This window comes from Rana temporaria, chromosome 10, assembly GCF_905171775.1.
Source record: "Rana temporaria chromosome 10, aRanTem1.1, whole genome shotgun sequence".
Classification (NCBI taxonomy): domain Eukaryota; kingdom Metazoa; phylum Chordata; class Amphibia; order Anura; family Ranidae; genus Rana; species Rana temporaria.
Window position 1 is genome coordinate 133,339,149 of NC_053498.1, and position 72,089 is coordinate 133,411,237.

The 72,089-nt window shown below is 42.7% G+C and overlaps 3 protein-coding genes across 3 annotated transcripts in view; 2 read left to right on the forward strand and 1 right to left on the reverse strand.

Moving 5' to 3' along the window:
• LOC120915634 (indolethylamine N-methyltransferase-like) overlaps positions 1 to 3,464 on the reverse strand; it is a 10,896-nt gene extending 7,432 nt beyond the window's left edge. The window contains exons 1-2 of the mRNA XM_040326304.1: positions 3,260 to 3,464; positions 689 to 896 (exon numbers count right to left, since the gene is read on the reverse strand). Of these exons, the coding sequence (XP_040182238.1) occupies positions 689 to 896; positions 3,260 to 3,410 (359 nt within the window). The 5' untranslated portion in view covers positions 3,411 to 3,464. The remainder of the gene's footprint in view (positions 1 to 688; positions 897 to 3,259) is intronic.
• An 18,972-nt stretch (positions 3,465 to 22,436) lies between these two features.
• On the forward strand, positions 22,437 to 50,830 carry LOC120915632 (indolethylamine N-methyltransferase-like). Its single transcript, XM_040326301.1, has 3 exons — positions 22,437 to 22,618; positions 34,110 to 34,317; positions 50,240 to 50,830. The coding sequence occupies exons 1-3, from the start codon at positions 22,468 to 22,470 to the stop codon at positions 50,661 to 50,663; spliced, it is 783 nt and encodes a 260-aa protein (XP_040182235.1). The 5' UTR covers positions 22,437 to 22,467; the 3' UTR covers positions 50,664 to 50,830.
• A 16,441-nt stretch (positions 50,831 to 67,271) lies between these two features.
• Positions 67,272 to 72,089, forward strand: part of LOC120915631 (nicotinamide N-methyltransferase-like) — a 14,472-nt gene continuing 9,654 nt past the window's right edge. Inside the window, exons 1-2 of the mRNA XM_040326300.1 lie at positions 67,272 to 67,473; positions 70,310 to 70,517. Of these exons, the coding sequence (XP_040182234.1) occupies positions 67,323 to 67,473; positions 70,310 to 70,517 (359 nt within the window). The 5' untranslated portion in view covers positions 67,272 to 67,322. The remainder of the gene's footprint in view (positions 67,474 to 70,309; positions 70,518 to 72,089) is intronic.

The following is a 72,089-nucleotide window of genomic DNA, read 5'->3' on the forward strand; positions in this document are numbered from 1 at the left end:
ACCAGACCCTTTTCCTCTACTGTGAAGCCTGTAATGAACAGAGGTAGTGTGCAGTGCAGGTGGAAACCGACCTTGAGCGGTGATTACTTGTCACCCATAGGCTTACTATGGGGCATCTGTAGTCGGTTAACCCTTTAATACACTGAAGCCTGCGCTGGGAGCCAATCATGTGACCGGACCGGATGGGGCCTTTAGAATAGGTAAGTATAGACATTTTTACTTTACAGTGTAGTTAGTTTAGGGCAGTTATGGTGAACCTTCGCACCCCAGATGTTTTGGAACTATGTTTCCCTATACTGCAGAGTGCATGAGCATCATGGGAAATGCAGTTCTAAAACATCTGGGGTGTCAAGGTTCGCCATCACTGGTATAGGTCTTAGAATAGGGGTTGAAAGCAGGGTTAAGTTTAGATAGGATGTGACTGGACTTCTACTTTAAACATTGTGAATAGTCTTATTGCAGCACAGTAGATGGGGAGAGCCTGGATACAATCATTATAAAGAGCTGAGAGCTCCATCTGATGGATGAAAACATAGATTTGAACTTTTCAAATGCAATTTTTCAAAGTTACCTGACTAAAAACATGAAAAAAAGGTTATATTTTAAATAACTTAATACATTTAAAGAAATCTTCTGCAACCTAAAATAAAAAAATCAGAAAGTGATAAAACATTAGGGGATAAGTCACCTCGTTCCTTCTAACTCAGCTGCGGCTGATGATGTATGCGACCAATCATATGCTCCGGTACGGTCATGTAGCCATCTACTCAGTTCCATGATACATTTCTCTTGGAATTTTAATATGATTATTTTTTTGAAGAAATTGGAGGCGGAATAAAGATGGTGAATGAAGGAACCAACGCTGATGTCAATCAATAACTTACCCTCAATTCGACCTGGAGGAATATTACAGATTCAGTTATTTTACCCAAAACGAATTTCACTGCCAACAAAAAATTTCACCTTTTTATTACAGTTGGCATCTAATGACACTGCTAGGTGAATATAGCTTTAAAAAACTGTTTCCCAACCAATATAGGATATGGCCCAGCCACCATTATATGTCACATTATCCTCCATATATGAATTAAGACCCAGATCAGCAAGGAGCTGAGAAAGGGTAAGGTGAGTATAAAGGGGGCAGAGCAGTGTTGCCAACAGTCAGTATTTTCTCCTGTCAGTAAATGCCAGTGACAGGAAAAGGTTGCCAGTAAAAAATATGGCTGTGACGCTTGATTCGCAGTTCTGGTTCAGGGCCAGCCGAGGCCATCCAAGTGCCTGCTACAATGTGTTTTGGCAGGGATGGCGGAGGCAGCGCCTCAACATGTTGTGTGATGTCATGGTGCAAGGGAGCCAAACGGAGAATACAGAACCTCGTGTGCGGGTCTGCAGGATGGCAGAAAGGCAAGAAGGGAGCACCTTGGCATGGAGAGAGACTGTCACTGTGACTCAGGAGGGGACATGTCGTGTCGGTGAGGTGTCATCATCATCTGTGCTGCTGTCAGTGTCACTGTGATAGTCAATTTCATGTGTGTGCCTGCCCATTCAAATTTCTTGTACTTCTGAGTCCTGTCTCTGAGCTACACACTTTATCGAGACTAAAATAAGAAATGTTTTTGCTAATTGATTCACACATCCGTTCGATTTCGATGGCAACTTTACAGTGCAACTCTGATGTGATTTTGATGCAACTTTGGACGAGTGTACCTTTGTTGCGACTTTGGCTTTGACCATGTGACTGTGTGTGCTCTGAGGGTTTACATTGAAGTCTATGGTTCTCATGTCGCATGAAAGTCGGACTAAAGTCCGGCAACAAATGTTCGATGTGAGCTTTTGGTCGGATATTCCGAACGCGTATAGGCTCCATCGGACATTTGCTGTCGGAATTTCCGACAACAAATGATTGAGACCTGGTTCTCAATTTTTCCGACAACAAAAGTTCTTGTTGGAATTCCGATCGTTTGTAGCCAATTCCGCACGCATGCTCGGAATCAATTTGACGCATGCTCAGAATCAATAATAATTTTTCTTGGCTCGTAGTAGTGTTGTACATCACCGCGTTCTTGGTGATCGGAATTTCCGACAACATTTGTTTGACCGTGGGTATGCAAGACAAGTTTGAGCGAACAATCCGTCGGAAAAAAATCCACTGTTTTGTTGTCGGAATGTCCGATCGTGTGTATGAGGCATAAAAGTTGCTGTGACTTTAAGTCACACAGATATAAACGGTACTCATTGAAAAACATGGGGTCCAACTTGTCATGTGACTTTGGGGTTCAAAGTCACATCACAAGTCGTACAAGTGTAAATGGAGCCTCAAAGATAGAAAACAAGTATGACAATGTTTTTGAATTGACCTTTTGCAAGCAAATATATACAAAGTGATAATAATGACTAAGAGTGACATATTCATCAGAAATAAATGATCATTTCTTATTGTCTCATCATAATGTGTACTAGCTATGACTAAGCACTGAAGCTACAGTGCGAAACGTTAGCTTTTGTTCCAATCTTTTTGCTGTGGCATGTTCATTTTGTGATCGATTTTAATTAAAAGAACATTTTTGGAGTGCGGCTGTCCAAGTTTCCTTCGTATCTTTGCATAATGTGGTACCATTATGATTCTGTTTTACAATCATTTTCTTTGGGTCAGGCTGCCACTGTTGACCTCTCCATCTCAAGTTGAAGTTCTCCATCCCTTCATTGCGCCATTGGATGGAGTAAATGAGGCTTAATCTTGAAGTTGTTGTTTGCCTCCCATGGAGTTGGCACAAAAAGACAGCTTTTCACAATAAAATGTTTTTAAAAGCCCACAGGGGAAGTTTTTCAAAATATTTCTAGAATCTAACCTTGATTGGTACTTGTCTAAACCCTTATCCTGGACTTGCGTACACCAGGAACATTTATTATCCAAAAGTAGACTTCATTTAGCTAATTATGAAACTTCAGAGGGGCGATTGGTTGCTTACAAATTAAATGTAATTTTATGTACATCAGTGATATAAAATCTCAACCAAATCAATTTAAATAGTAGGTTGTGACACAACAAATTGTGTAGCAGCCCATAGTGAGGTGATAACTTTTTCTATAGAAACAGCTACATTTCTGAGCATGAAATAGAGTTTTCCCCCACAAACAGCAACAGGAAGCTGTGAGGACAGAGCTATGAGGACTAGGGATGAGCTTTATTTTCGGGTCGAACTTATGTGAGTGATATTGTTAAATTTATTAACAATATATCAATATATGCTATACATACCTTTGCTGAGCAGATAGTAAAGATTCACCATTGGAAATTTTATAACATCGTCTGCAAAGACCATGCCCTCCTTATTAGATAAATATAAATCCAGATGATCTCTAGAATCCATTCCATGTACATGATAGAGTTTAGGTGATGTGGAATCCATCGTCCTGCAATGCTGAACTTCACCTCTTTGGTTTCTGCTTTCGACAAAACTTTAATGTTGAAGTTCTATTTATATTCAGTTAAAATAAGGTGGTTACATTTGAATTTAATATAAGCATAAATATATTTACAAAGTAGTCATGTGAATAGTGCTGACTGACTCATGATTGTCATCTGCGTTTGCAAATGTTTAAAGGAGAAGTACAGCCAAAGCTTGTTTGCTGTGCTTTTTTATGGATCACAGAAATACAGTTCGTTCTGCACTCCTGTGATCCACTTTTAACAGACTGAAGCACGCTGTCAGCTGATATCACAGAGCCAGCCGGTCCAGGCTCAGGTAAGTTTGTGAAAATAAAGTCGGGATCCGCCCACATGCCTTGACCGGCACCCGGCTCAGACTCTCAGTGAGCCACTGAGAGCCTAAGCCAGGGGTTTCTGCCCGCTCCATAGCCCAGCGCTAAAGTAAGTGAGGAGGGGGCAGAGCAGAGAGTGGGGACCAACAATTAGCAACTATCTGCTCAGGGAGCTGTGAGAACTGAACCACTGGCAGTGTTTGATTGCTCAGTTCTCAGTGTTAGAGCCGGCGGGGGGAAAATCCAGCATCAGACCGATACTGCATCCACCTAAGTAAGTATTATTTGGGGGGAAAAAACTCCATACTTCTCTTTTAAAGTGGAGGAAGAAGTTATTTCAGAAAAGAAAAGAAAATTAAAAGAAAAAGAATGCTTGGGACATTTGCACAACACATTTGTTTATGAATTGATTCCTTAACCACCTCCTGCCCGCCATATAGTAAAATCACCTCTCGTTATGGGACGACGTCATATAACATCACCCCGGTGTCACTGCGGGACCTAGGGACACGGCACGACCCCGATCTCGGTAAATGGCCGATTACATGGCCCTTTACCCATGTGATCGGATGTGTCCAATTACAGCCGATCCGATTACATGTATACACGGAAATGCCGTTTATAGGCGAGGAGTGTGAGAAGAGGAGAGCTGATCAGCGGCATCTCCTCGTAGGGGAGACCTGTGAAAGTAATCAGAGCACTGATCAAACATATTGTGTAGCAGAAAAATAAAAAACCCAGCAGTAAATAAATACCACCAAAAGAAATCTATATTTGTGAAGTGGTTAAAGTGTATGTCAAGGCAAATTTCATGCACATTTTATCAGTTTATCCCTTTAACCACTTAAGGACCGCCGCCTGTACATATACGTCGGCACAATGGCACGGACAGGCATATGCACGTGTATATATATATACGTGCCTGCCTTCCAGCAGGTGGGGGGTCTGCGGTGGTCCGTTTCACTTCAGGAGCGATCCGTGATGATTTCTGGCCACCCCCTCGCGATCACTCCTGGCGAATGAGAAGCTTCCCCTGCCTGTGAATTGTAAACACATGCAGGAGGAAGTGATGTCACTCTCCTCGAGGTGGTCTTTTTGACCGGAGCTCAAGGAGAGAAGACATCCAAGTAAGTGCACAACACTATACTGACACGTAGGCACACTTTCCACCCCCCCAGTCACTCCCAGATCACCCCCCAGATCACCCCCTGCACCCCCAGTCACAGTGTCACTGATTGCAGTGATAATTTTTTTACCGATCACTGCATGCAGTGTCATTTGTGACTGCAAAAAGTGTCAGGGCAGTTTTCTTTAGGCCCCTTTAGGTCCAGGGTACCCCCCCTAACCCCCCTAATAAAAGTTTAACCCCTTGATCAACCCCAGGTAACCCTTTCACCTCCTTTCGCCAGTGTCACTAAGCAATATTTTTTCTGATCGCCGTATTTGGGTCACTGGTGACGCTAGGTAGCCAGTTGTTTTTTTAGGTTCACCACAGGTTTTTATAGCATCAGGTACCTCCAAATATTGCCTAATAATATGTTAACCCCTGATTGCCCCTAGAGTTAACTCTTTCGCCAGTGATCACCGTATAAGTGTCACTGGTGACACTAGTTATCCAGTTCGTTATTTCGTTATTTCGGTTCACCGTCTGGTTTTTATATAGTGTCAGGTACCCCCATATATATCCTAATAAAGGTTTTAATCCCCTGATTGCCCCTAGTAAACCCTTTCACCAGTGATCAATGTATAAGTGTTACGGGTGATGCTGGTTAGTTACTTTGCTGTTTATAGCATCAGGGCACCCGCCGTATATAACCCTATAAATGTTTAACCCCCTGATCGCCCGGCGGGTGATATCAATTATGTTTAGTGTCAGATAGGGTCTGCGTCACCCCAGGCAGCCTCAGGTTAGTGCCAGTAGCACTAAAACCCACGCACAAAGCATACACCTCACTTAGTGGTATAGTATCTGAACAGATCAATATCTGATCTGATCAGATCTATACTAGCGTTCCCAGTAGTTTAGGGTTCCCAAAAAACGCATTGTTAGCGGGATCAGCCCAGATACCCGCTAGCACCTGCATTTTGCCACTCCACCCAGCCCAGCCCACCCAAGTGCAGTATCGATCGATCACTGTCACTTACAAAACACTAAACACATAACTGCAGCGATTGCAGCGTTTGCAGAGACAGGCCTGATCCCTGCAATCGATATTTTTTCTGATCACCGTATTTGGGTCACTGGTGACGCTAGGTAGCCAGTTGTTTTTTTAGGTTCACCGCAGGTTTTTATAGCATCAGGTACCTCCAAATATTGCCTAATAATATATTAACCCCTGATTGCCCCTAGAGTTAACTCTTTCACCAGTGATCACCGTATAAGTGTCACTGGTGACACTAGTTATCCAGTTCGTTATTTAGTTATTTCGGTTCACCGTCTGGTTTTTATATAGTGTCAGGTACCCCCATATATATCCTAATAAAGGTTTTAATCCCCTGATTGCCCCTAGTAAACCCTTTCACCAGTGATCAATGTATAAGTGTTACGGGTGATGCTGGTTAGTTACTTTGCTGTTTATACATGCTGACTGAGTCATGATTGTCATCTGAGTTTGCAAATGTCAAATTATAACAGTTTTTTTTTTTGTAGCGTTTGAATCAGTCACTGACAGTCAGGTGCTTTTTTACCTGTGAATCTTACTAGTTGTACCAGTAAATTTAGAGCCCAAAATGGCAAATCGAAGGTACACTAGTAAAGAGGTATACAAGATTCTGAGCATGACAGATAGTGAAGAGGAGGTCACACATCTGTCAGATTCAGGCTCATAATACGATCCCCTAAAATCTAGGGCCTAGATGATAGCGGCTCCATGACAGATAGCTCTGGCGACGAAGGTGAGATGCCTGCTGAGGTCAGGCGTACCCAACCCCATTCTTCTGCTGTTGTTGAGGTGCAAGAACAGCAGGTCCCTCGTATGGAGTAGAGAGCCAGTACTAGCGCCGCTATTCCTTCTGGTGAACTGGAAAGCACCAGCGGTCTAGTTCACCCTGGACGTACATTCAGCACTGCAGTAAAACTTGGTGAGGTAGCGAGGCAAAGTGCAGTTCAAGCTGACGAGGTGGCAAGCACAAGTAGTGTCCCACTGCCACCAAGAGGAAGACAAAGGCAGGCCCTTCGTGCCCATAGTGTCCTTCCTGCAGAATTTGCCAATCCTGATTGGGTGCCCACCACTTATGCAGAACCCGTACTTCCCCCATTCACTGGCCAACCCGGTATTCAGGTGGAAATAGCTGATTTTACGCCACTTGATTTTTATTCGATGTTTTTCACGGAGGATCTCTATAGATCTATTGTGGACCAAAGTCATTTATATACTGGTCAATTCATCACTGCTAATCCCCAGTTGCCTTCCCTTTCCAGAGATTGTAAACCTATTACGGTTTCCGAATTTAAGTCCTTTCTGGGCCTTTCCCTCAACATGGGCATGTGAAAGGCTGACTGTGTTTGTAGGAGGAGTCGGGAGGTATTTATACCCGCCCTACTTCCTCCTTCTGGGCGACGGTTTTTCTTGTGTGCTATGCCTGTCATTTCCGGTGCGACCCGTCCGACGTCACTTCCAGTTTTTCGTTTCTGTCAGCAGGACGTGAGGCTCCATGAGGGGACCCTGTGTCTACCATTTTATTTACAGGTTTCAGGAGTCAGTCGGGGGGCCCCACAGGCGGGCGGCCACCTCCATCTGGTCTGTATCGGGCAGCTAACGGGCTGGAGAGTTTCTCACTGAGTGGACACGCGCTACTTCCAGTGTGTGATGTCAGAGTGCAGACAGGTGCTCCAGGAGTCGCACGCTCCGGCGGCTGATGGCGGCATCGTGGGAGCTCTCTTCCTTCAGCATACAGCAGAGCGGGAGTCGCTTCCTCCCTCCTTAAGGTTCGGGGGTTCGCTCCACTATCTGCGGTGGAGTTTTTGCAGGGGGAGCGTGTGTTTGCTCTTGGTAGCTGGGGGGTTTGGCTGAGTGGTTGTGGGGGTTCCCCAGTAGGGGGGAGGGGCAGTATGAGGTCCACTCGTTCTTGAAGAAACTTAGGGGGAGGGCGGGCAGAGCAAGGTTCACTCCACATGGCGTCAGGGGGAAGGGGTAGGATCTGTGGCTGCCAGCTCTGGCCATATGCAGCATTCTATTTATATGTATACTCCTTATACTACATGTTCAGCTCCATGTATGTGTATATACTCCATACTTCACGTCCAGCTCTGTAATTCACTACTGACCAGGTGTCATGCTTCTCCCCCTGTCTCAGGATTCTGGTTGCTTTATGTTCTTCATGCTTTTATGTTTCTTGTGCATCTACATTTCCCATTGCGGTTAAGTTTCTCATGGTTTAGGGACTCATTCGGCTTCGTTTCTCATGCGGCTTCGTTTCTCAGGCGGCTACGCTTCTCATGCAGCTACGTTTCTCATGTGGCTACGTTTCTCATGCGGTGACGTTTCTCATGCGGCGACGTTTCTCATGATGTGACTACGTTTCTCATGGTATCATGTTCCCATGCATTTCGTTTCCCATGCGTTTTGTTTCCCTTGCAATTACGTTTTTCATGGTTCATGTTTCTCATGCGATTATGTCTCATGGTATTTTCTCATGCGATTACGTTTCTCATGCGATTACGTTTCTCATGCGATTACGTTTCACATGGTAGTTTCTCATGCGATTACGTTTCTCATGGTAGTTTCTCATGCGATTACGTTTCACATGGTAGTTTCTCATGCGATTACGTTTCTCAGGTGATCACTTTTCTCATGATAGTTTCCCATGCGATTACGTTTCACATGGTAGTTCTCATGCGATTAAGTTTCTCATGGTAGTTTCTCATGCGATTACGTTTCTCATGCGATTACATTTCACATGGTAGTTTCTCATGCGATTACGTTTCTCATGGTAGTTCTCATGCGATTACGTTTCGCATTGGTAGTTTCTCAAAAGTCCTTTAAAACTGATCTCGGCTGTAATGAATTGTCGGGTCCCGGCAATATAGATAAAACTCATTGAAAAAACGGCATGGGTTCCCCCCCAGTCCATTACCAGGCCCTTTGGGTCTGGTATGAATATTAAGACGAGCCACCAACCAAAATTTTAAAAAGAAATTGCCTGGGGATTCCCCCAAAATCCATACCAGACCTATGCATATTAAGGCAAACCCTGCGCCTAAATAAAAAAAATGGCATAGGGTCCCCCGAAAATCCATACCAGACCCTTATCTGAGCACGCAACCTGGCAGGTCGCAGGAATAGAGGGGGGATGAGAGAGCGCCCCCTTCTGAACAGTACCAGGCCACATGCCCACATGGTCCCCCCAAAGCATCTTGTCCCAATGTTGATGGGGACAAGGGCCTCATCCCCACAACCCTTGCCAGGTGGTTGTGGGGGTCTGTGGGCAGTGGGCTTATCGGAATCTGGAAGCCCCCTTTAACAAGGGGACACCCATATTCTGCCCCCCCCATGTGAATTGGTAATAGATACATTATACTCCTACCATTTCACAAACAAAAGTGTCAAAAAGAGTAAAAGTGACAGGAGACACTGTGGGACAAGTCCTTTATTAAAAAATAAAAATAAAATGTCCAGTGATGTAAATCCATCTCACGCCGCCCGACGAATCGAAAAAACAAACAAAAAAATGCAACAGCTCTGCCTCCATGGGAGGCCCCTGTCATGTTTCTATATAGCTGAGGACAGGGCCACCAGGTGATATAAATGGGTGACCCCGCCCCCTTCTGACCACTACTAAGTTGTGCAGGAACAAATCGTTCATCTCTGAGGTACACTGACACAGTACAGTCTATAGAAGCAGACACCACCCACACTAGACTCCTATCGTTTCTTAGCTTATTAAGACAGAAAGCGGTAAAGTGGCCGTGGTTGCCACAATATAAGCAGAGTCCCTGAGATCTCCTTCTAGCTTTTTCCCCAGAGGATAAATGGGCAGCGCCAATTTGCATGGGCTCATCCTCCTGGAGAGGCTGAGAAGGCTCAGGAAATGAAGGAAAGTTGGGCAGCGTACTAGGGGGCAAAGAAACAAACCTCTCAGTACGCCTTTCCCGTAAACGCCTGTCTATATGGATGGATACTTGCATGGCTTCATTCAAAGACTTTGGTTCAGGGTAGTCTACCAAAGAGTCTTTGATAGAGTCTGATAAACCTAACCTGAACTTGCTTCTTAGAGTTGGGTCATTCCACCCAGAGTCAGGTGCCCAGCGGCAAAAATCAGATCAGTATTGTTCAGCTGTGTGTTTATCCTGACGTAAAGTGATCTAAGGTTAGCTGCAGCTAAATAAGCATGGTCAGGATCATCATACAGTAAACCTAACGCTTTGAAAAAGCCTTCAACTGACCCTCTGACTGGGTCATCTGTAGCCCAAGACTGGGTATTCCACTTAAACCATGTAATAATCAGGTTAACCCGCAACACTTTAGAACCAGTGTGGCTTAAGCTTAAAGTATAGCATACAACTTAAAGTTGGAAAACACATGGGGGTCACCAGAAAAACAATCAGGCGGGTTAACTTTGGGCTCTGGCTCCTGCGTTACTGCTGGAGGTACGTTTACATGCAAAGACAATTCCTGGACTTGGCGCGTCAGTTTGAAAATTTCCTTATCAAATAAGTCCATCTTGACAGAAAATATTTGTGTTAAAGGCTTGTGATAATGTCATGTCTACCCCAACGCAGGTGGTTAGACACTATAGCTAGCTACTGTGTGATTCACCTCTAGCAGCTCCCTTTCCCTGAAGACAAGCAGGCCAACCGGCACTTGGTTGCTCCCAGGACTTATACACAATGCTATAGTGCCTGGCCACCACACCAGGGCAGATGCGAATTGAGCAAACAGACTACTTGCAGTTAGCGGACTGGTAGCGTGGTTCAATGACAGTCCAGGTAAAAGTCAGGCTGAGTTCAGGGAATAGTACAATAATTCGGTCTGAAGTCATACACAGGGGAATTCAAACTAGTAAAGCAGGGCAGACAGACAGGGAGCTCGATCAGCAACAACACAGGTATCATTCGCTATCACAAGCAAAGGACAGAGCGTTTGACTTGGATATAACAAGTGACTGACCACATCAATCACCCAGCAGGTGGACACAAACAGGGAGAATGCAACAGCCAAAAGCCATATACTGGAATGAGGAGCAGGAACACTTAAAGCAGAGGTCCACCTAAAATAAAAATATTAAAAGCCAGCAGTTACAAATACTTTTAATAAATGGACACTTACCTGTCCAGGGTGCCCGCGATTTCGGTAGCAAAAAACGAGCAATCGCTCGTCTCTCGGCTGCCCCACCTCCATCCTCGGTGAGGGAATCAGGAAGTGAAGTGTTGCAGCTTCACTGCCTGGTTCCCTACTGCGCATGCACGAGTCACGCTGCACATCTTTCACTGGTCCCTGCTGTGTTCTGGGAACTGTGTGTTTCCCAGAACACAGCGGGGAGGACGGGAAGTGGTGTAGATACCCGCAGATTCTGCAGCTCTCTATGCCTGGAAGTGGGTGCAAATGCCTATATTATACAGGTATATGCACCCCCCTCCCCCCTGAAAGGTGTCAAATGTTACACCGGAGGGGTTTGAGGGTTCTGAAAAGTGGAGGTTCACTTTTTGTGTGGACCTCCGCTTTAAGTGATCCTGACACTCGCAATGTCCCTATGATATAGAAAATACTCTCTATACTACAATATTTCAAGTTACACCAAATTGCTCACATTAGTCCAAGTGCTCACAATGCTCCAAGTTACTCCAAATTACTGACAGTACTCCAAGTTACTCACTATGGGCCAGATTCACAGCCGAGATACGACGGAGTATCTCAGATACTCCGTCGTATCTCTCAGAGTATCTATGCGACTGATTCATAGAATCAGTTACGCATATATATCCCTAAGATCCGACAGGTGTAATTGTTTTACACTGTCGGATCTTAGGATGCAGTACCGTGGCTGCCGCTGGGGGGAGTTTGCGTCGTAAACCAGCGTCAGGTATGCAAATTAATAGTTACGACGATCCACACCGGTTTTTCTCGTTCGCTACATCGCCGCTAGTCTAGTTTCCCGTCGCAAAGTTAGTCGTCGTTTTGGGTACCTTAACTTTACACAGCACACGTATGTGCTGTATAAAGTATGGCCGTCGTTCCCGCGTCGAAATTGAAAAATTCACGTTGTTTGCGTAAGACGTCCGGGAATACAGAAGTACGCTACGCACGTCGCCGTTCGAAAAAATGACGTCACTTCGCGCAAAGCACGGCGTGAATTTCGAAACGGAGCATGCGCAGTAGGTCCGGCGCGGGACCGCGCCTAATTTAAATGGCACACGCCCCTTTGAATTACGCGGGCTTACGCCGGAGGCCGCCGGCGTAATTTTTCACGCAAGTGCTTGGTGAATCAGGCACTTGCGATGCAAAAATTGCGGCGGTGTAACGTATCTACGATACGTTACGCCGCCGCGATTCTACCTGAATCTTGCCCAATGTTCACAAAACCCCAAGTTACTCTGAATTACCCACAGTACTTAAAGTTACTTGCAATGCTATGATTTACCCACTATAATGCAAAGTAATAGTGAAGTGAATTACAAAGGTTTATTTTTATAAAAAAAACTACTTGGTAATCACAGCTCACAGCTCTATCAGCTGAATTCCCTGTGACCGGCCTGTGAATTTAATAACAACATTACAATGAATTTACCTAGCTGATCATGGATCAACATCGCCCTGTCAACATCACAAGATGGATTCTGTGTCAAAAATTCTACCGCATCCATGGATTTGTTGTGAAAAGTCACCTTGAATTCTACTTCTCTGACAAGTAAATCATAGACTTTAGCAGAGCTGTTTTTCTCAGAAAATAGGTGCAGGAACTCAACCACGACCCCGTTCAGATTTTACAAACAGTAGAAGGGTCTTAAAGGGGCATTAAATACCAGAATTGCATTACATACAGAGTGCAGAGTTCAGGGGGTTACAAAGCTGTCACTTGTAAACACAGAAACCAGACTTCTGTATTTACAAGTGATTGTGGTGAACAGGCACCAAAGGGTCTGAGCCAAAGGTGGTGGAACTGAGTTCCCCCAAGTTCCCCCTGAAAAAAAGCCCTGGACTTTAGAGACAATTCACTGACACTTCCAATGATGAATCTTCACTATACTATATATCCAACAGTTGTATGTATGAATCAATTAAAGCCATATTAAATCCAAAACCAAAAATGTAATATATTGCAGCTTACCAGTCATTAGATGTGATGGCAGCATTCGTTTTATTTTTAGTTAGACAGTTGAATTTGGCTTGCTGTTTGGGTGGTAAGTGTGAGCCTGATTAAAAACGTTTACAACTTTATTTATACTTACAGTTTGCTTAAAAACGCATCTCATCTAAAGTCCCAAAATCTCCCCTCTTTTTTGTATCCAACATGGATGGAGGCGTATGTTTTTCATATGCCTCATTTAAATCCCAATGCTAGTTTTCTTTATACCATACAGGGATGGAGATGTGTTTTATACCCTTATACATTTATGCGTTTTTTTTCCAGTGCTCCTTACTACCATACCAAGCATAGGTGGAGGTGGGGACACACCCCTAGTCACCTGTCCTCCATCTACCCATCAGTATTTATATGCCTCTATTGAGGAGACTTTAAATGTTTAGTTAGGACTGCAGAACGCAGAGAGCCTTGGCGATGGCTCTGCAGCTTAATCATGTACTTGCAAATGCGTGCAACCAATCCTCTGCTTTTAACGTACACAGTTAGACAGTTGCATTTGGCTTGCTGTTTGGATGGTAAGTGTGAGCCTGATTTAAAACGTTTACAACTTTATTTATACTTACTGTTTGCTTAAAAACGCATCTCATCTAAAGTCCCAAAATCTCCCCTCTTTTTTGTATCCAACAGGGATGGAGGCGTATGTTTTTCATATGCCTCATTTAAAGTCCCAATGCTAGTTTTCTTTATTAGTTTTATTTTTCAGGCATTATTCCCTCTGTTTTTACCTAGTGATCTTGCCAATAACACACCTCCTGTATTAAAGTTCCCCCACTCTGGATGAAGGCGCACAGGGGGCTCATTTGAACAGCAGCATTAAGAAGTAATATCTATCTTGTATCTTATTAACAGTCAACCTATTGATGGCTTTTAATGCCATATCCCTAAAAACAGCTATGTGTGTATTTGGTCCACCTGAAGGATTAAACAAAGAGGGATTTCTCAAATCTGTGTGTTTATATCCAGATGTATCAGGATGACGAACTAGAGGGTTATGAAGAAAATGTTTTTTTAAGAGAGATCTGTCTTGTAAATTTATGTAAATCAATAAAAGTCTGAAATGTATTACATTTAGCTTTATGGGCATATTTAAGGCCTTTACATAAGATCAATGTATCGTCCTTTACCCCTTTAGGTACTCTATGGTTTATCATACTTACTCTTTACACTGCTACCTTCGCTAAACACTATTTATTTTTCATCCACTACTATTGTTACACTATTTTGGGAACTTTTCTTCAGTTTATCAGTTGTGTAATTACCGTATTGTTGATTTATTAATTTTTACAGATATTCCTGGGAATTATTCACAGTATGAATTATACAGTACTATATATATATACCACAGCTGATAACTGGAGATCCTTGCTTAATGTTTACTCATTGGGGATGATGTCTTCTATAGTGCCTCCCACCATTGATATCATCAACAATTTTACCCATATACTACAGCTAGAATATGGGTATGTTTTATACTCTCTTTTTTACCATTGTTTCATTTTGACATTTCTACTCTATTTTAGATACTCCCAAACTCTGCATCTGCTCCTGATGAATGGTATTTTAACCATGAAATGCGTAGAGCTTTCCTATGATGCTACGTCACAGTGTCCATGTGCAATATCTGTATTTTACTATAGCTTATTTTAATGAATCAATTCATCATTGTTATCTAGACATGTGCATTTGTTTTTGTCCGAATGCATTTTCGTACGAATTTCGGGTGTTTTCGTTATCATTTTAACTAACGAAAACGAACGCGCAGAATCCGAAATCCGAAAGATCCGGCATAAAAAAATGCGTTATTTCGTTTTCGTTGCTACAGCAATTCGATATAGATAGGAGATTTGACATGACACTGACAATAACAATCTGTGTCTATTGAATCTGCGGTCGAATGTGCCTAACCTAACTATTAGTCCAAGATTATTCTACATAGAGAGGAAAGATTCGACATAGAGAGAAAAGATTCGACATTATAGAGACAGTGTTGGGGTAGACCATTTGACATGAATGACGAAGATTCGACGAAGCAGCGAAAAAAACATACAAACGTTGAATCTGTCAGTTGAAGGCTTATGGTGTCTGTCGAAAGTTCTAAGAAGATTCGACAAAGCAGCTAAACTGTATGACGCAGCAATCGTAAATTTCTGGTCAAATGCTCGGCCCATAGGCTATAGAAGAATTCAAATGTTGGTTGACTAGTAATAATAATAATTTGTAAATATAATTATTACTAGTGTCTTACAACATTAGAATTCTTCTATAGTTTGTAGGAGGAACATTTGACCGGAAATGTACAATTGCGGCGTCGTACAGTTTTGCTGCTCCGTTGAATCTTCTTAGAACATTCGACAGACACCATAAGCCTTCAACGACAGAGTTGACCTTAATTAATTCGGATTTTCAGACGAATGCATTTTTTAACGAAACAAGATAAATAAAAATGAATTTCGGGAGTAACTAAATAAATTTTTTTTTCAGACGAAAACGAAATTCCGAAACAAAATATTTCAGTGTGCACAAGTCTATTGTTATCTTGTCTTTATGTTACCATTACAATTTTGGTATACATAACCAAGGTCCCAGCTGCTGCAGTTATACTGCGGCAGGTTGACACAGCTGCGCAAATCGCTGTAGTTATATGTCAGCACTTTAAGATGCTATAGCAGGCGCACATGTACCCGCAGAGTGTCCCTGGACCCGATGCATGTGCCCAGCAGGCGCAATGTCCGCCGGGCACCTGCGATGGCTCCTGACAGAATGAGAACGGGGATCTGTGTGTGTCAACACACTAATCCCAGTTCTGTCAGGGGAGTAGAGACAGATTTTGTGTTCCTACTAAGTAGGAAAAATGATATGTCTCCTCCTCCAGTCCGTCCCATCCCCCCACAGTTAGAAACACACCTAGGAAACACAGTTAACCCCTTGATCGCCCCCTAGTGTAAATCCCTTCCCTACCAGTGACATTTAAACAGTAATCAGTGGCTATTTTTAGCTCTGATCGCTGTATAAATGTCAATGGTCCCAAAAAAGTGTCAAAAGTGTCCGATCTGTCCACAGGAATGTCACAGTCCTGATAAAAATTGCAGATCGCTGTCATTACTAGTAAAACAATAATAATAATAAAAACTAGAAAAGATAACATTTCTGGGGAAATTGTGCGACGTGGTCTTGCCTCCACCAATACTCCTGACTGGAGACAGTGCCCCTGGAGATGTAAATGTGATGCAACAGTGTGTTGATCCAGTTCGATCCATTTCCCAATCAAAAACTGCTCCATCAAAAACTACCCCATCAAAACTGGTTGCTATGGGCTGGTTGCTATGGACTGGTTGCTTTGGATGGTTGCTATGGACTTGTTGCTATGGACGGTTGCTTTGGACTGGTTGCTATGGGAGGGTTGCTATGGACTGGTTGCTATGGACTGGCTGCTATGGACTGGTTGCTTTGGATGGTTTCTATGGACTGGTTGCTATGGACTGGTTGCTATGGATGGGTTGCTATGGACGGGTTGCTATGGTCGGGTTGCTATGGTCGGGTTGCTATGGTCGGGTTTCTATGTACTGGTTGCTATGGACGGGTTTCTATGGACGGGTTGCTATGGACTGGTTGCTATGGACTTGGTTGTTATGGACTGGTTACTAAGGACGGTTGCCATGGATGGTTGCTATGGATGGTTGCTATGGTCTGGTTGCTATGAACTGGTTGCTATGGACTGGTTGCTATGGACTAGTTGCTATGGACAGGTTGCTATGGACTGGTTGCTATGGACTGGTTGCTATGAACTGGTTGCTATTGACGGTTTCTATGGACTGGTTGCTATGGACTGTTTGGTTTGGATGGTTGCTATGGACTGGTTGCTATGGAGGGTTTCTATGGACTGGTTGCTATGGACTGGTTGCTATGGACGGGTTGCTATGGACGGGTTGCTATGGACGGGTTGCTATGGACTGGTTGCTATGGACGGGTTGCTATGGATGGGTTGCTATGGGCTGGTTGCTATGGAGGGTTTCTATGGACTGGTTGCTATGGAGGGTTGCTAACCTCTATTTCCACTATGCTGCTGTGGGGTTCCGGATCCCAAAAGAGTGGGTCTGAAAGGTCATGTTTAGTCCAGCGTATCTTTGCAGCTTTAGACCTCTTTCCTTTAGATGATGGCATGATGCTATGTGTTAGAGGAGATATAATTCCCTTCAGAGCTGTGAAGAAGGAGCTATAATGCTATAATTTCCCTCAGAGCTGTGTGAGACTAGATATAATTTGCCTCAGTTGAGGTATGAGCCAGAAATTTCCTCACAGCTGTGTGGGAGGAGCTATAGAAATCACCTCAGAGCTGTGTGTATGAAGGTATTTACCTCAGCGTCTCCTAGGAAACCAATGTAAACATATGCAAGCAGCCTCTAAGCAGAGACTCAGATTCTTGCTATTTTTTTTGAATACTTGTCCTTCAAACGGTTGTATTTTAAAAACTATAGATCATATAGCGAATATCTTTATATTTTGTGAATCACAAGACCCAGACCTACATTTTTATGTATAGTATGTCTCTGAAATATAAAAATTGAAGGCACAGTAGCAGTTTATATATTGCCTTTAAGATTTTAGGTTTCCAGTCTTTAATTTCAATGGAAGTCAATAGAGGTCAGTGTATGGCGTGGGTTGCAAACAAATTGTCGTATTGTGAAAACGCTTAGGACTATCGCTTAGCCGTGGACACATGTAGTGGCAGCAGGGATAGCTGAACGTTTTGATATAAGATTTGTGTAGATCGTCTTGAAAATGAGGGAGTGGTCGAGGGAGTGGTCGCAGTTTAGAAATCATGTCTTGATTTTTCAGTTTCTGACATTTCCACACTCTACCTCTCACCATTCATTCCTATGGGAAAATGTTGCCGCAAAAATGACGATATTTCGCAAACGATTTGGCGAAACATTCCACAAAGTAAAAGCAATGCGATCGGGAACAATCCGCACGTTTCGATATGTTACTCATCTATGTAGTGTAAAAACTGTGGGAGGAGTTAGGGTGGCAAATTTGGCTATAATAAGAATACTATATATGTGAGAGAACAATAAGTGATCTTGCTATGCAAGACCACTTAATGACATAAATCTAGTCCCTACTATGTAGACGCTATAACTTTTGCGCAAACAAATCAATACACGCTTATTCCGACTTTTTACCAAACATATGTAGAAGAATATATATCAGCCTAAACCGATGAAGAAATTTGGGCCTAATCCTCAAAAACCCGGCGCAACGTAACTTTTGCCATTTAAGTTACACCGCCGCAAAATCTCTAACTAAGTGCCCGATCCACAAAGCACTTACCTAGAAATTTTGAGCGGTGTAACTTAAATCCAGCCTGCGCAAGGCATTCCTCTTCAACTGGGGGCGATTCCCATTTAAATTAGGCGCGCTCCCGCGCCGGCCGTACTACGCATGCTCGTGACGTCATTTTCCCGACGTGCACAGCACGAAATTACGTTACGCAGAGCTTTGTGGATCGCGACGGGTCAATAAAGTTGCGTCGGAAAAAAAAAAGATACGGCGAAAAAAAAAAAAATTAAAACAAAAAAAAAAACGCGTCGCTGGACAGAAGGGTCTGCTTTTACAAGGTGTAAACAGTTTACACTTTGTAAAAGCAGCCCTAATTTTACACATGCAACTTAATACTTACGGAGAAAAAACGAAGCTGAAAAGCTTTGTGGATCTCCGTAGGTGCTAATTTGCATACCCGAGGCGGCATTTCGACGCAAAATGCCCCCAGCGGCGGGATCCGGCAGTGTAAGTCCCTTACACATGCCGGATCTTCTGTCTATCTCTTGGAAACTGATTCTGTGGATCAGTTCCAAAGATAGAAACAGGGATACGACGGCATATCAGTAGATACGCCGTCGTATCTCTTTTGAGGATCTGGCCCTTTGTTCTTTACACATTTTGGGATATGTATTATAGCAAAAAGTAAAAAATATATATTTTTTTTAATTTTGCTCTTTATTTGTTTATAACGCAAAAGATAAAAAACGTAGAGGTGATCAAATACCACCAAAAGAAAGCAATTTTTTGTGGGGAAAAAAGAACATACATTTTGTTTGGGTACAACGTCGCACGACCGCACAATTGCCAGGTAAAGTGACGCAGTGCCATATGGCAAAGAAATGGCATAATCAGTAAGGGGGCAAATCCTTCCGGGGCTGAAGTGTTTAACTGCTTACAGACTGCCCACCGCCATTATACGGCGGCTCTTTGAAGTGGAATATCGTTGTTATCCACTTCTTCAGCGGGCGGTCCGCTTTCAGATAAATGTGGTCTCAGCGGCGGATTTGCCGAAAGATCACTTTTATCGGTAGCGGAGTGTGTCCCCCCCTCCTACCACGCTCCGGAGCCCTCTGGTGGAAACAATTGGATCCTGCTTGGCTGGCTGCTAAGTGAGGGGAAAATGACCTCCACTCGGCTCCATACCATTGCAGGGCGAAGCCCGGTCCTTAACTGGTAAAAAAAAACCAATGTCTCCCGAAGTAGATCCATCATTTTGTTGAATGGGTAGTGGTACTATGTACCCAATACTTCACATGGGGGGTGAGCGGGATCTGGGGGCCCCTTTGTTAAAGAAGACTTTCAGATTCCGATATGCCTTCCCGCCCACAGACCCCCACAACCAATGGCCACGGTTGAGGGGATGAGGTCCTTGTCCCCATCAACAAGAATCAACATGGGGACAAGGTGCTTTGGTATGGGGGGGCAGAGCTTCCCTGCCCCAAGGCACCCACCCCCCCAATGTTAAGGGCATGTGGTCTGGTATGGTTCAGGGGGGTGCTCGCTTGCCCCACCCTCTCCTGTCCTGCCTGGCTGCATGCTCGGATAAGGGTCTGGTATGGATTTGGGGGGGACCCACTCCATTTTTTTTGTCATCAATAGAGATGGGCCGAACACACATTGTTCGGTTTGCAGCAGAACGCCTGAACATGGGAAAAGTTTGGCCCAACATGAGAAATCAAAAGCCCCCATTTTGAAGGCTTATATGCAAGTAATTGGCCATAAAGACATTTCTAAGAAGAAAAAAAAACAAGTCAAATCACATTTAAATTGACTCACAGTTTCACTTGCTTTCACTTTGGGTCTGGTATGGATTATAAGGGGAACCCCATGCAAAATGAATTGAAATAAAAAAAAAAGGCACGGATCCCCCCAAGATCCATACCAGACTCTTATCTGAGCATGCAGCCCGGCAGGACAGGAAGAGAGGGGGACAAGTGAGCACCCCCCTCCTAAAATATACCAAGCCACATGCCCTCAATTTGGGGGGGTCCCCAAAGCACCTTGTCCCCATCAGGACAAGGGCCTTTTCCTGGGCTGTGGTTGTGGAGGTCTGTGGGTGGGGGGCTTATTGCAATCTGGAAGCCCCCTTTAACAAGGGGGCCCTCAGATCCCAGCCCCCTTATGTGAATGAGTATGAACTACATTGTACCCCTACCCATTCACCAAAAAACTGTCAAAATTAAATAAAAACACAAGTTTTTGACAAGTCCTTTAATAATAAAAAAAAACTGTGCAGCGCATTTTAGGGCATTTAGCCGGGTGAAAACCCGCTGAATGTCCTGCAAATTCAGCTACCTGCAATAACCCAGGAACGTTTTTTTCCCTTAAGGCAGCTGGCTTTCAGATAAACATGATCCCGGTGGCGAATTCGCCACATGATCACTTTTATAGGCGGAGGGAGAGGTGCCCCCCCCTTCCACAGCTGTTTCCGAGCTTACCAGAGCTGGAACCGAGCTTGGCCGATGGCTAGGCAGGTAGGTGAGTGAGAGCAAGATAGTCCCCACTCGGCTCTATGTCCTTGGAGGACTGGAGCCACCTCCGATATCACTTCCGTTTCTCAGGCTAATAGGAAAAATATAGGCAAAACTTTTTTTTTTCATTTTGGATAGAGCAAGGGAGGGTTATATCCCCAGTTGGATTTTTTTGCCATCCGTGTCCCATTGCAGAGATTTCCCTTCACTTCCTGTCCCATAGCCAAACAGGAAGTGAGAGGAAATGCCTACGAATTAAGGGAATTCCTTGGGGACCCCCAGGTCACCAGAACTAGTGTCCTTATTGGAAGATTTCCCCTCTATTACTTTTCTGGGGACAACCCACGATTTTCTATTACTTTCACTTTCAATGATAATGGTAAACAAGACAAATGGAGAGGGTGAATCCCTTTACCGGCGGGCACAGACAGCAATAAAAATTCTATCCATTCTATCTAAAACTAAAAGTTTTGCCTTTAGTTATACTTTTAAGACATGATTTTTTTTTTAAGTCAAAGGGTCATTTTTTTTCTCCTCTTTTGCTTTTAAGGGTAAATGAGAGTCTTTTCATAGATACCAACTGTCCCTGATTTCCAGGGACTGACCCTGATTTGGAGCAATGTCCCTCTGTCCCGCATTCCTCCTCATTTGTCCTTCATTTTGGTCTGATCTATATAGATGTATATAAAATGCACTTTTTAAGGGCAATTCTGCAGACCCTAATGTAAGTGGGAACTGTGATGTAAATGGGAATACAGTGGACTCTGATAAAAGATGGTATCCGGGGACCCCCCCTTGTCATCAGAGTTCCCCCCAAGATCATGATCTTCAGAACTCCCCTTTACATCAGAATTGCCTTGCACTGTAGGGGGCAATCCTGCAGACTCCGATGTAAAGATGAACTCTGTGTTTTTGACATTTGTTTAACTTAAACACATGTTTATAGTGTAAATATTGATATTACCACTGTTTAGCACTGAAAACTGGCATTTTGGCTCTGTCAGTAAATTTCGTGATTTTTACCAGTAAAAAAAATTGAGCTGTTTGTAAATTTGGGCATTTGGACAAGAAACGTCTTACCTCTGTGCTTGCCAGCAAGGTTTTCTTCACCAAGTACTAAGTCTTGTTTTACATGGGGATCAAATACTTATTTCACTCACTGAATTGCAACTCAATTTATAGCATTTGTTTTATGTGTTTTTTTCTGGATTTTTTTTTTAAATACACCTATGATAAAAAAATATAGACCCCTCATTTCTTTGTAAGTGGAAACACTTACAAAATCTGCAGGAGATCAAATAATTATTTTACCCACTGTATAATATTTGGGTGTTCTAAGTAATTTTCTAGCAAAAAATACAGATTTTTACTTGAAAACAACAAATAATAAAAAAAAAAGCCTGGTTTTAAAGTGGTGAAACCTTTGAAAACTCAGGTGACAATCATACCTCAGTCAGCACTATCCCCATGACTGCTTTATAAATATATTTTATGATTATATTACAATGAAATGTAACCACCTTATTTCAAAAGAATATAAATAGAACTGAAACAATAAAGCTTAGTTGAAATCAGAAATCAAAGAGGTGAAGTTCAGCATTGCAGGACGATGGATTCCACATCACCTAAACTCTATCATGTACATGGAATGGATTCCAGAAGTCATCTGGATTTATATTTCTCTAATGAGGAGGAGATGGTCTTTGCAGAGGATACTATAACATTTCCAATGGCGTGTTTTCACTATCTGCTCAGCACCGGTATGTACAGCATAGATTGATATTTTTACAAAAAATACTAATGTACATTATAATGTTGTTAATAAATCTAATGCCGCGTACACACCATCACTTTATGTGATGAAAAAAACCAAAGTTTTTAAAAACGTCACTTTAAATGACCGTGTGTGGGGGAAAACGTCATTTTATGTCTTGTGAAAAACGACAAAAAAAAATTGAAGCATGCTTCAATTTTATGTGTCGTTTTTCAAAACGTCGTTTTTTTTTTTTTTTTTTTTTTTTTTTTTTTGTATAATTCTCTTTATTTCAATAATCTTTATTGAGTTTTATCACATAAGGAAAACATACATAGAAGCATAAACAAGATGCATGGGAACAGAGTCTGTCAAAATTAATGGGATACAAATTAGCGCTCAGGCGAATCCAAATGACAGGCTACGGTAGCGGTACAGTGAATGTTGAGCAAACGTTGCTACAGTACCAGAACCAGGTGGTATCCGCTCCTGCCCCGACACCCCCATGGGATCAATCTGTGCCAGGGAGGAGGGACACCACGCTGTCTGTCGCCAATATCACTACTTACATAACTATCAAAAATTACGTTGAGATAACAAATCAAACAGGGAAAGGGGAAGAGGGGAAGGAAGAGAGGGGGGGGGGAGGGGGGTCACCCTATAGTAGCATAAGTGTAAATAAGGCAATATGTTAGTACATGGACAATGTCATTGGCTTAGTCTTTAACAGTACATATTGGGGTTGATAACCAGCTGTCCCATTTCGTCCTAAAAGAGCTGAACCTAAGGTCCGCTAGTGCTAACAGCTTTTCCATCTCACACTGGTGATTTAGAGTAAGAATGGCATTGTTATGAGATGGGGGTTCATTCGTGTTCCACAATCTGGTGATAGTTATTTTAGCCGCTAACAGAAGTTGTACAACCACCACTCTGAACTTAGAGGGAAATTCGTCTATTGTCAGATGTAGGAGAGCAAGCTCAGGAACGGGATCTATGTGTCTTTTGCAAATATCCGAGATCATGGAAAATATCTTGTTCCAGAAGGATCGCACCGATTTACAGGCCCACAAAATATGGTACAATGTGCCCACTTCTCCACACTGTCGCCAACAGAGGGCCGTGTGGTCAGGGTAGTATTTAGATAATTTGTAGGGCGTGAGATACCAGGAGTGCAAGACCTTCTGAAAGAGTTCCCAGTGGCTCGCACACCTGGAGGAGGAGTAGGTGGTAGAGAACGCTACCTTCCAAGATTTATCAGGAAAGGTCTTACCCAGGGTTTTTTCCCATTTAATGATAGTGGTCGTTTTAAAAGAGGTGTTTTGGCTGTTGTAGATGTTGTAGAACAACGAAATACCTTTAACCGGGGTAGCAGGATCTTGGAAAAAGGTGGCAATCGGGGATGCACACTCCAAGTGGGCTGGCAGGGGATGTTTCTTCAAAAAGGACAAAATCTGTAGGTAGGGAAAATGTGCAGAGGGAGGAAGATTAAATCGAGCGGCCAAGTCTTCAAAGGTGTGAAGGGATGTGTTATGATACAAATCTTTGAGGAGATTAAGGCCCTTTGAAAACCAGGCTTTCAGATCAAGGCAAGGTATAAAATGTTGGAGAACCGATAGTGGTGTAGATATCCTACAATGTGAACCACCAATCGAGGCAGAAGTATTGAGTTCGGACCACAGTTTAGTGGAAACACGCACAGTGGGGATAGGGGAAGCGGGGACAGGGGCTCCCAATTTAATGGCTAATAGAAATGATCTGAGGTCGTTATTTTGGGCATTGCTGGCCTCCAGAAGAGCCCATGATTTGTGTGCAGAGGGGATCCACCAGTGTTTAAGTTGGTCTATGACACACGCCTTATAGTAAGCCATGACGTTAGGTGCTCCCATTCCACCCAATTTTCTATGTTTTAGCATAATAAGAAGAGAGCATCTAGGGGGTCTTCTGTTCCAAATGTACTGATTGAAAAGTGTCTGTACTGAGGAGAGGAAAGTGCGCGGAAGAGGGATTATAAGAGTGCGGAATAAATAAAGGAGTTTAGGGAGTATAATCATTTTCAGCGCTGCTATCCTTCCTGCCGTTGATAGATCATGGGAGTGTAACTGGTTCAGGTGTTGGGGCAAGGATTCCAGAAAAGGTTTAAAATTATGCCTATAAAGTAGCGAGGTATGTCGGGTCAAATGAGTTCCTAAAAAGGGTAATGAGTGAGAGGACCACATAAAGGGAAATTTTTTAGTCAATACCATTTGCAAGGACGCAGAAATATTAATGCCTAACATTTGGGATTTGGTTTCGTTTAGTTTGTAGTAAGACACAGCACTGAATTCGCGTAGTATATTCTGTGTTTCGGACAAGGACGTTCTGGGATTGGAGAGCATAAGCATAACGTCGTCGGCGAATAAACTGATTTTATGTTCTTTACCAGCTACAGTTAGGCCTGCAATCTCATGGTGGTTTCTTATATTTTCCGCTAAAGGTTCCATGAGAAGCGTAAAAATTATAGGCGACAAGGGGCAGCCTTGCCGTGTCCCATTAGATATACGTATCAGTTTGGATGTAATCCCTGAGGTAAGTACAACAGCCGAGGGAGTGGAGTAAAGGGATAAGATGGCTGTCTGTATCCACCCCGTTATTCCAAAAGTAGTAAGTACTGATTTGAGGTAGCCCCAGTGGACCCTGTCGAACGCCTTCTCCGCATCCAAGGAAAGAAGCAGAGAAGGCGTCCGAGAGGCCCCAGCCTGGGAGATCAGATTAATAAGTCGCCGGGTGCCATCCGGAGCTTGGCGTCCGGGTACAAACCCCACTTGATCCGGATGAACGAGGAGGGGCAGGATTTTTTGGAGTCTAGTAGCCAGGAGTTTAGCATACAGTTTAACATCAGTGTTAAGCAGAGATATGGGTCTGTAATTGGCAGGACTAGTAGGGTCTTTGTCGGGTTTGGGCAAGGTCACTATTACCGCTTTCAACATTTCAGGCGGAAAGGTTCCTGAGGACGAAGCTAGATTGAAGACTGATTGCAAGTACGGTGTAAGTTCTTTAGAAAAATGTTTATAGTACTCGTTTGAGAAACCATCGTCGCCCGGGTACTTCCGATTGGGTAGTTTATTAATGGCCAAACAGATTTCTTGGGCCGTGAATGGTTGGGATATGGAATCAAGTTGATCCTTAGCAAGGGTAGGGAGTCGTGCTTTATCTAGAAATGCGCTAATAAGCGCTGGTGAAGGTTGAGGGGTGAATTCGTCAGTACGGAGGTCATACAGCGTCTGGTAGTAGTCCGCAAATGTATTGGCTATGTCCTTAGGGTTGATAACTGTGTCGCGCGTAACAGGATGTATAAGGGCAGCTATTCGTCGTTTGACCTGTCTAGCCTTCACCCTCCTGGCTAGCCAGGCTCCCGCTTTATTGTGTAAACCATAAGAGTTGGCCTTGAGAAATTTAAGATGGTTCACATATTTGTAAAGAAGCAAAGACCTCAACTGCTCTCTGTCCCTAAGAATATTTTGTGTAAGTCGGGGGTCTGGTTTAAGTTTATTTTCTCGTTCTTGTAAAGATAGGGAAGTCAGCAAGTCAGCAATTTGCTTAGTCCTCCTCCGTCTTACAGTTGAGGCCAATTTGATCAATACCCCCCTCATATAGACCTTGTAAGTATTCCATAATGTAAATCTGTTAACATCGGGAGCATCGTTATAACTAAAGAAATTCTGATGTTCTTGAGCAATCGTTTGGCACAACAGCTTGTCCTCCAAAAGGGAGGTGTTCAGTCTCCAAATTGGAGGGGGCGAGCTACCAAGCTTATCATCGAATTCTAAAGTAAGCGGGGCGTGGTCTGACCAAGATATTGTGCCAATGTCCGTGCTCAGTACATTCTGAAGAGACCTCTTGCCTGTAAAAAAAAAGTCAATGCGGGAATAAGAACAGTGAGCAGCAGACAAAAACGTGTAGTCCTTCTCTGAACCGTGGAAGCACCGCCATACATCATACAATTCATACTTTTCAAGCAGGGGAATAATAGATTGAGTAGGTCTCCTGGCTTGGGAAGTGGAGTCCATAGAGGGATCCAAAATAGAGTTGAAATCCCCCCCTATGAGTAGAGTACCTTGAGCCACTTCCGAGATTGTGGTGAGTAAAGGGGCAAGGAACTTGCGCTGCTTCGTATTGGGGGCATAAAGGTTGACAAGCGTAAACATCAGTCGATTCAGTTCGCATATCAGAATTATAAACCTCCCTTGGGGGTCTTGAATGGTGCGAATGTGACGGACTATTACGGAATCCTTAATAGCGATCATCACACCACAAGCTTTTTTGGGTCCGTTGGACATGTACAATTGGGAGTAGGTGTGAAAGTTCAATTTAGGGCATTTATGGGCCGCAAAATGGGTTTCCTGGGCAAAGATGATATCCGCCTTAAGAGAGCGGGCTTCTTTCAGTAACGCAGCTCGTTTAAAGGGGCTATTGAGTCCCTTAGCGTTTATGGATACAAATTTCAAAGGCATGACAAAGATCGGTTGATCGCTGAGATGAGGCTACACATGGGTACACAATTAAACCAGAAGTGAGAAGGAAAGTACCCGGTAAATATACATACAGGGTCCAGAAAGTCTTCTGCTGGCAGCAGCGGACAGTTGAGTAGAAGATAGACATTTCGCTGGGCAGCGGGAGTGTGATGTTAACAGTCCAAGGAAGCAGATCAGGGACAAGTCCAGGTTTGGTTGAAGCTAGAGCCATACTAGGGATGGTGACCCGGAGGGTAGAGGAAGTCGGGAAGCACAAACAAAGAGCAGAAAACAGGGACAACAAAGGTAACATGGGTAAAAAAAAACCTGTTAAACACAGGTACAATGGGCAGCTCAGGCTGCTGCGGTAACTCGGGGGGTGAGGATCAATAGTGCGGTGCACTAGGTACAGAAGGAGGGCACTTCAGATACATGAACTCCATGCCTCACGCTTCTAACAAATAGCGATGGTGAGGAGAGGCTCTGCTTGCGTACGGATAGCAGGTTAAGACCACTCTGTATGCAGGCGTTCAGGGGTAGGATGAACAGGAGATTGAGCATCAGGAGGGAGTATGTTCCATTGCCTGAAGAGCACAATACCTTTTTCCACACTGTATATAGGATATAGTTTGCCATTCCAGGTGACAAGAAGCTTTGTGGGAAATCCCCAACGATAAACCACATTATTGTTGCGCAGTATCTTAGTAAGCGGGTTGAGCTTCTTTCTGTTTAGCGCAGTCTGTTGCGATATATCTGTATATAGAGAGATACCCGTAAATTCGTCAGGAACTACCGGGTTTTGTTTGGCCGCCGCCATGACACGCTCTTTTGCATGGTAGTAGTGAATGCGCGCCAAGGTATCTCTGGGTGCTGTATCTGGGAGGAATTTCGGCTTGGGTATGCGGTGGGCCCTGTCAACGCATAGCTCAATATCATTTAGAGTCGGAACAAGGGCTTTCATAAGGCGTTGAACAAAGGTAGTGAGTTCATTCGGTGGGATCGATTCTGGAATCCCCCTGAATTTAATGTTATTCCGCCTTGAGCGGTCCTCTAAATCCGCCATTTTGATTTGGAGGCGTTGGAGCTCAGATTCCTGGTCAGCATACGCATCAACAAGATCATTATGAGCGGCATAGAGATCTGCCATTTTGGCTTCCAGATGCTGTATTTGGGTACTATGAGCAGAGACAGTATTGTGTAGTGGGGCAACCATATCAGAAAAATCCGTAAACAGGGTCCTTCTGAGGGATAAGAGCATATTTTTCATAGTGCTCTCAGATATGGCTTGTTCCGATGCTGGGAACATTTCAATAGAGGGCTCCGTCGATGTGCTCTGTGAGGAGAGCTGCATGGCCACATGCTGCAGCCCAGAGGAGAACTCGTCTCCCTCCCTGCGCTGCCTAGTTTTAGCTGGGCTGCGTGTAGTGGGTGTAGAGGGGGGTGAGGACTCATCCCGCTCCGTCGGAGCGACAGGCAGCTGACTCACCGCGTTGTGGCTGCCAGCTTGAGAGCGGGTCCCTCCGGAGGAGCTCGCGCCGGCGCCATTTTGAGTGTTCGGCGGTGGCGCTGCGGGGAAGAAGTCCGTGAGGCGCTGGGGCGGCTTGTTGTTCTTCCTCCTTTTGTTCATTGCTCCACGGGATCTCCGTCAGCTCAGGGGGTGCAATCGGTACTCTGGGAGCCTCGTCCTAACGTCGCTGTGCTGTTGCTAAAGCGTGAGGTAGCAGGAGCTCACTACAATGCGGCCATCAACATCGCCGGCCGGACACGCCCCCCAAAACGTCGTTTTTTACTTCACAGAAATTGACCGTGTGTAGCAAAAAACGACGTTTAAGACGACGTTTTTACACCCGCGCATGCCCAGAAGCTAGTTATGAAGCAAGCTTCAATGAAAAAACGTGGTGAACGTAACCTCGCTTTGCTAGAGCATTGTGAAAAAACGATGGTGTGTAGGCAACTTCGTCTTTGAAAATTGAAGTTTCAAAAACTTAGTTTTTTACTTCACAGAAAATTTCGTTTTTTTTCATCATATAAAGTGATGGTGTGTATGCGGCATAAGAGTATCATTCACATGAGTGGAGTCCCCATAGTTCTGTCCTTACAGCTTCCTATTGCTGGTAGAGGAGGAATGTTTTATTTCTTGCTCAAAAATCAAGCTGCTTCTATAGAAAAGGTTATTCACCTCACTTTGGGCTCTTCCAGATTTTGTTGTGTTACAACCTGCAATTGAATTGATTGATATTTGATATCACTGAGGTACATGAAATTAAATTGAATTTGTAAATAAATAACAAAGATCAGCACAAAAAATGTGGGTTTCCTCTGGAGCAACCAATCGTCCTTCTGATTTAGTATAATTGGTTGAATGAAGCCTACTTTTGGGTAATTAAAGGGGTCGTAAAGGTTTGTTTTTTATTATCCAAATAGGTTCCTTTAAGCTAGTGCATTGTTGGTTCACTTACCTTTTCCTTAAATTTCCCTTCTTAATGTTTTTTTTCTTTGTCTGAATTTCTCACTTCCTGTTTCTCCTCAGTAAGCTTGCCCCCATCATCCATGGAGGTTAGTCAGCCAGAACAGCTTACTGAGGAGAAACAGGAAGTGAGAAATTCACACAAAGAAAAAAAACATTTAGGATGATGATTATCCTAACCTGCATTTTGATTGCACTGCCTGCACCCTTGGCTCGGACCATAGGAATCAGATTACCTGGTTCTCTTTGAGCGGTTACCCACTCTCTCAAAAAAAACATTTAGAAGGGAAATCGAAAGAAAAAGGTAAGTGAACCAACAATGCACTAGCCTAAACCCCCTGGCGGTATTCCCGAGTCTGACTCAGGGTGAGATTTTCATACCAAAAGCGGTATCCCCGAGTCAGACTCGGGCTTGCCTCGCTGCAGCAGCAGACAAAGTTACTTACCTTGTCCCTGGATCCAGCGATGCCACCGCGCTGTGTGAGCGAGCGGGACCTCGCTCGATTCACACAGTGTCCTCCTGTGCCGCCGATCTCCGTTCCCTGCGAAGTTACGACGCACGGGAGCGGAGAACGAACGCCAAATTCAAAAATGTAAACAAACACAATACATACAGTATACTGTAATCTTCCGGATTACAGTACTGCATGTAAAAAATACACACCCCCCTTGTCCCTAGTGGTCTGCCCAGCGCCCTACATGTTCTTTTATATAATAAAAACTGTTCTTTCTCCCTGCAAACTGTAGATTGTCCATAGCAACCAAAAGTGTTCCTTTATGTCAAAAGTGGTTTTAGATCAGCTAGAAAACAGCGATAATAAATTAGAATCACTTGCAGAATTGTACGATAGCGATTTGTGGGGAAATTCATCATAAAAAAAAAAAAATAATAATGACAGCGACAATTCTGCAACTGAGCAAATTTCAGTGATTTTGAGTTGATTACATTATTGAATACTTTTTATTAGAATTATATTATTATTTGTTATAATTATTTATAATTATTTATTATATTATAATTTATAATTTTGTTTTTAAAAAAATGTCATACCCGGGATGCCTACTAGACTCTTGTTTGGTCAGATTTAAGTGAGTTATTCCTAAGAATTACAGGCCTACAGTATAAAACGCCAAATTTCCTTGCAAATAATGGTACCGCTTTCAGCATCTTTTTTCTGAAAGAATCATACCGCCAGGGAGGTTAAAGGAACCTTTTTAGAAAATAAAAAACAAACCTTTACAACCCCTTTAATGTCCCTGGAGTAAGCAAGTCCAGGATAAGGGTTTAGACAAGTACAGTAAAACCTTGGATTGCGAGCATAATTCGTTCCAGAAGCATGCTTGTAATTCAAAGCACTCTTATATCAAAGCAAATTTTCCCATAGGAAATAATGGAAACTCAAATGATTCTTTCCACAACCATTTATTCATAACTCCTTCCGTTTATATAAAAAGATTATAGCAATGTAATGGGTTGTGTAACCATAAAATGTCCATCCACAAATGGAAGCCTCTGCAAGGGGATTAGAAGCAAAATCCATCAGGAGCTACAGAGTATAAAAAAGAATAGAGGAGCCTCCATGTGTAGCAATAAGTTGCTAAATGTTGTACCTTCATTAAATGTAACCATATTGCTACACTTAGAGGCATCTCTCTTCTCTTTTATACTTCTCCAGTGGGTTTTAAAAAAACATTTTATTGTAAAAAGCTGTCTTGAGTGCCACTTCCATGGGAGGCAAACAACAACTTCAAGATTTAAGCCTCGTACACACGGACAGACTTCAAACAAACTTTTCTGTGGATTTTTGTCCGAAGGGAGTTGGCCGGCACACCCAAAGCATACACACGGCAGGACTTTTTCAGCAAACTTTCCCAACATCACATGGTTTTTCTGCTCTTTACCGCCACCCTTTGGTCAACTTCTGCTATTGTTGGTTGATTTTAACATTGGTTCTGAGCATGCGTGTTTGTACTTCGGACAAAAGTCCAATGGATTTCTGTACACACGATAGGACTTTGCACCCTAGGACTTTTGTTGCCGAAAAGTTTGTCCGTTTGCAGAGCGAACTTTTGTCCGATAAAAAACGAAAAAGTTTGCCTGATGGGGCGTACACACGGTCGGATTTTTTGAATGCTTGCTTATTTTGAAGTTTGTTGGCAAAAAGTCAGAATATGTGTATGGGGCTTAAGCCTCTATCCATTTACTCCATCCAATGGCACAATGAAGGGATGAAAAACTACAACTTGAGGTGGAGAGGTCAACAACGGCAGCCTGATCCAAAGAAGATTATTGTAAAACAGAATCATAAACTGGTACCACATTATGATGAGACAATAAGAAATTATCATTTATTTCTTATGGCTGTTTTATTTGGTGAATATGTCACTCTTATGCCTTGTACACACAATCAAAATTTCCGATGGGATAAAATCCGATGGAATTTTACGTCGGAATTCCGTTCAAGCTGTCTTGCATACACACTGTCAGACCAAATTCTGACTGTCCAAAACGCGGTGACGTAAAACACTACTAAGAGCCGAAAAAAATGCGTCGACTTTATTCTGAGCATGCAAGTTTTTTTCTCCTTTGGAGTTCCACACAGACGATCGGAATTTTCGATAGGATTTTTTTCCATCAGAAAAAAATAAAACATGTTCTATTTCTAAACTCAGACGGAAAAAAGTCAGATGGGACCCACACCCGGACGGAATACCCGATGAACAAATTCCGTCTGACTTTTTTCATTGGAAATTCCGATGTACAAGGCATAAGTCATTATATTATCACTTTTTATGTTTTTGCTTGCAAAAGGTCAATTCACAAACGGAGGGGGTTATTTACGAACGGGAAATCCCCTTTGCACTACAAGTGCAAACTACAAGTGCAAAGTGCACTTGAAATTGCACTGAAAGTGTACTTGGAAGTGCAGTCGCTGTAAATCTGAGGGGTAGATCTGAAATGAGGGGAAGCTCTGCTGATTTTATTATCCAAGCATGTGCAAGCTAAAATGCTGCATGTCCCCCTCGGATCTACAGCGACTGCACTTCCAAGTTCCCCTTTTAGTGCAATTTCAAGTGCACTTTGCACTTTCAGTTTTCACTTGTAGTGCAAAGTAGATTTGCCTTTCGGAAATAACCCCCATTATCTTACTTGTTTTCTATCTTTAAGGCCCAGTTTACACTTGTAGCGCTTGGCATATGACCCCAAAGTCATATGACAAGCTGCACCCCATGTTTTCCAATGAGTGCCGTTCATATTTGTGCAACTTAGGACTCATGTACACAGGACTTTTTTCCTTCTGCTTTTAGGAGCGTCAGGCTTTTTTTTTTAAAAACATCTCTCCATGTTATTCTATGTGTCCACAAAGTCTTTTAGGAGCTTTTAGTGGCATGAGCGTTTTCAAGCTTCAAAAAGCGTGTTCTTGAGCAGTAGCGTTACAGCTGTAAAAATGCCTGACGCAGCAAAATGCATGTTAATGTGCTAAATGTGCATTAACAGCAATGATTTTCTTTTAACGCACTGTGTGCATGATGCCTTAAAGTCACAGCGACTTTAAAGGGGTTGTAAAGGAACATTTTTTTTTCATAATAAGCATCCTTTACCTGCAGACATTCCTCTTTTCACTTCCTCATTATTCGTTTTTGCTCAGAAGTTGCTCTATTTCTTCTCTGTTCTGTTCACTTCCTGCTTGTCTGATTGTTACTCACCACCGTGAAGGGAGGCTTTACTGTGGTGGTTAGTGACGTGCTCGCCCCCTCCTGGGAACTACATCTGTGCGGCAGGACGCTCTCTACGTGTTAGAGACTTCAAGGAGGTGAGAATTACTGGGCGTGCCGCAATGCATACTGGGAAATGTAGTTCTTACATGAACGAGCACCGCAAACCAGGAAGTGAATGAGAGAACAGAAACTAGAATGCCGGAGGTGATATAGATGAAGGAATTTAATAGGTATTTACTATTTTTTTTAACAGAATCATTACACTATTCTGTCTGTCTACCTTGCAGACATTAATTTTAGGCCAAATTTTTTTTTTCCTTTACAACTCCTTTAAAGTAGTTCCTCCTGTTATAGTTTGGTCAGACTTTCATGCAATATGAGGGCCATAGACTTCAATGTAAAAACTCAAAAGTCACATGAAAGTCACACCTGAATCATATACGTGTGTGTGACTTTGTAGAGCCCACGCAGTCTCATGGTCGAAGCCAAAGACGTAACACACTCGTCCAAAGTGGCATCAAAGTGGCATCTCCTTATACTCTCCTTACTCTCTCTTTCTCTCTCTCTCTCTCTCTCTCTCTCTCTCAGCTCCTTGCTCATCAGGCGCTTTCATATATGGAGGATAATGTGACATAAAATGGTGGCTGGCCTAGCAGGAAATCCGAGAGCCATATTATATATTGGTTGGGAACAATTTTTTAAAGCTATTTTCACCTAGCAGTGTCATTAAATGCCAAATGCTGTGAAAAGGTGAAATCTCTTTTTTGGCAGTGAAATTAGTTTCGGCTAAGATAACATCTGAATCTCTAATATTCCTCCAGGTCGAGTTAAGGGTACGTTTTTGATTGACATCAGCAGTGGTTCCTTCATTCACCATCTTTATTCCGCCTCCAATTTCTTCAAAAAAATGATCCTATTAAAATTCCAAGAGAGATGTATCATGGAACTGAACAGATGGCTACATGACCGTACCGGAGCATATGATTGGTCACATACATCATCAGCCGCGGCTGAGTTAGAAGGAACGAGGTGACTTGTCCCCTAATGATTCCTCACTTTCTGACTTTTCTTTCAGGTTTCTTTAACGACAACATCTATAATTTTGGAGTATATTTAATTTTTTTTTTTTTAAATATAACCTTTTTTTTCATGTTTTTAGTCAGGTAACTTTGAAATATTGTATTTGAAAAGTTGAAATCTATGTTTTCATCCATCAGATGGAGCTCTCAGCTCTTTATAATGTTTTTATTCAGGCTCTCCTTATCTACTGTGCTGGAAAAGGGTATTCACATTGTGTAAAGTAGAAGTCCAGTCACATTTAAACTTAACCTTGCTCTCACCCCCATTCTAAGCCCTATACTAACTATCCTGTAAAGGAATGATGCCTATGCTTACCTATTCTGAGGGCTCTCCCGTCCAGACCGACTACAGATGCCCTATAGTAAGCCTATGGGCGATGAGTAATCACTGCTCAAGGTCGGTCTCCACCTGTACCACCTCCACTACAAGGTTTTGGCCCCGTTCATTACACGCTTCACAGCCTGTACATTGTGAAGTGTCTATTTTAGAATATGTCTAAATTAAGGTGATATTATCGGATGTGTGGTCGACCAGACCCTTTTCCTCTACTGTGAAGCACATAATGAACAGGGCCAGCCCCTGGTATTATGCACTGGAGGTGGTACAGGTGGAGACCAAACATGAGCAATGATTACATCTGTAAGAGACTTACACTGTCGGATCTTAGGATGCAGTACCGCATGCGCCGCTGGGGGCATTTCGTGTCGAAATGCCGCCTAGCGTATGCAAATTAGGACTTACGGCGATCCACAAAGCTTTTCAGCTTCGTTTTTTCGCCGTAAGGTTTTTTTTATTTTGAATTTTTTTTATTCGCCGTATCTTTTTTTTTCCCGACGCAACTTTTTTACCCTGCGCGATCCTCAAAACTCGGCGTATCGTAAAAACACGCGATGCACGTCGGGAAAAATGACGTCACGGGCATGCGCAGTACGTCCGGCGCGGGAGCCTAATTTAAATGGGAATCGCCCATTTGTATTAGGAACGCCTTGCGCCGGACGGAGTTAAGTTGCACTGCCGAAAATTTCCAGGTAAGTGCTTTAAGGATCGGCACCTAACTTGGGAGATTTGCGGCAGTGTAACTTAACTCGGAAAAGTTAAGTTAAGCCCGTTTTTTGAGGATTTGGCCCAGTGTGTTTTCCAGGAGACAGCGGGGGGTGGGTTGGGACGGGAAGTGGCGTAGACTCTCACGGTAGTCTATGCCTGGAAGGGGGTGCAAAATACCTGTCTTAGACAGGTATCTGCACCCCCCACCCCCCTGAAAGGTGCCAAATGTGTCACCAGAGTGGGGGAGGGTTTCCGAAAAGCGGAAGTTTCATTTTTGGGTGGAACTCTGCTTTAATATTAGTTATTTTGTCCTTGATCCACTCAGATCAGTTGGGCTTCATGCCTAGAGATCTCTTAAAGGGGTTGTAAACCCTCCTGTTTTTTCACCGTAATGCTTCCTATGTATTAAGGTTAAAAAAACTTCTGTCAGTCACCGACCCCCCAGCCCCCCGTTTTACTTACCTGAGCCCTGGAATGTCCCACGGTGAGGACGCTCTGTCTCTATAATAAACAAAAAATTGCGCTAACCCAAACCAAAATTAATATAGTGACAATATTGAACCAGAAGGCTGCAGTAAACAGTGTGAATACACATAAAATACAAAAAAAGGAAAACAAACTGCGCCAACAAAAATCAGCTAGCACTCATGCTAGATGAATGGAAACATAAATGAACATGTAAGTCAATCATGTGAAAAAATGTCCCAAGAAATAAAAATAATAAAGAATCTTGTAGGTGTCAACATCTGAGACGAACAGCACCACAGTGAACGTTTAAACCATCCGTGAGAACCGCCACCACATGGAAAGCCTCTTACCAGATTGATAAGTAAACACAGCCTTAAAGACATATGTTTTCCGTCAATGGATTAAACACAGGGTCCGGGAGCCACAGGATCAATCATCCAACGAGGGATCGCTACCTCCTTTGCAAAGATGGTCCGTGGATCATAGATGGATCATAGATGACAAAAACAGACTATAGCATAATACCGTTTGGTAACGTTTATTAAGTAAAAAAGGTTGTACTTACAAACACAAATTCAAAAGCGTGTAAAAGATGCCGGCCGGCACTAGAGGAGCCCTTCCTCCTTCACATCGAACATGGTGACGTCACTGTACGCCGTCCCAGACGTGTTTCGTCATAAGTTGACGTTTTCAATGGGGATGGGCAATACATTGACTCACCGCAATAAATAACCAGACCTCATTCTGACGTGCAAGGAAATGGCAGCAACAAAACGCCATCTTAACTATGGGAAAGATAGCAATAATGCCCTCAGTGGCTCTAGAATAACTACCTAATTCAGATTAGCTATGCACCATACGAACAAAGGGTATATTAGTCACCAGAAAGTTAAAAAACAATTAAGTAAATTTATATGGAGCCGTTATCATTAGTTTAAAAAGTTTATTTATATACGACCAAAAATATATAACTAAATGACATCACGAGCATGCGCAGTACGTCCGGCGCGGGAGCGCGCCTAATTTAAATGGGACTCGCCCCATTTGAATTGGGAACGCTTTGCGCCGGCCGGATTTAAGTTACACAGCCGAAAATTTCTAGGTAAGTGCTTTGTGGATCGGGCACTTAGGTAGAAATTTTGCGGCAGTGTAACTTAAATCAGAATAGTTAAGTTACGGCGCCTCTTTGTGGATCTGGCCCATAATTACTAAATATCAAAAACCTGTGACTGGTTAAAAATGTATCAATTAATTAGACCCCCCCAGAGTGAAAAAAAAACAAGGGGAATATTAGATTAATGTGTAAGGTAAGAGGAGGAGCGCCCAATCGCCTCCCCACCTTGCGACACCCAATCAGTGAATATTGAATCGATGAACCATACGCCATGTAATTAAATACATGATAATATGTTAAATTAAAAGAAAAATATATATTTAAAAAAAAAAAATGTTATGTTATAAACATTCAAAAAAATCCAAAAACGAAATATAGAAAAAAAAACATCCTTGCATGTCACAACTAGGTATAAAGAATACATTATGAAGCATCACGCATTGTTTATAAATGCATTTACATCAGTATCTATATTTAAACCATGAGGTATATAAGACTTTAATCGGTATATACACGCTTTTAATGAATTTGTGTTTGTAAGTACAACCCTTTTTACTTAATAAACGTTACCAAACGGTATTACGCTATAGTCCGTTTTTGTCATCTATGATCCGCGGACCATCTTTGCAAAGGAGGTAGCGATCCCTTGTTGGATGATTGATCCTGTGGCTCCCGGACCCTGTGTTTAATCCATTGACGGAAACCATATCTCTTTAAGGCTGTGTTTACTTATCAATCTGGTAAGGGGCTTTCCATGTGGTGGCGGTTCTCACGGATGGTTTAAACGTTCACTGGTTTAAACGTTCGTCTCAGATGTTGACACCTACAAGATTCTTTATTATTTTTTATTTCTTGGGACATTTTTTCACACGATTGACTTACATGTTCATTTATGTTTCCATTCATCTAGCATAAGTGCTAGCTGATTTTTGCTGGCGCAGTTTTTTTTCCTTTTTTTGTATTTTATGTGTATTCACACTGTTTACTGCAGCCTTCTGGTTCAATATTGTCACTATATTAATTTTGGTTTGGGGTAGCGCAATTTTTTGTTTATTATTTGATTCCTTTTATTATTGCAGCTTGCCAAAAAATTTTTTGTATAGCCTTAAATGGATATATTTGAATTCCGGGCCACTAAGGTGGTTAATTAAGGCAGTGTTTTTGAAAGGTTTAAAGATGATGAGGATGACCTGGGTGGGACCTTCACTAGGTTAAAAAATCTCATGATATCTGAAAACCATACCAAATGGGCTTATCTTGAAACAAACATCGGTCATCAGATGGTCCCCAGAAGCCTTAGGTGGGATGTAGCCCCGCAGAAGGGTGATACTGACTTGGAGGAATGGTTCAAATATTTTAACCAGGCTGGGGTGTCGTTTCTCAGATTTTTGGTGGGGAGAAAGTCCACCAAACTGTTGAAACTCGATGATGAGATCAAACTCATCAAAGATAAACTGAACGCTCTCACGGGTAGTGAGGAGTATAAGGATAAATCCCAAGGTCTCCTCAAAGCCCTTGAAAAAGAGGATAAGGATCAAAGAGCTAAGAAAAAGAAAAAATGCAACAGGGATTTGGGTGACTACCATGGCAACATTGTATTTAGTTGGCAAAAGGAACTGTTGGAGGAATTAGCCGGAGCAGCTTCCAGCGATATGGAGGTTTCCGCTCCTCAAGTGGGAGGAGCTGGTGTTTTGGGCTACTCACAGTCGCATTTTGCAGCCCCTAAGCCGGGCCCACCTAACCCCAAAATAGGGAACCACCCTCCCTACCAGTCCCCGAGAAGAGGATCTGGTGGTCATAGGGGAGGTCCCTCATATGGTTCTGGCCATCTCCCGGTGGTTAATGGGGCTGGCCATAATCAGGAATTTGGGCCTCAATATTATGGTCCCCCATCTAGACCTAGGGGTCAGCCCCCTAGAGGTAGAAGGTGGGGACAAGGCACCCAAAGGGGGAGGGGATCACACATTGATCATTTAGAGGGTTGGAGACAAGGTCCGGAGTCTGACTGGGACTCCCAGTCACCCTCCTACTATCAAACCCACGCAGGGCAAAAAAAGACAGGGAGAAAGAGGAGAGGAACCAGAGGGGGGAGGCGGGCTAGAGCAGCTCAAACGACCAAAAATATAGGAATAGGACAGGGTATTTTTAATTTAAGTTCTAAAGTGCTAACTATGTCTGAGCAACAAGTTCTGGATCAGGGCCTTAAATTTGCGACACCTAAAAGTTTAGACAAATTCCATACATATATGGACATCCATAAGTTTATCAGAAAACTCAACATTAAACGATATATGGCAGGTATTCCTTCTTCTGATCAGGCCAGTCCTAGTGAATACATCCACTCTGGGTTGTCCAACGCTTCGCTTTTTAACCCTCCGGGCACCTTAGCTCCATCTCTTAAGGTGTTCCGAGATGTGTTGTTAGGGGATCTTGATAAGATGAATATTCAAAAAGCTCATCTGAAGAAAGATTTACAGGAGGGATTGGATTCCCTCTGTAATAATAAAGAGTTGGTGATTAGACCAGCGGATAAGGGGGGGGGGGTATTTTGGTCCTAGACAGGGCTGACTACCTTAAAGAAATGTATAATATTGTTGGAGATACCAATACATATTCAATATTACCATGTGACCCTAAAGTCAGGTTCACAAGGGATCTTGAGGCCTTAGTAGCTAGAGGTTTCTATGAGGGGACCCTTACCTCCAGAGAGAGGCTATACTTGGTACCTAAAGCCCCCCGTACTCCTACCATCTATTATTTACCCAAACTACATAAAGATCCGGTCTGCCCCCCGGGACGTCCCATCGTGAGTGGTATAGATTCTATCACGTCCAGGGTGGGCAGATATGTGGATTTTTTTCTACAGCCGTTGGTGTGGGAAATACCGTCCTATGTTAAGGATTCCAGACACATTATTAACTTATTGTCGGGTATCCCCCCTAAGGCAGATATATGGATGGTGACTATTGATGTCACATCCCTCTATACTATCATTCCACATAATCTTGGTCTTGAGGCAGTGGAATATTTTTTGAGTAAGAGTTCAGGCCTTCCTGAGAGACAGATTGATTTCCTTATGTCTCTTCTTAAATTTGCGGCAGCCTCCAATTACTTTTGGTTTAAGGGGTGCTTCGATAAACAAGAGACTGGGGTCACCATGGGCGCGAAATACGCCCCAAGTTTGGCTAACCTATTTGTGGCCAGGTGGGAGGAGGATGTCATCCACTCTAGGGATATACCACAAATAGCCCTGTGGGCTAGGTATATAGATGACATCCTCCTCCTATGGGATGGCCCCTATGCTGATTTGGAGGAGTTCATGACCTCCCTGAACCAAAATCAGAGGGGGATACATCTAAAATTTGAAGCTAGCCAGTCTGAGATCCATTATCTGGACCTCAAAATCCGGATCAGAAGAGAGTAATTTACCACCTCCACTTTCTTTAAGGTGATCGACCGGAACTCGTTTATTCCAACTAGCAGTTGTCATCATAGTTCCTGGCTTAGGGCAGTGCTGAAAAGCCAGTACTTTAGGCTCCGTAGGAACTATTCCGATCCCCAGGAGTTCCTTGAACAGGCTGAGGCAGCCCTCAAAATTTACACTCGCCTGCTCGCAAAATGTGAGTACATTTTGAGGGCAGGCGAGTGTGGGCTGCCTGGGAGCAGGGGGGGGGCGAGCAAGGAGAGGAGAGTCCCTGCTGCCGCTGCTGTTTTCGCCTTCGCCGCCGTCTGGTCCCCCCCACACTATTGCAGACAACCTTTGCTGGGTAGGAGAGAAGCCGCCGCGTTGTTCAAACCGCGGGGAAAATGACAGCTTTCCATTCAATAGCTACGTTCCCCGCCGTGCGCGTCATATACAGCCCCTCCCCCCTTGTCCGGGAAACGTTGATAGACAAATCACCCATCCCATCCATGGGATGGGTGATCTGTCTATCAAAGTTTCCCAGACAAGGGGGGGGAGGGGCTGTATGATGCGCACGGCGTCGGTGGGGAACGCAGCTATTGAATGGAAAGCTGTCATGTTCCCCGCGGTTTGAACAACGCGGCGGCTTGGGGCATCTGACCACAGGATCACGATGGAGCCTATGGGAGTGGTGGATCCGGTAAGTAAAACTACTTTACCTCACGTGTAGCGTAGCTTTGAGAGAGCCCGCTGGGCACCTATGCATATGGTGGGCGGTGGCAGAATCACGCTGGGACTAGGTGGAACTGTGTATGCTGAGGATTGTATTATGAAATGGTTGTTTTTTTCTTCTTAAATGTGAGTGGATTTTTATATGGAAATAAATACTTTTTATTAGCGATATGTTTTTTTTCCTCTTGCCTCCTATATGATTGACACCAAACTGAGAGCTGCTCAGAGCCATGTATTTATTTGGAGTGTACAGCCAGTGGGAGCGGTGCCTCTTATAGCACTACAATGCACATATAGAACTCCTGTAATTAGTGAGGTCCATTCAAGCGATGCACTGTTTTGTGACTATATATATATATATATATATATATATATACAGCCCTCAAAATTTACACTCGCCTGCTCGCAAAATGCGAGTACATTTTGAGGGCAGGCGAGTGTGGGAAGCCTGGGAGCAGGGGGGGTGAGCAAGGAGAGGAGAGTCTGAAATAGTGTGGGGGGGGGGGCTCTGGCTGAAATAGTGTGGGGGGGGACTCTGGCTGAAATAGTGTGGGGGGGGACTCTGGCTGCAATAGTGTGGGGGGGACTCTGGCTGCAATAGTGTGGGGGGGACTCTGGCTGCAATAGTGTGGGGGGGGGACTCTGGCTCCAATAGTGTGGGGGGGGACTCTGGCTGCAAAGTGGGGGACATTTTGCTGCCCTGGGGACACATGCTGCATTGGTAGACATGGGCAGGCTGCGTTTTTGGGCACGGATGAAGTTGTTGTTAATATTTATTTTTATAGGTTAATTCTGCATAAAATATTTAAGTGTCATTTCGTGAGATTTATAAGGGCGTGTCTAGGGGCGGGATTATGGGGTGGGGAATGGTAGGGGTTGGGCGGGGCAACTGGTGACGAGTACGCCTTGAGGCCTGGCTAGTAGCTCAGGACTTGAAATTTTGAGCCCTGGGCTGAGGTATTGACGGGTAGGTTTGTCGAGAAAGGATACCAAAGGGAGTTTTTGAGGGACACTTTGGAATCTGTTAGGACAACTGTGCGAGAAGACTTGTTGATTGAAAGGGGCCCTCAGGATCGTGATCGTTTCCCAGTGGGTGTGCCTTTCGTTACTTCTTATCCTATTCAACATAGAGGTATTAAACAATTAATTAACAAACATTGGCACATTGCAAAAAATGATACGTATTGAAGAGCATCCTACCGGATAAACCAAGGGTCATTTTCAAGGGTATATCTTCTTTACGTAGTCATATAGCACCTAATGTTATACAGTAAATCCCCCAGTCAGTACTAGGGTTTTTTTACCAACTTTCTGGCTTTTATCAGTGCAGAAGTTGTAGAGTGTGCTCCCTCAACTCTTGTACTAGTCGAAGGACTACCACCTTCACATGTACTGCCACTCAGAAAACCCTGTGCCACCGTGGGGGTAGTCTACATGCTGCAGTGGCCCTGTGGATTGCAGTATGTAGGCCGGACTAAACGCCTGCTTCGGGTACGCTTGAACGAGCACATTACCAACATTACTACTGGTTTTAAGAATCACTCAGTGTCGAAGCATTATCTATTAGCACATAATCAGGATCCATCTGGGACTTTGTTTTTGGGGATCGACAAATTTAAACCTAATTGGAGAGGAAGCTCTCTGGTGAGGGAGATATCTAAGTTAGAAATGGCTTGGATATACCGATTAAAGTCTTATATACCTCATGGTTTAAATATAGATACTGATGTAAATGCATTTATAAACAATGCGTGATGCTTCATAATGAATTCTTTATACCTAGTTGTGACATGCAAGGATGTTTTTTTTCTATATATAGTTTTTGGATTTTTTTTTATGTTTATAACATACAATTCAATTTTTTTTTTAATATATCTTTTTCTTTTAATTTAACATATTATTATGTATTTAATTACATGGCGTATGGTTCATCGATTCAATATCCACTGATTGGGTGTCGCAAGGTGGGGAGGCGATTGGGTGCTCCTCCTCTTACCTTACACATTAATCTAATATTCCCCTTGGTTTTTTCCACTCGGGGGGTCTAATTAATTGATACATTTTTAACCAGTCACAGGTTTTTGATATTTAGTAATTATTAGTATAATATTAGCACTGTTTATGCTATTCAGTCATGAATAGTCATAGTGTAATTTTTGTATTGGTTTGTCTTCACCAATATTATTATTAATAGTTGTTGCATGCTGTCTCTATGCCTGGGGTTCTCGGCTCTTGATTGGATAGATTGTTAGCAGCGCAGCCATTGGCTTCCACGGCTGTCAATCAAATCCAATGATATGAGCGTCAGGGCGGGGCCGAGTCCTGCATTCGACAGCTATGGATGCCAAATGCTGGACTCGGGAGCGCACCCCGCCTAGGGGGTTATCCAATGCGGGGAGGAGCCACGAGAGTCGCCGGCGGACCCCAGAAAATAGTATTCGGGGCCACTCTGTGCAAAACAAACTGCACAGTGGAGGTAAGTATGACATATTTGTTATAAAAAAAATACAAACTTTAGTATCACTTTAATCTTATGCCGTGTACACACGATCAGTCCATCCGATGAGAACGGACCGACGAACCGGTGTCATAGGTTAACCGATGAAGCTGACTGATGGTCCGTCGCGCCTATACACCATCGGTTAAATAACCGATCCTGTCAGAACGCGGTGACATAAAACACAACGACGTGCTGAAAAAAACGAAGTTTAATGCTTCCAAGCATGCGTCGACTTGATTCTGAGCATGCATGGATTTTTAACCGATGGTTGTGTGTACCAACGATTGGTTTTGATCTATCGGTTAGCAATCCATCGGTTAAATTTTAAAGCAAGTTGCCATTTTTTTAACCGAAGGTTAAATAACCTATGGGGCCTACACACGATCGGTTTGGACCGATGAAAACGGTCCATCAGACCGTTGTCCTCTGGTTAACCTATAGTGTGTATGAGGCCTTAGACGTCTGTTCATGAATCTACAGGCCTCCCATGATGACATTGGCACAAGAGTTCTAGTTGCTTTTAGATGCAGCCAAGGCCTTTGATTTGGTTGAGTGGGGCTAGATTCTGCAAAGAATGCAATATTACGGTTTCAACAGATCTCTGTTGTGAATTTATTAGCTAATGAATGGGCCTGTGTTCCGTTCCCTCTCTCTAGGGGGACAGGGCTGCCCACTTTCCCCACCCCTTTTGCTCTGGTGGCAGAACCCTTAGTGATGTAACCCCTTTATACGTGATTTATGAATAGGCCCCTTAGTTGAGACTTTTTGTATGTATGCAGATGACGTGCTTTTACATGTCAGACTTAGACCCCCTTTTACGAACCACTTTGCAGACCATTGAACACTTTAAGAAATTTTCTGGTCTCAAAATGAATTGGGACAAATCCTAGATCCTGCCTCTTGACAGCTTCCTGCCACCCAGTGATCAAGATCCTCTACCTCTGACAAGGGTTAGTGAGCTAAAATATCTGGGTGTGCTAGTTACTAAGCCCCCTGCAAATTATACCTCCCTCAATATTTTAATCCTTTATAATATGGCTAAAGCTAAGATTCAGACTGTGAAAGGAGTAAAATCATGGGAAGGATAAATCTGGTCGAAATGATCCTGCTACCTAAGATACTGTGCCTTTTATGGCACTCCCCTGTCTATCTACTGTACCTCTAAAACATCTTGAGGCTATACTTAGGTCCTTTGTCTGGGACTCCAATAGACTTCATTTGTCCTGGCGCACTTTAAAAAATCCTACAGGTTTGGATGGGGTTGCCTTGCCAGACTTTAGTCTGTAAAACTCTGCTGCCCCTCCTCTGCCCCACTCAGAAGCAGATGTCACCCAGTTCCCCAATATCACATGATCGCACTAACCTACTGTACCATTACAAAAGGATAGGGATGGGCCCAAAACCCCCCCTGTTCGGTTCGCACCAGAACTCCCGAACAGGAAATATTTTAACCCGAACAACAAACCCCATTAAAGTCTATGAGAGCCGAACAGGAAAAATCAAAAGTGCCAATTTTGAAGGTTTATATGCAAGTAATTGGCCATAAAGAGGGTATGGGGGTATGGGTACTGCCCTGGGGGGACATTAATCAATAACATTTTTTTTTTAAAAAAATATTGTTTTTTAGGAGCAGTGATTTTTAAATTATGCTTAAAGTGCAACAATAAAAATGAAAAATTCCTTTACATATAGTGCCTGGGGGGTCCCCTTAATGTGCCTCTAAAGTGGTACATCTGTAGCATGCAAAAAACATGTTACAGCTAAAATGTGATTTCTAAATAACAAAATAAAAATGATTTGCAGTTACAATTGCCGACAACCAGCTATTGAAAAAATAAAGAAAAAAAATGGCATGAAGTCCCTTCAGTCCATACCAGGCCCATACCACACCATAATTAAACAACGTAGGGCCCCCCAAAATCCAAACCAGACCCTTATCCGAGCATGCAGCCTGGCAGGTCAGGAAAGGGAAGGGGACAAGCGAGCCCCCCCCTCCTGAACCATTCCAGGTCACATGCCCTCAAAATGGCAGGCTCTGCCTCCCCCAAAGCACATTGTCCCTATGTTGATGGGGACAAGGGCCTCTTCCCAACAACCCTGTGCTGTGGTTATCAGGGTATGCTATGCAGACAGTGGGGCTTATTCCCTACCCATTCGCCAAAAAAGCATAATAAAGTAATAACCTAAAAGAAACCGTTTTTGACAAGTCCATTATTAAAACATTTTAAAATATTGTCCCTCGATTTAAATCCGTCATCAATCACAACGCCCAACACGAAAAATAGAAAAAAATTAAAAAGCTCTTGCCTCCTGGGAGCCCTCCCCCGCTCTGTGCTTTGACAGTTTTTACATAGGCAAGGGGCATGACATCAGAAGGGGGGTGCCACCCGGTGATGTATCCAGGTGGCCCCGCCCCTTGCCTATATAAGAACTGCCAAAGTGCAGAGTGGGCAATCGGTGGGAGGCCTCCCAGGAGGCGAGAGCTTATTTTTTTCTATTTTTCGGGTGAATGGGTAGGGATACAATGTACCCTATTCACATAGGGTGGGGGACGAGCCCCACCACCCCAAAGCACCCACCTCTCCATGTTGAGGGCATGTGGCCTGGTATGGTTCAGGAGAGGGGGCACTCGCTTGTCCCCTCCCCTATTCTGACCTGCTGGGCTGCATGCTTAAAGCGGGAGTTCACCCATTTAAAAAAAAAAAAAAAATCTCCCCTTAGCTTCCTGCTCGTTCGGTCTAGGGGAATCGGCTATTTATATTAAAATAGGTGCAGTACTTACCCGTTTTCGAGCTGTATCTTCTTCCGTCGCTTCCGGGTATGGGTCTTCGGGAGCGGGCGTTCCTTCTTGATTGACAGTCTTCCGAGAGGCTTCCGACGGTCGCATCCATCGCGTCACTCGTAGCCGAAAGAAGCCGAACGTCGGTGCGGCTCTATACTGCGCCTGCGCACCGACGTTCGGCTTCTTTCGGAAAATCGTGACGCGATGGATGCGACCGTCGGAAGCCTCTCGGAAACCTGTCAATCAAGAAGGACCGCCCATTCCCGAAGCCCATACCCGGAAGCGACGGAGAGGATGCGTCTCGTAAACGGGTAAGTACTGCACATATTTTAAAATAAATTGCCGATTCCCCTAGTAATAACGAGCAGGAAGCGAAGGGGGAAAAGTGCCCTCTAAGGGTGAACCCCCGCTTTAAATAAAGGGTCTGGTATGGATTTTGTTTGTAAAATGTTATCATTGGGTGTCCCTTAAAATCTATACCAGACCCGAAGGGCCTGGCATGGACTGGGGGGGGGGGGGGGACTCCACGCCATTTTTTTCTTTATTTTGTTACCAGCACTTATTATTCAGCTGTCAGCGGGGAAACCCATTGATAGCTGATGACGCAACGGTTGTTACAGACGCAACAGCCGGCTTCCTGATCCCACTCCTTAACAACCAGCTTACACTGCGCCATGACTGGGCAAAGCACAGTGCATTGAAGGGTGTTTGTTGGGGTGAACACCCAGCGAACACCCTGCAGGGGACCTTGAGGGACCCCTGCCAGGAGGGGCTTTACCTCGGGCTAGAGTTCAGGAGGCTGATCTGGAAGGATTCCACCACAGGAGGCAATTGGAGGGACCCTAGGCAGAGAGACAGTGACAACAAGGAGAGACAGTGAGTAGATCATAGACATGTGCATTTCGTTTCGTTACAAATTCGGACGAATTTTTCATTATTACAAAATTAACGAATTTTTCATTATTACAAAATTAACGAATTTAAAGAAATTCGAAAAAACGCGAACGAAATTCGAATTCAAATCGAATTTGAAAACAAATTTGAATCGAATTTGAAAACAAATTTGAATCGAATTTGAAAAAATAGAAATCGATTTTCGAAAAACTACAATAAAATAGAATATAAAACAATAAAGCAATAGAATCAAAAAGAATAGAATAGAAGTTAATAGAATGTAATAAAATAGAACATGACAGTCTTCCGAAATTCGAAATTCGAATAGTATAAATTTAAATTCTAGAATAGAAATTCGAATTTCTTATTGAATGAAATCGAATTTGAATAGAAAAGATTATAAAAGATAATTTTTATATTAGAATTTGAAAAAAATTGGACCGAATTCCTAAAAAGTCGATCAAATTTGAAAAATTTAATTAGATTGGAAAAAATTTACTGCATTTGAAAAAATTCTACCGCATTTGAAAAAAATCTACCGAATTAGAAAAAACTACCTCATTTGAAAAAAATCGACTAAATTAGAAAAAAACTACCACATTCGATTTTTTTTTACATATAACCATTTTCCAAAATTCGAATTTCATATAGAATGAAATCGAATTGGAATAGAATATATTATATTTTTTTTTCTATTCTGTTCTATTGTTTTTCTATGCTTTTCTTTTCTATCATTTCCTATTCTATTCTAATCTTTTCTATTGGAATTCGATTTCATTCTATACGACTTTCGAATTTCAGGAAATGGTTATATATCGTTTTGTTTAAATGTAGTAGCATTATTTCGAATCTGATCATTTTTTTCGAATTCGGTAGATTTGTTTTCGATTGCGTTAGAATTATTTTGAATGCGGTAGAGTTTTTTCGAATGCGGTAGAATTTTTTTCGAATACGAAATGAATCCCGAAAACGAATGTAATGAATGCAACGAACTTAACTAAACAAATTTAATTAAATAACAAATCGAAACGAAACAATTTTTTTCATCCTGCACATGTCTAGTAGATCAACACAGTGCAGGGACAGTCAAGGGGGGTGACTGCCAGCTGTAGCAGTGCTCTTAAAGGCAGTAGTGTGCCAAGTCTTCATCCAACCTTGCTCTGGGGAGTCTCCATGTGTGTGTCAGTTGGGAGGACTGGTAAGAGAAAGCAGCCAAGTGAACTGGGACGAGCCTCTAAGAAGAGACAGAAGGTTGTGTGAGATGCTGTTCACTCCACATTGAGAGGGACAAATTATGTGGTTTGTGGCACCATCAGTAATTGGCCTCCATCCCAAACTTGGACAGAAAGAAAGAACATTTTGGTCAGGGGGACTTTGAATGAGGCCAATCACTATATAGAGTAATCACATAGGATATAAAGCACAGTATTGCTTGTATGAGTTTTTTACATAATATCCAACAAAAAAGTTATTTTTTTGGGGGACTTTGAATGAGAGATGTATACCAAAAAGCAGTCATTGCAAAGAACATATTACTGTAACTTGTGAGATCTTATACAGCATATTCAATGACAAAAAATGCATACACAAAATTGCATATACGCAAGGCATGCTAAAAACCACATATACATATTGACGCCATGATACTTTGCCATACCATGGAATGAAGACAAGTCCTACACAACATAGGCCACTGGAATGGCTGGATGGTATTTAAAAGTCTTGAGTGGAACAATGTAAAAGACATATAAAATCATCTGTATCATCATGCATCTATGTGGATCCGACGCGTTTTGTTTACTCCACATTGCAACTTTACCAATGGACTGTTCCTAGCCTGTAATGGGCTGTTGCTGAACTAACTAGAGACTGTGGGCCAGATTCACATATAACTGAGGCGGCGTAACGTATCGTCTATACGTTACACCGCCGCAAGTTTTCAGCGCAAGTGCCTGATTCACCAAGCACTTGTGTGTAAACTTACGGCGGTGTAACGTAAAGGCGTCCGGCAAAAGCCCGCATAATTCAAATGGGGCGTGTACCATTTAAATAAGGCATGCTCCCGCGCCGTACGTGCGTAACGTACTTTCGTATTCCCAGACGTCTTACGCAAAAAAAAACTTTGAAATTCGACGCGGGAACGACGGCCATACTTTAACATGGCTCGTCTAAAGTTAAGCCATGTAAAAGCATGCTTAACTTTGCGACGGGAAAAAATTACTAGCGATGACGTAACAAACGCGAAAACCTTCGCGGATCGCCGTAAAAGCTCATTTGCATACCCGACGCTGGAAATCTACGCGAAATCCACCCAGCGGCGGCCAAAGAATTGCAGCCTAAGATCCGACGGTGTAAGTCAATTACACCTGTCGGATCTTAGGGCTATCTATACGTAACTGATTCTATGAATCAGCCGCATAGATACTCTCAAAGATACGACGGTGTATTAGGAGATACACCGTCGTATCTCTTCTGTGAATCTGGCCCTGTAAGTTCCCTTAGGAGTGAACCAGCAGGAGCTGTACAAGGGAACCAAGTTTGTGCAGGTGGAAGGAAGAAGAGAAATCTGTAAATAGGGAGGAAGTTGTCCCTGGTTTTAATTGTTGGACATTTTCAAGTTGGGTATCACATAATCCCTTACCTTACACCATCCAAGTTATCACCCCCTAACAAAATAACAGAAAACAAGCCAAAGGTCTGATTGATCACGGTGTCTGAATACAAGGAAATGCTGTGTGACTGGCTGTGCAGTAGTGGGGCACCCTAACATCAGCAACTCCTACAGGGGTAGTGCTACACTAGTATGACAATTTTATTTTAACTTGCTAAATTACAGTCTAACTGAATGTTGGCAGAGTTGCTCATCACACCACATCACTGTATATTGAAATCTTTCCTGTAATGTCCATATTATGTATTTTTTTTTTCTTTCAGAGATCAACTTCAGGAGAAAGAAATGCGCCTAAGGTCGTCCATCAAGCAGATTTTGAAATGTGATTTTGAAGAGGAAAACATAACTTCCCCGGTGCTACTACCACTTGCTGATTGTATTATCAGTGCGGTGATACTGGAAGTTATCAGTAAAAATGAAGATGAATACATGAAGAATCTGGAGAAGATAATAAAGCTGCTAAAACCCGGAGGCCAACTGTTACTTATTGCGATATTAGATGCAACTTACTGGACTGCTGGAACAGAACGGTTCCATAGTTTTAAATGTAATGAGGAGTTTGTGAAAAACGCCTTTGGTAAGGTGGGTTTAGCCATTGATTACTGTGCAGTGCAGAGGAGACGCAATGTCAGCGATATCATTGATTATAAAGCTATTATAGTCATTGTAGGACGCAAAGGGGAGTAGATGATTGGAGCCAAATAGAGCCAAATAGAATTATGTAATGATATACTAATGGCAGCCAGAAATCACAGCAATTGTGCTAAAGTCAGTAATGTTATTTTGCAATAAATAATGTGTGAAATTGTGTTATCAAATATCGCTATCTTAATAAAGATCATTCAGAATATAAATGTGTGTTGACTTGTCTTGGAACAATGTGTTCATATACGTAGTAATAACTTTTTTTTTTAACAGCACCAGGGACCGTACTAATATACTGTATTTGCTGGCGTATAAGACTACCTTTTACACTTAAAAAAACTGGCCAAAAAGCAGGGGTCGTCTTATACGCCGGATCAGCTGCTCGGATGCCTGCTGGATGTGTGGTAATACTGTATGTAGCTTCGGCTAAATACAGTATATACCTATTAGCCAATCCCGGTGAGCGATCTATTCAAATGAATACAGAGGGATTGGGGTAACAACCTCTGCCAATCCGAGTGCCTACATACAGTAGCCTGCTTGGATTGACTTTGAGAGTCAGAGAAGCGTGGGCTGATGATGTTACAGGCTCTGCCAATCCAAGCAGGCTTTGTATTCATTAGTAGAATACATCTCTCGCCGTGATTGGCTTCAGCTCCAGCAAGAATGAAGAAGAATATGGCTCCAGAAGAAAGAAATATGAAGCATCGGAATAGGCGTCGTCTTATACGGTTAATACAGGCAAAAAATCTTTAAAAAACTGTAAAATTAGGGGGTCGTCTTATACACCCGTCGCCTTATACGCCGGCAAATACGGTAAATGACTTATGCAAAGTACCTGCAAAAGGGCATCTGCAGGTCTTCAGGCAGAAGCTGCATGGTAGCCAATTACAAGATGTGCTGAACAGGATTTTTGAGGCCACATAAATGGAGCAATGTGAGTAAAGAACTATATTTAGGGTTGCCACCTGTCTAGGATTCACCCAGACAGTTTGGGTTTTGAATTATGAGTCCGGGTTTTAGACCACCTGAAATCCGGACACATTATTCAGCCTGGACCATGGCTTCCCAGCATGATTGCTGGCTGCAGTTGTCTAAGCCGAGAGTGTCTGTTACACTCTCCTTCACACTGCCCAAAGCAAGCACTAATAAAACCCCCTCCCCACAAACATATACAGATGGGAGAGGAGAGAGGGCTTGATCTGCTCCCCTTCCTCCCACCCCTATCCCCTCCCACCCCTATGTGTCTGCCCACACTTCAGGGGCATGGTAGGGGTTGGGTGGGGCAACTGGTGGCGAATTAATTCTAAGGCCTGGCTACTTACCTGAGGCCAGAATTTCCGAAGGCGTAATCCCGCGTCGTTCTCTCCATGGCTGATCGGCTCCACATTGGATTGATTGATAGCAGCACAGCCATTGGCTCCCGCTGCTGTCAATCAAATCCAATGACACGGCCGCCGGGGGGCGGGGCCCAATCATACAATTGGCGGCTATGCTCACTGACTGTATAACACAGGAGCACACCCGCAAGGTAACTCCCTTGGGAGAGAGCTTCCCAGAGGGGGTTAGCTCTTGCGGGGGAGGAGCCTAGGCAAGAGTGGAGGTAAGTATGATATGTGTTTTTTTTTTTTTTTAAACTAACCCATAGTATCACTTTAATTATATCCTATGACCACACGATTGGCACAGAGATATAGCGCTGTAGTGTATTGTGTTTTGTGGTTTTATCTTTATACTTATGGTTAATGGTATATCCTGATATATTTACCACAGCGCTGTCACTTTAAAAGCATGAATATTTGCCTTGGACTGCTTGCTGTCCATCAAGTACCAGAATTTTAGGCAGTTGTTTGTACTATTAATCTCTATCCACAGCGCTGTCCTTCTCATGCTAATATTATCACACCAATATTACCATACACAATCTCATCATATATGCATTTGTGCATTTAATAAAACATTTATGAAATTGGTATAATCATTTCTTATTTCTTGTTATATCAATTGCATTTTTGTATTTAATGCAGAAATGCATACAGTATATGATGAGAACATGTATGGTACTATTGCTGTGATAATATTAGCATGAGAAGGACAGCCCTGTGGATAGATAATGGTGTATGCTGGTTCCAGTAGTTCCTCTGCTCCCAATTACTTTGTTTAGATTTCTGTTTAATTTCTGAGTAAGGGAGACCCCACTGTTCACAGAGACCCTGCCCTGGGTGGAGGATCTACCAACGTTATTAACAAACTCACACTTCCACTTAACGACGGTTCTGGTAAGTCGACAATTTTAAAAAAGGCCGATATGTAAAAAAAAATTGTAAAAAAAATTGCAATAAGCGTATATTGATTGGTTTGCGCAAAAGTTAAAGCGTCTACCAAATAGGTGATATTTGCATTTTTATTTGTTTATTTTTTTACTAGTAATGGCAGCGATCTGCGTTTTTTATTGTGACTGTGACATTGCGACAGACATATCGGACACTTTTGAAACCTTTATGGGACCATTCACATTTATACAGCGATTAGTGCTATAAAACGGCACTGTTTACTGTGTAAATGTGACTGGCAGGGAAGGGGTTAAGACTAGGGGGCACTGAAGGGGTTAATTGTGTTACCCAGGGAGTGATTCTAACTGTAGGGGGAGGGGACTCACAAGTGGAGGAGACCAATCTGTGTTCCTCTGTACTGGGAACACACATCTGTCTCCTCACCTCTGACAGGACACAGATCCATGGTCCCGCTGTAATCACGGCAATTGCGGGTGCCCGGCGGGCATCATGGCCGCCGGGCACGCGCAACGGGTCCCAAGCGATGCCGCGGAAGCCCAGGACGTCATATGACGTCCACCCAGGATGGGAAATACCATCTGTGGACGCCATTTGAATATGGGAAAGTGGTTAATATTTAGTAATATTTCTAGCCACATATAAAGCTCTTAGCACTTTTATACAGCTCAGTAGCTCAAGCAAAAATTTACAACAGAACTGAATGAGTCAGGAGACAATCATTTCCAAGTTTCAAATTTTTCTGTCTATAAAGCCTGGTACACGCTAACAGTTTTTTTTTTTTTTTTTGCAGGCTGAAAAAAAAAAAAAAGGGCATGGGAGGAAACACTTTCCTAACTATCCGATGTTAGCGATCTCCCCCGCTGAGCTATTGTGTTCTGCCAGAACACACTGGTCAGCCATCGGCTGGGAACACTGATGGAGTGGCGATCAGCAGACCTTTTTCGGTAAAGCCCTTAAACAGAAGGGCTGAATATCAGCCAATTTGTATTGAATCATTCTATGCCACCTGACATGCGGCCCGTGTGCGTGGCTTTTAAAGGAGCTGTAAAGTCAGAAGGTTTTTTATCTTAATGCATATATATGAAGATAAAAAGCCTTCTGTATGCAACAGCTGCCCCAGAACCCCTGATACTTACCTGAGCTCCATCTCTGTTCAGCGATGTCCACGAGAGTCTCAGCCATCTGAGACTCTCCCTCCTGACTGGCTGAGATACAGAATTTGCTCCCGCTGCTGTCAATCAAAATCAGTCAGCCAATCAGGAGAGAAAGGGGGTGGGACCAGGCCACATGTTCCATGTCTGAATGGACACAGGTAGCTGTGACTTGGCTCAGGTGCCCCCATAGCAAGAGGTGGTAAGTATGACATGTTTGTTATTCTTACAGAAAAAAAAACGAGACTTTACAATCACATTATTTCTGAATATAACTTGTAGATGTTGCTGATAAATTCAGTGCGGAACCAAAATTTACATTCTTCATTCGCAGAATATTAAAAACTTTCCCTGTAATGCCCATTTACTATTTTATTCAGAGATGAAATTCAGTAGAAAGGGATGCACCTTAACTTAATTTGATCAGGAAAAATGAAAATTAATACATTAAGAATCCAGGGAAGATCTTAGGCCTCGTACACACAATCGGTTAAACCGATGAGAATGGTCTGATGGAAAATCAAAACCGATCGTGTGTGGGCACAACCATCGGTTAAAAATCCATGAGAAAAACAAGAGAAAGAAGCGCCTCTGAGTATACTGCTTTTAATTTAAAACATAAAAATATATATCCAGCACTTACATCAAAGTAGTATGGTGCAGTCGTGGAGGCTGGCGTGCATCTATGACAGACAGTCCGCAAAGCGTGAGATGTAGGCAGCCGGAGAGAGCCGGGGGGAGAAACGGCTAAGTCCTAGTTGTTATGCCGCTGCTGGGCAATGGAATCATCAGCTGTTGCGTGACGTCAGGTCGGACGGAGGCTGAGGGGGACCACAACGCGTTTCAGAGCCTGCGCACGGAGAAGACCAGCGCGCTCCTTTTTCAAGTGTAATGAATGGAAGACAGAGCTCATATTTTAAACAGTCATGTGGTTCGTGCCGACCAATCGGCATACAAGGATAACGAGCAATTAAAATAAATGGAATTGCTTGGTTGAAACTGACAGCGGGACAAAGATTATATATATATACTTAAACTGGAAAAGTATAATCTAAATAAGGTGAAGATTAAATGATTATCTATATATGCATAGTGAAAGCAGCTATATAGTGCGGGAAGCATGATTAGACAGGTTAAAAGATAAAAGCCACGTATTAAAAACATTGGACACTAGAGGGCCGCCAGAGAAAAAATATATATATAGAGAGCCAGTGCCTCAGTTTAAAGTTGTATTATAATAGGAATGCTTATAAGGGGCGTTGCTTCGGGTGATGGCAATAAGACCCGCAAGGCTGTGATGAGACAAATATAAATATAAAAATGACATGAGATTAAATGTAAATATAAATAAGAATTAATCATATCAAAAAATAATAATAATAAATAATAAAATACAATATAAAGACAAGTAGGAGCAATCATTGAGCATATCAGGCTTAAGTATAAATGGAAGCTGATACGTGATAAAGTATAAAGGGATATAGGGGGGGGGGAAAAGAAGAGAAAAGAAAGATAGGCGTGTAGGTGGGGCTGCATACATAAACACACATATGCATGCATCCACATATACATGTTAAGATGTAATAACACAGTGAAGTTTAAAATGTAAAGAATATATATATTTTTGGATATTTAAAGAATGGCGTTAACATCTAGTTCTTCGTTGAGGCCGAGAGGAGAGAGACAATCAAGAGTAAATATCCAGAAAGTCTCGCGTTCGCACAGTCTGGAAAAACGCTCAGCCTCAGAGAGGCCCCTAGGTATGGATTCAATGACCCATACCCGTAGGCCCTCCGTAGACCGGTCGTGATGCTCCAGGAAATGGCGAGGCACACTATGTTCGTCACATCCAGCCTCAACGAAGCGTCGGTGTGCACCAAACCGCTGTCTCAAAGGGTTGATGGTGCGACCAACATAAAGTAGTTTACAGGGGCATGTAATACAGTACACCACATAGTCGCTGGAACAATTGTGAAAATTGTCCAGCGAGTATGATTTACCTCTGTGGAAGAAATCTTTTTGGCCATGAGTGACAAATGGACAGGTTTTGCACCTGGGTTTGTTGCACCTGTACATCCCTTTAAGTGGGATCAGACAGGTGGAATCTAGCGGTTTAAGACTTTTTAACCTACTGGGTGCTATCTTATTTTTGAGTGTAGGAGCTCTTCTGTAAGTTACTTTAGGTTTATCACACAAGGTAGTAGCTAAGTGGGGGTCCTGTTTAAGTATGTTCCAATGTTTTGAAAGGATTTGTTCCATTTTTTTGTATTGTCCATGGAAACCGGTGATAAAACGCACAGCAGGTTTTTCTGGTGATTTAACAGTTTTGGGTTTTTTTCCGGGGAGAAAGATATTGTAAGCATGATCTATTAATGATTCGGGATATCCTTTTTCAAGGAATTTTTGTTTTAAATGAGCACTTTGGAGAATATAGTCGCTATCTTTGGTACAGTTTTGGCGTAATCGGCAGAATTGGCCTTTAGGTATGTTTTTGACCCATAATGGATGATGACAACTATCATAATGCAGGTAAGAATTTCCTGCAGTAGGTTTAGTGTAGTTGCGGACGAATATATTGTTGTGTTCGTGACATAATTCTAGGTCGAGAAAGGCCAGAGATTCCTGATTCCACACGAAAGAGAAAGAGAGTCCTAACTGATTGACATTACAGTGATCGACAAAACTATTCACCAAATTGGGGGGACCGTCCCAGATGATCACAATGTCGTCGATGTATCGGCCGTAAAAAATGATGTGTCTTGAAAAAGGGTTGTCTTTCCATATGGCTAGGTTCTCCCAAAGACCCATGGTCAGGTTGGCATAGGAGGGGGCAAAATTTGCCCCCATAGCTGTCCCATGGGTCTGTAGGTAGAAGTCGCCTTCAAAATGGAAATAATTATGATTAAGGCAAAAGGAGGTAGCCTCTAGAATGAAGGCCATCTGTTTTGAATTAAGCAGGGGATCAGAGAATAAGAATTCCTGTATCGCACGAAGGCCAATATTATGGGGAATGGAAGTGTATAAGGAATTGACATCCAAAGACAACCAGGAGTAGTTCTCCTGCCAAGCATACGGGGACAAGAGTTCCATGAGATGTATAGAATCACGTATGTACGATGGGAGTTTCTGTGCTAGGGGCTGCAGGAAAGAATCTATGTATAATGAAAAGCCACTGGTTACACTGTTCATAGAGGCAACGATAGGCCTACCGGGTGGATGTAATGAATCTTTATGAACCTTAGCAGCCCCTAGCACAGAAACTCCCATCGTACATACGTGATTCTATACATCTCATGGAACTCTTGTCCCCGTATGCTTGGCAGGAGAACTACTCCTGGTTGTCTTTGGATGTCAATTCCTTATACACTTCCATTCCCCATAATATTGGCCTTCGTGCGATACAGGAATTCTTATTCTCTGATCCCCTGCTTAATTCAAAACAGATGGCCTTCATTCTAGAGGCTACCTCCTTTTGCCTTAATCATAATTATTTCCATTTTGAAGGCGACTTCTACCTACAGACCCATGGGACAGCTATGGGGGCAAATTTTGCCCCCTCCTATGCCAACCTGACCATGGGTCTTTGGGAGAACCTAGCCATATGGAAAGACAACCCTTTTTCAAGACACATCATTTTTTACGGCCGATACATCGACGACATTGTGATCATCTGGGACGGTCCCCCCAATTTGGTGAATAGTTTTGTCGATCACTGTAATGTCAATCAGTTAGGACTCTCTTTCTCTTTCGTGTGGAATCAGGAATCTCTGGCCTTTCTCGACCTAGAATTATGTCACGAACACAACAATATATTCGTCCGCAACTACACTAAACCTACTGCAGGAAATTCTTACCTGCATTATGATAGTTGTCATCATCCATTATGGGTCAAAAACATACCTAAAGGCCAATTCTGCCGATTACGCCAAAACTGTACCAAAGATAGCGACTATATTCTCCAAAGTGCTCATTTAAAACAAAAATTCCTTGAAAAAGGATATCCCGAATCATTAATAGATCATGCTTACAATATCTTTCTCCCCGGAAAAAAACCCAAAACTGTTAAATCACCAGAAAAACCTGCTGTGCGTTTTATCACCGGTTTCCATGGACAATACAAAAAAATGGAACAAATCCTTTCAAAACATTGGAACATACTTAAACAGGACCCCCACTTAGCTACTACCTTGTGTGATAAACCTAAAGTAACTTACAGAAGAGCTCCTACACTCAAAAATAAGATAGCACCCAGTAGGTTAAAAAGTCTTAAACCGCTAGATTCCACCTGTCTGATCCCACTTAAAGGGATGTACAGGTGCAACAAACCCAGGTGCAAAACCTGTCCATTTGTCACTCATGGCCAAAAAGATTTCTTCCACAGAGGTAAATCATACTCGCTGGACAATTTTCACAATTGTTCCAGCGACTATGTGGTGTACTGTATTACATGCCCCTGTAAACTACTTTATGTTGGTCGCACCATCAACCCTTTGAGACAGCGGTTTGGTGCACACCGACGCTTCGTTGAGGCTGGATGTGACGAACATAGTGTGCCTCGCCATTTCCTGGAGCATCACGACCGGTCTACGGAGGGCCTACGGGTATGGGTCATTGAATCCATACCTAGGGGCCTCTCTGAGGCTGAGCGTTTTTCCAGACTGTGCGAACGCGAGACTTTCTGGATATTTACTCTTGATTGTCTCTCTCCTCTCGGCCTCAACGAAGAACTAGATGTTAACGCCATTCTTTAAATATCCAAAAATATATATATTCTTTACATTTTAAACTTCACTGTGTTATTACATCTTAACATGTATATGTGGATGCATGCATATGTGTGTTTATGTATGCAGCCCCACCTACACGCCTATCTTTCTTTTCTCTTCTTTTCCCCCCCCCCTATATCCCTTTATACTTTATCACGTATCAGCTTCCATTTATACTTAAGCCTGATATGCTCAATGATTGCTCCTACTTGTCTTTATATTGTATTTTATTATTTATTATTATTATTTTTTGATATGATTAATTCTTATTTATATTTACATTTAATCTCATGTCATTTTTATATTTATATTTGTCTCATCACAGCCTTGCGGGTCTTATTGCCATCACCCGAAGCAACGCCCCTTATAAGCATTCCTATTATAATACAACTTTAAACTGAGGCACTGGCTCTCTATATATATATTTTTTCTCTGGCGGCCCTCTAGTGTCCAATGTTTTTAATACGTGGCTTTTATCTTTTAACCTGTCTAATCATGCTTCCCGCACTATATAGCTGCTTTCACTATGCATATATAGATAATCATTTAATCTTCACCTTATTTAGATTATACTTTTCCAGTTTAAGTATATATATATAATCTTTGTCCCGCTGTCAGTTTCAACCAAGCAATTCCATTTATTTTAATTGCTCGTTATCCTTGTATGCCGATTGGTCGGCACGAACCACATGACTGTTTAAAATATGAGCTCTGTCTTCCATTCATTACACTTGAAAAAGGAGCGCGCTGGTCTTCTCCGTGCGCAGGCTCTGAAACGCGTTGTGGTCCCCCTCAGCCTCCGTCCGACCTGACGTCACGCAACAGCTGATGATTCCATTGCCCAGCAGCGGCATAACAACTAGGACTTAGCCGTTTCTCCCCCCGGCTCTCTCCGGCTGCCTACATCTCACGCTTTGCGGACTGTCTGTCATAGATGCACGCCAGCCTCCACGACTGCACCATACTACTTTGATGTAAGTGCTGGATATATATTTTTATGTTTTAAATTAAAAGCAGTATACTCAGAGGCGCTTCTTTCTCTTGTTTTTCTCTTGTATACACCGAGCTGGCTTCGCTCCCGGATAGCAGCCCTGAACTACTGCCTTCAACCACATCAGTTCCTTACTTTCATTTTCATCCACCACAGCCTTTTTAGGCGTTTTTACTGGGACTGAACCTATCATGGATTTCTGATATGAACTACCATACTACATATCCCCAATGTGTTTTTATCTTAAACTAATCGATTCTTTCAACCAATTTTATTTTTATTATTTTTATTAATTTTTAACCCTTTATTTGATTGTTGTGTGCAAACACCCTGAGCGCTGTACTCCATCCATTTGGTTAAAAATCCATGCATGCTCAGAATCGGTTATTTATCCATAGGTTAAAAAAAAGCAATCTTTAAATTTAACCGATGGATTCCTAACCGATGAAAAAAAAAACGATCGTTAGTAGGCACAACCATCGGTTAAAAATCCATGCATGCTCAGAATCAAGTCGACGCATGCTTGGAAGCATTGAACTTCCTTTTTTTTCAGCACGTTGTTGTGTTTTACGTCACCGCGTTCTGACACGATTGTTTTTTTAACTGATGGTGTGTAGGCGTGACGGACCATCAGTCAGCTTCATCGGTTAACCGATGAAAACGGTCCATCGGTTTGTTCTCATCGGATGGGCTGATCGTGTGTATGAGGCTTTAAAGCTGCTTTCTTTCTTTTTGGGTTATTAGACAGATCTTACATGGTTGTTGGAGAGGAACAGATCCAATCAGGACTTTGTAAAAAAAATGCTCCTATTAAACTGGTGTTAGCCATTGATTACTTTGCAGTACAAATTAGACTCAATGTTAGCGATCTCACCGATTATATCGCCATTATGTTCATCGCAGCTTGTAGATGATTGGAACCAACAGCATTCATCTCTGTGTGCAAAAGTTACAAAGCATCTACAGACAACAAGTGGCAGTCAGACAGCACTGCATCTGTGAAGTCAGAAATGTTATGCCGCATACACACAGTCGGAATTTCCGATTTTTTTCATTGGATATTCCGACCGTGTGTATGCCCCATTGGACTTTTTGCATTGGAAATTCCGACGGACTTAGGAAGAGAACATGTTCCGTTTGTCTGTATGGAATTCCGACAGAGAAAAAGACATGCATGCTCGGAAACAATTTTACGCATGCTCGGAAGCATTGAACTTAATTTTTCTAGCCTCGTTTTTGACAGTCGGAATTTGGTGTGTCCGTGTGTATGCAAGACAGTTTAAGCGGAATTCCGACAGAAAAACTGGTCATGTGTACGTGACATAAGTTTGCATTAATATTAATGCAGATCAATATTGAAATAATATTGTTATACCTGTATCTAATAAACACCACTGTGTGTCTTATTTATCTATAAAAAGCCAATATGTTTCAGAACAATTACAGGCAATTATTGGCCTTGCTGTCAAAAATGTAAATGATATGCACCTGTCAAACAGATGGGGGAAAATTGGTCCTTGGGTGTTAATTGTGCTCATGAAACCTACACCAAAAAACTTCTCCCAGATGAAATCAACACCCACAAAGCTAGGCAGCCTAGACAATCTTTCAGAGTCCAGGTCCAGAAAGCACTTAATCAGTGACATCGGCATTAGGGGCCTGATAGCTGCTGCTAATTCAGGCCTGATTCATTTTGATACATGTCAGCCAGTCCACGGAGTCTGTGGACAGACGCAGTCTCTTATCTGTCACAAGACCTCCGGCAGCACTGAATGCCTGTTTGGAAAGCGTACTGGATGCAGGGCAGGCCACAGCTCAATTGCGTGATTGGGTAAAGCTTTCATTGCTTCAGCCAATCATGGCTTCCAATGCACTCTGCGGTGGCGCAGTGCATTGTGGTTATTTGGCAGGCAGAACAAACGGTCAAACGCTCCAGCAATTAGGATGTTCACTGAACAGGCGAACAGCCAATGCTCAGAGCCGAACCGTTCGCCCCCCAACACAATTTGTTACACAATGGAATACACTGGCTAACGCCATTAATTAAATGTCCTTAAAGCATTCCCACTTTTCCTCCATGTTTTTTGTTTCTAGGATATCCTCACATTTAACGTCATGGAGTGTGGAGCACAGTTTGGTAAAATTTACTCTCTTGAATTTTTATGTACTGTACATATCCTACCCTTGTGTCTACTTTTCCTATGATTTACAGTCAACGTACCATAATTGCCTTGTTTCCCAAGTTATCCCTTGCTTCCACATCTGCTATCAACTCTGGGTTTTTTGTAATTAGGGATGAGCCCGTTAAAACATTATGGGAAAATCACAGTGCATTGACGTCTGCTGATTGGCCAAAGCATTCACCTGACCTGCATGCTTTAGACAATCACAGCGCGCCCTGCTGTGAGAGCCAAGGGCAGAGTGCCTTTGGCCAATCATGGCTTAGTCTTCGCCCCACACTATGTAAGGCCGTTCATAATATAATAAAGGAGAGCAGCAAAATCACATTTCTAAAGGAAAAAACATAAATGTAAAGCTGCTCGCGGCTGTAATGTATTGTCGGATCCCAGCAACATACATAATTTTTTTTTCAATTGTGGGGGGTCCCCCCAATCCATACCAGGCCCTTCGGGTCCTATATGGATTTTAAGGGGAACCCCACGCCCACATTTAAAAAAAAATGGTGTGGGGGTCCCCCCAGATTGATACCAGGCTCCTTATCAGAGCATGCACCGGGCAGGCTGTAGAAAAAGGGGAGGGATGAGAGAGTGCCCCCTCCTAAACCGTACCAGGCCGCATGCCCTTGTCAGAATGTTTATACTGAAATAATAAAATAGTAGTGTATTTATGGAAATATGCAAACCTTGTTTTTGGGAGATTTACAATTTTCCTACAATACAAACAAGAAATTTAAGTTTGTTTATCCATGCTATTTTGAAAACAAGTGATGCAAATGATATTTAAAACATATATATTTATTAACTAAAATACAGTGCAAATTAAAATGTCCTTATTTCTTCTGAGAAATCCTCACTTCCTGTTCTTCTGCCTGTAACTACACACCGAACAGGAACAGGAAGTGAGGATTTCTCAGAAGAAATAAGGACATTTAAAAGCAAAATGGAAGGATGAGGTAAGTGAAGGAGGACTGCACTAAGGTAAAGGAAGCTATTTAGGGAAAACATTTTTTACCTTTACAACCCCTTTAAGACTTGGGTTGACTTATGTCATTAATCTTGTTTACCTTAACACTATGTAATCTCTTATCAAATAAACAGATCTTCTCCTTACACTCTTAAATGGACAAACAAAAACTGTTATATTGTACACAGCTAGATACTTTGATCAAAGCTTATGTTTAATTTAGAATGAATCTATTTTACACATACTTCCCATCAAAACCATTGTACAGGCTTTAGCTTAAGCTTTTTAAAGACAACCAAATCGGTGTATGTCTCTTAATATTTGGAATATAATTATTTCATACTGCAGTTAAAAATAATACAACTTCAACATTTGCTCTGCCATATATATTTAAATGGTTTTAGTTATGTGTATGCAAAAACAATTCAATTACCAAAAAGGTAAAACTAAAAGATTTATACTTTACCAGTTCTGTCTGTCTGAGAAGCTTCACATAAGGTAATGATGAATCCCATAAGACTCCTTCCAACCCCTACATTTTTGCGTTTCAAGATCTCCTCCTCCCAGCTTCAGTCTCCAGAGAGATCCCCGTCAGATTCAGATGTAGAGCCAGCGAGAGAGATAGCTCTCCCTACCTTCGGAGATTCCTCATAGCTCCTTCCTGCCCAAGATATAGCGAGGTGTAGCCAGAGATCCCTTCTCCCTGATGCCTTCTTACTTTTACCCCCCCCCCCCAAAAGTGTGTGTGTCTCATTACTATGTAATTGATGATGTCAAATGACAATGTGTTTTGGTAGGTTACCTTGACAACCTAGTATGCGGCCATCTTGAGTAATAACTATTTTCACCACCAGAGGGCAGTCTTGTATAAGGAATGACTTCTAATATTATTTTCATACTAAGTCAAAGATAATTTATGATACCCTGTGATTTAGGCTTCGCAAAACACAATTAATTGTCAAAAACTGTCAACTTGCTCAGCCATCCTGGCGGCTGGCTTAAATTTATGTATTGGGAAAAATAAACCCCACATAATTAACTAAGGGTTTGTTGAATTCCTTGAAGCTGAATTCATTGGAATGTAAGTTAAGCAGTTTTTAATGCTTTTAACTATTATAGGATCTTATATTTGTGACCCTTTTACCATAATGATATATATGTATCAAAGGGGTTTATATATGTTAACTACACAGATACATATTATGAACGAAACAATATTATTTAAGATATACAATACCATTGGAATTGTGAATAAGCCCTTTGGTTTCGTTATACAAAGACAATACTATGAGCTCATATCTCCTTTATTTTAACACAGCTGATCACATGGTAAAAGGCCGCTGTGATTGGCCCTTTAGCTCAATTTGTGTGACACAGTGATCATAGAGCGCGCTGCCCACACACTGCAGTGAGCGCACTACATACGTGATCATGGGAGGACAAACTAGCCAGCCGCACTGTAGCCATCATTTGGCAATAGCACAGTCAGCAAGTGGTTAATATAATATTAGTTCTGGCAGGGGAGGGCTGGCAGCCTTAGGCCTGGGGTGCAAGTCTAGTCATTGAACCACCGAATTAGCTCACCATCCATGGCCCATCTGGTTTTTCAATGCAGCCTCACCGGTGCAGCCAACTCCAGTGCCCAACAATGCAGCCTGATCACTGGGACAGGTTACATGGGGTGTATGTGGGTCAGCTAGGGGTGTCCGGGTCTCTCACCTCAGTGATCTCAGCTCAGCAGTTCCTTGCACGCCACGGCCTCCTGGGGGGTAATGCTCCTGGTCCTGGGGTCAAGTTGCAGCCAGCGGCCAGCCCTGCATTCCGACTCCCTGGCATGACCTGCCTCTGCCTGCTTCCAAGAATGTTGTAGTTTTCTCTGTGCTGCTCTGTTTTCCACCCACCGGAAGCTTGAATGTGGACTACAACTCCTGGAATGCAACAGCTAGTGGTCGGCCCGACTTCCAAGACCAGAATAAAAAATAAAATGGTAGCGGGAATTTTTAACATAAGTTAGGGCGGCCTGGGAGGCAATTGCCCCCTGCCCCCCAGCCCAGCCCTCCCCTGACTTCCGGTTCTCAGGTTAATAGGAAAAATATAGGCAAAACTTTTTTTCCATTTTGGATAGAGCAAGGGAGGGTTATATCCCCAGTTGGATTTTTTGCCATCCGTGTCCCATTGCGGAGATTTCCCTTCACTTCCTGTCCCATAGCCAGGGAGTGAGAGAAAATGCCTACGAACTAAGGGAATTCCTTGGGGACCCCCAGGTCACCAGAACTAGTGTCCTTATGGGAAGATTTCCCCTCTATTACTTTTCTGGGGACAACCCAAGATTTTCTTTTACTTTCACTTTCAATGATAATGGTAAACACGACAATTGGAGAGGGTGAATCTCTTTACCGGGGAGCACAGACAGCAATAAAAACTGACAAGCATTCAAATCCATTCTATCTAAAGCTAAAAGTTTCGCCTTTAGTTATACTTTTAAGACATGATTTTTATTTTTTTTTAAGTCAAAGGGTATTTTTTTTTCCTCTTTTGCTTTTAAGAGTAAATGAGAGTCTTTTCATAGGGCCAGATTCACAAAGGGGATACGACGGCGTATCTCCTGATACGCCGTCGTATCTCTGTTTCTATCTGTGCGACTGATTCATAGAATCAGTTACGCATAGATATCCATAAGATCCGACAGGTGTAATTGTTTTACACTGTCGGATCTTAGGATGCAGTACCGCGGCCGCCGCTGGGGGGAGTTTGCGTCATAAACCAGCATCGGGTATGCAAATTAGGAGTTACGGCGATCCACAACGGATTTTCGCGTTCGCTACGTCGCCGCTAGTCTAGTTTCCCGTCGCAAATTTAGTCGTCGTTTTGGGTGCCCTAACTTTAGTCAGCAAACGTATTGCTGTCTGAAGTATGGCTGTCGTTCCCGCGTCGAAATTAAAAATTTAACGTCGTTTGCATAACACGTCGGGGAATACGGAAGTACGCTACGCACGTCGCCGTTCGAAAAAATGACGTCACGGCGCGCAAAGCACGACGGGAATTGCGAAACGGAGCATGCGCAGTAGGTCCAGCGCGGGAGCGCGCCTAATTTAAATGGCACACGCCCATTTGAATTGGCCCGCCTTGCGCCGGAGGCTGCCGGCGTAGTTTTCATCGCAAGTGCTTTGTGAATCAGGCAGTTGCGATGAAAACTTGCGGCGGTGTAACGTATCTACGATACGTTACGCCGCCGCGATTCTACGTGAATCTGGCCCATAGATCCCAACTGTCCCTGATTTCGAGGGACTGACCCTGATTTGTAGCAATGTCACTCTTGCCCTCTTTCCTCCTCATTTGTCCTTCATTTTGGTCTGATCTATATAGATGTATATAAAATGCACTTTTTAAGGGCAATTCTGCAGACCCTAATGTAAGTGGGAACTGTGATGTAAATGGGAATACAGTGGACTCTGATAAAAGATGGTATCTGGGGACCAGAGGAGCCCCCCTCCCCCTTGTCATCAGAGTTCTGCCTAAGATCATGATCTTCAGAACTCCCCTTTACATCAGAATTCCCTTGCACTGTAGGGGGGAATCCTGCAGACTCTGATGTAAAGATGAACTCTGTGTTTTTGACATTTGTTTAACTTAAACACATGTTTATAGTGTAAATATTGATATCCCCACTGTTTAGCACTGAAAACTGGCATTTTGGCTCTGTCAGTAAATTTCATGATTTTTACAAGTAAAAAAATGTAGCTGTTTGTAAATTTGGGCATTTTTGCACTTTGGGGGGGTTGGCAACTATGAATCCTGGTAACCAACTACAAGAAACGTCTTACCTCTGTGCTTGCCAACACGGTTTTCTCCACCAAGTACTAAGTCTTACATGGGGATCAAATACTTATTTCACTCACTGAACTGCAACTCAATTTATAGCATTTGTTTTATGTGTTTGTTTAGTCATTTTTTTGTTTTTAAATACACATATGATAAAAAATGATAGACCCTTCATTTCTGTGTAAGTGGAAAAACTTACAAAATCTGCAGGGGATCAAATAATTATTTTATCCACTGTATAATATTTGGGTGTTCTAAGTAATTTTCTAGCAAAAAATACAAATTTTTACTTGAAAACAACAAATAATAATAATAAAAAAAAGCCTGGTTTTAAAGTGGTGAAACCTTTGCAAACTCAGGTGACAGTCATACCTCAGTCAGCACTATCCCCATGACTGCTTTATAAATATATTTTATGATTATATTACAATGAAATGTAAACACTTTATTTCAAAAGAATATAAATAGAACTCCAACATTAAAGCTTAGTTGAATTCAGAAATCAAAGAGGTGAAGTTCAGCATTGCAAGACGATGGATTGCACAACACCTAAACTCTATCATGTACATGGAATGGATTCCAGAAATTTTCTGGATTTATATTTCTCTAATAAGGAGGAGATGGTCTTTGCAGAGGATACTTTAAAATTTCCAATGGCGTGTTTTCACTATCTGTTCAGAACCGGTATGTACAGCATAGATTGATATTTTCAACCAAAAAAGACTAATGTACATTATAATTTTGTTAAAAAATCTAAGAGTATCACTCACATGAGTGGAGTCCCCATAGCTCTGTCCTCACAGCTTCCTATTGCTGGTAGAGGGGGAATGCTTTTTTCTTGCTCAAAAATCAAGCTGTTTCTATAGAAAAAGTTATTCACCTCACTTTGGGCTCTTCCACATTTTGTTGTGTTACAACCTGAGGTACATGAAATTAAATTGAATTTGTAATAAATAACAAAGATCAACACAAAAAAGTTGGGTTTCCTCTGGAGCGACCAATCGCCCTTCTGATTTAGTATAATTGGTTGAATGAAGCCTACCTTTGGGTAATTAAAGGGGTTGTAAAGGTTTGTTTTTTATTTTCTAAATAGGTTTAAGCTAGTGCATTGTTAGTTCACTTACTTTTTCCTTCAATTTCCCTTCTAAATGTTTTTTTTTCTTTGTCTGAATTTCTCACTTCCTGTTGCTCCTCGGTAAGCTTGCTCCCATCATCCATGGAGGTTAGTCAGCCAGAATAGCTTACTGAGGAGGAACAGGAAGTGAGAAATTCACACAAGGAAAAAAAACATTTAGAAGGGAAATCGAAGGAAAAGGTAAGTGAACCAACAATGCACTAGCTTAAAGTGGTTGTAAACCCACTTTTTTCACTTTTACCTACAGGTAAGCCTATAATAAGGCTTACCTGTAGGCAGGGCTTTTTTTCTGGGGGAACTTGGGGGAACTCAGTTCCACCACCTCTAGCTCAGACCCTTTGGTGCCTGCTCACCACAATCACTTGTAAACACAGAAGTCTGGTTTCTGTGTTTACAAGTCACAGCTCTGCACTCTGTGTGTAACCCCCTGAACTCTGCATTCTGTATGTAATGCAATCCTGGTATTTAATGCCCCTTTAAGACCCTTCTACTGTTTTTGAAATCTGAACGGGGTCGTGGTTGAGTTCCTGCACCTATTTTCTGAGAAAAAAAGCTCTGCCTGTAGGTATAAAGAATATCTTCTAAACCTGTATGGTTTAGGAGATATTCCCCTCGCAATGCACCGCTGATTGCAGCGGCACATGCGCAGGGGGGAATTCACGGCGAAAGGACCGGCAGCCGCCGGACCTTGCCGAATTTAAATCTCCTGCGCGCACACGCGGGAGTGACGTATGGCATGCAACTTTGGACCCCAAAGTCATATGACAAGCTGCACCCCATGTTTTCCAATGAGTGCCGTTCATAAGACTCATTAAGACTCATTAAGACTCATGCACACAGGACTTTTTTCCTTCCGCTTTTAGGAGCGTCATGCATTTTTTTTTTTTTCAGAGTAAAAACATCTCTCCATGTTATTCTATGTGTCCACAAAGTCTTTTAGGAGCTTTTAGTGGCATAGGCGTTTTCAAGCTGCAAAAAGCGTGTTCTTGAGCAGCAGCGTTACAGCTGTAAACATAGGTGTGCGCAGCCTATTGCATCAGGATGTGCACCCCAAAGCTTAAACACACATGCATGTGTGTGTGTGTATAAATATATAGGGCAGTAGGACATTGGACAGCATCGGTAGAGCAGAGGATGAGGTCAGTAGGGCAGAGGTTGGTGTCAGTAGTTTATTTTTATTTTTTTATTATTATTATTACATTTTTACAATTGCATTATTTTTTATAATATTTTTATACAATCATTTTTATTATTTTTCTTTTACAATTTTTTTAGGTTTCGCATTGGGGGCTTTGGTGAAATATTAGGGGTCTAAACGGGCCCCTGATGTCTCCCTTTTGACACATGTGTGTGTGTATATAAATATATAGGGCAGTAGGGCAATGTACAGCATCAGTAGAGCAGTGAACGAGGTCAGTAGGGCAGAGGTTGGTGTCAGAGTTTTTTTATTATTACATTTTTTTAAATTGCATTATTGTTTATAATATTTTTATACAGTAATATTTTAAATATTTTTTTTACAATTTTTTTCGGTTCCCCATTGGTGAAATATTAAGGGTCTGAACAAGCCCCTGATGTCTCACTTTTTAGACAAAGAAAGGGACTGAGGACAGAGATTCCCCAGTCCCTTTCTCTGTAGCCAAGCAGCTGGGGGAATCTAGCCAGCACAGGGTGATTAGGGTGTGCCCAGGCACACCTGGCACACCCTGTGCGCACGCTATGGCTGTAAAAATGCCTGACGTGGCTAAATGCATGTTAATGCTGTAGTAATTGGATTTAGGAGTGCAAAATAGAAGAGGGCAGAGAAACACTGCTAAATGCCAACACAGCTCAACACAGCTAAATGTGCATTAACGCCAATGATTTTTTTTAACGCACTGTGTGCATGAGGCCTTAAAGTCACAGCGACTTTGAAGTAGTTCCAGTACTAGTTTGGTCAGACTTTTATGCAACATGAGGGCCATAGACTTCAATGTAAACCCTCAAAAGTTGCATGAAAGTCACACCTGAATCATATACATGCGTGTGCAACTTTGTAGAGCACACGCAGTCACATGGTCAAAGCCAAAGACGCAACAAAGTCACACTCCTCCAAAGTGGCATCTCCTTATACTCTCCTTTCTCTCTCTCTCTCTCTCTCTCTCTCTCTCTGCTCCTTGCTCATCTGGCGCTTTCATATATGGAGGATAATGTGACAGATAATCGTGGCTGGCCTAGCAGGAAATCCCAGAGCCATATTATATATTGGTTGGGAACGATTTTTTAAAGCTATTTTCACCTAGCAGTGTCATTAAATGCCAAATGTTGTGAAAAGGTGAAATCTCTTTTTTGGCAGTGAAATTAGTTTTGGCTAAGATAACATCTGAATCTCTAATATTCCTGCAGGTCGAGTTAAGGGTACGTTTTTGATTGATATCAGCCTTGGTTCCGCCATTCACCATCTTTATTCCGCCTCCAATTTCTTCAAAAAAATTATCCTATTAAAATTCCAAGAGAGATGTATCATGGAACTGAACAGATGGCTACATGACCGTACCGGAGCATATGATTGGTCGCATACATCATCAGCCGCAGCTGAGTTAGAAGGAACGAGGTGACTTGTCCCCTAATGATTCCTCACTTCCTGACTTTTCTTTCAGGTTTCTTTAACGGCAACGTCTATTATTTTTGAGTATGTTTAATTTATTACGTTTTCTTAAAATATAACCTTTTTTTTTCATGTTTTTAGTCAGGTAACTTTGAAATATTGTATTTGAAAGTTGAAATCTATGGGCCAGATTCACAAAGAACTGCTGCGGCGTAACGTATCGTAGATACTCTATCGCATAGATACTCTGAGAGATACGACGGAGTATCTGAGATACTCTGTCGTATCTCGGCTGTGAATCTGGCCCCATGTTTTTATCCAGCAGATGGAGCTCTCAGCTCTTTATAATGATTTTATTTAGGCTCTCCTTATCTACTGTGCTGAAAAAGCCTATTCACATTGTGTAAAGTAGAAGTCCAGTCACATTTAAACTTAACCTTGCTCTCACCCCAATCCTAAGCCCTATACTAACTATCCTGTAAAGGAATGATGCCTATGCTTACCTATTCTGAGGGCTCTCCCTTCCAGACCGACTACTGCTACTACTGAATCACTGCTCAAGGTCGGTCTCCACCTGTACCGCCTCCACTACAAGGTGCTGGCCCCGTTCATTACACGCTTCACAGCCTGTACATTGTGGAGTGTCTATTTTAGAATATGTCTAAATTAAGGTGATATTATTGGATGTGTGGCCGACCAGACCCTTTTTTCTCTACTGTGAAGCACATAATGAACAGGGCCAGCCCCTGGTATTATGCAGTGGAGGTGGTACAGGTGGAGATCAACCTTGAGCAATGATTACTCGTAATCTATAGGCTTACTATGGGGCAGCCTTAGTCAGTTGTCCCTCCAATACTCTAAAGTCTCTGGGAGCCGATCATGTGACCAACCAGACCATTTTCCTCTACTGTGAAAAGCACATGTTCATGTGGTGATAGAAGAAAGGAGCAGAGTGACAGAGAGACAAGACCATCACTGTGCTGCTTCTCATTTCACTGTCCAGTCACAGAGTGGGGAGGGTCCAGCACAACCTGGGCTCAGAGAAAGTGGGTTGAATGATCCTGGCTCCTAAAATTTATAGATATAGTATAGAGTAGATATAAAATAAAATCCTGTTTATTTGTATTTGATCAGAAATTAGTGGATGTGCTTTCCAGATATGTTGGAGTAGCTGGTGTGTATGAGAGTGGTGTATTAGGCTGCCCATATTGAGCAAATGCCCCTATACACACATTCAAGGTGGATGAATGAATCCTTCCCGCCGACTCTCCTCCAATGCTGCGTCCCGCTCCCGCTGACAACCCTCCTCCGATGCTGCGTCCCGCTGATATGTCCGTACCGATGTCAAGCATGTCTTAGATAATGGGTCGGTGGAGGTAGAGGAAGAAGAATACCGGACAAAGAAGACAGAAGAAAGAAGAAGAGCGGAGGAAGAAGCAGTGGGAGAAGAGCAGCGAGAGAAGGAGAAGCCCGGAGGAGGAAGATGCGGGATAAGATGGAGGAAGACTAGAGAAAGAAGAAGAAACCCGCTGACAGTTGATGACTTATCGGTTGTTAGGGACGGTGCCCGGTTTCCCG

Coding starts and splice junctions, on each gene's coding strand:
- LOC120915632 (XM_040326301.1), top strand. CDS start 22,468: ATGGATTCCACATCACCTAAACTCTATCATGTACATGGAATGGATTCC. Junction 22,619..34,109: donor TCACTATCTGCTCAGCACCG/GTATGTACAGCA, acceptor ATATTCCTCCAG/GTCGAGTTAAGGGTACGTTT. Junction 34,318..50,239: donor GCTGAGTTAGAAGGAACGAG/GTGACTTGTCCC, acceptor TTTTTCTTTCAG/AGATCAACTTCAGGAGAAAG.